The following is a 72,089-nucleotide window of genomic DNA, read 5'->3' on the forward strand; positions in this document are numbered from 1 at the left end:
TAGCAACCAAAACATGCATGAAACTCCTAACACAACCTCATACATACCTTAATCTTGATGCAAACTTAGCCAAATCTCCTTCTAGATCTCTTCCAAACCAAGCATGAAGCAAAAATCCTCCTTCTTCCTTAGTTTTGGCTCAAAGAAAGGATGAACAAAATTTTTTCTTTCCTTCTCTACAACTCACGGCAATGGGGGAATACCTCACTCACACACATTTTTTTTCATTCTTTTCTTACCCATACACCTTTGTTTATTATTTCTCCCTAATGCGCCAACAAAACATGTTTCATGACATGTTTTGCCCATCCTCTCTTGCCATGGCGGCCACTTCATGTTGGGGGAATTTGACATGCAAATCCCTTATTTTTGCATGCATGAGCAACTAGTCATCACACATTTCCCCATCATACTTTCAAAGTTCACTACTAGGTCCTTTCTAGTGAAATTCGCATTTATAACACTAAATCGAAACATCAAAAATGTCACACACAAATTAACACATATCATAGGCATCAAAATAAATTTTAAATTATTTTTATGCCTCGGTTTTGTGGTCCCGAAACCACATCCCGACTAGAGTCAATTTTGGGCTGTCACATACCAACCAACACACCATGTGAGGATATAAATCGACCTACCTAGCCAGTACACCAATATCGCAGCAAAGCTTCCAGTAATAATATCGCAGCATAGTTGCCAGAACAGTAAATGTGGCAAAGCCACCAGTATTAGTAATTATGGCATAGCCACCAGTAACAGTGAATGTGACATAGTCACCAGTATAGTACTTCCTCCATATCAAAATCCCAACCCCATGCAGTATGTCATGTTATAAATATTACATGTATGTAAAGTCATACTCAGTAGAATCATATATGTAAATCATAAGCACATCAGTCATACATAACATAAGGGCATAATCGTCATATTAACATACAGAGGTATTACGGTCATTTTACCCTACAAGGGTAATACGATCATTTTACCCTACAGAGGTATTACGATCAGATAACAACCTCTCCGAAGGTCCACAGTCGCCTCGAGCGACACAAATAACCTAAATGATCATAACAGTGTAAATGGGCCCGAGGCCCATTACTCAGCCCAAGTGGGCCCACATGCTCGTGTGGCCCATTTAGCCTAATTCCAATCACGGTTATGCGAACACCATATCTCAATCCATTAATAGTCACTTACCACAGATTTTATCTGTGTGGGCCCAGAGCCCATTGGGCCCATACGCCCCATTCTGGCCCAACGGAGCCGAAAACAACCTAAGTCATGTGCGTGACATGACAAGTCCAACTACTTCCTACTTAACAGTTAGATTTACACATGCGGGCCATTGGGCCCATTGGGCCCATCGAGGCCGCTCAGAAACATCCTATGCCATGTGCGCGACATGGCCAGTCCAACCTTCCCCCAATTGACGGTGAGATTCACTCATATGGGCTCACGGGCCCATTTGGCCCAACGTGGCCCATTACTGCCTAATCCCACGAGATCACTCGTGGTGGCCTCTTCCGTCGTACATCCACGTTTCATGGGCTCAATTTACCAAACGAGCATTCACACACTCAAACCCAACCTTTTGACTTTTCAACTTTTTGCTGTACCACAGTCAGATCAGGGTGTATACACACTTTATCGGCTTTTACGCCTATTACCGTTTACAGGGTATGGACACACCCATGTTTACGCAACCGCTCCAAATTCCTCAAGCACTGAATCTTAATCGAATGAGGGCGACTTAATCCTCCAAAATTGCTGACTAGAAATGATCACACGCTCTTGCTGATTATCTGTATTATGAACACAGATCTTTAATAATCAGGATTAATCATCTATGTGGCCTAACCCACAAAAATTAATCTTACAGAGTCATAGGGAATATTCGGCTAATACCCCAAAAAAAAAAGTAATATCTCACCTTAATTGAACGATGAAAGAAAGAGCTAATTACTTCCGAACGCTTGCACCCCTTTACCCCACTGAAATACCAAAAACCTAAATAACATCACCGAGATGGAGTAAATAACGCAATCAGAGAATATAGAGAGAATAAACTTTAGCTTTCAAAAAAAGACAGAAAGAACAGATTGAAAAGCATATATCTGAACAATAGAGAAACATAAACATACCCACCGATTGTCAGAAATTCTTGCAAAACTAAAATCTCAACACTAACAGCAGAGTATAAAACGATTGGTCAAAAATTAGGGAGGGGAGAAAAATCGTAAGTAATCGATCTAGAAAGAAGAAATGAGAGAGGAAAAGAAATAGAAAAAGGAGCAATCGGCTATATCTTAAGAAAAAAGAAAGAGAAACAGTAAAATGGAAAAGAAGAGATTGAGTTCGGCTAGAAAAGAAAAGAACAGGCAACAGACATTCGGCCTAGTCCTAGAAAATAAAGAAATGTTAGGAGTAGACAAATGATCCAACAAGGAGAAGGAAGTTGAGTATGGGGATTTCAGCACTAAGAACTTATATTAAACAAATCCCGAAAGACAGTGAAAGGTTACCTGTTAAACCGACACTAGGGAGAAAATAAGCCAAAAACGCCGAAAGATCAAAAACCCGAAAAGACAGAGGGAAATTTGACACCCCTTCACTCACTAATTTCCGAAAATGCATACCCAAAGACCCCCTTAGTCAAATGCACATACAAGTCTCTCAACCAGCTACAACTCCCCAACATTCCAATCCCCTGAAAATCTCCACAAATCTCTCTCTTTATCCCTCCTTGATATCCTCCAAGACCCATTCAAACTCTTACCCAATAGGGTTTGAAACCACCTCAAACTCCTTCCGCCTCATGCTAGCAAAATAAACATCCCTTTTTGCTTGCAATGGGATTCGAACCCAAGCCCTCTCAGTTACCAAGTCACGCCACTTGCCACCAAGCCAAAAGACTTTTTGTGACACATTTTATCCTCAATTAATTATAAGGTCTATAGGCCAAAGTCCAAATTCCTTTAAAAGAAATACCAAAATAAATTGCAAGAGCCAAGACTTGAACCCAGGCTCTCTTACAACCTTAATGACACCCCAACCATTAGACCACATGCTTTCTTATGTCATTTATTTAACACAATAATTCAAAAGTCCTTTATCCAAACATCCAGGGTTTTATTCACTTAAGACCAAAATTTTTGCTAAAGCCCAAGTTTGAACCCAAGATTTCTCCAACACTTCTCAGGGCCATTAACCACTAAAGCAGACATTTAACTGGTCATTTCCTTGCACAATTAAATACTTATGTACAACCTCCTTACGGACCCATACTCAGGGCCCAATACTTTTAGGCCCAAATTCGGGGCGTTACAATTCTACCCCCTTAAAGAAATTTTGTCCTCAAAATTTTCAACTATTAGAATAGTCGCACAGCCTAGCCTACCACATTACGCTCTCGCTGCGCACTCTGATCCCAATAACGCTAACACACTTTACCTTGAACTTGGAACCTCTTACACATACCCAAAACACTTACCTATTGGAGTAGATAGACATCACACGCATACAATCTTTATGTTTAAATCATCACACTCAAATAAAACATACCTGACTTAAAAGCGATTTGACAATCCCGAGCCCGGTGTTCTTTAGACCCGCATCTGAGACATGCTCTTAACTTCCTCCAGCATTCGTCCGGATGACATCTTTTGCAATGCTCGCAAGTCGGGAAGTTCAGACTCGTTTAACATACTTCACAGAACGAGGCTTCAGCCTTAGAAAAATGTGATCTCTCTTCTTCTTACAGTCCACGCACCTAGCCCGGAGCGTTTCACCAATCTCCTTAACTTCCTCTAATACTTTCTGATGCGATCGCGCCCCATGGTTCAGCTAATTCGAGCAAGGATTCTATGGTGCTACCACAAAGTCCTGTCACTCCAGCTCGAGCCAAGAAGTTTAAGGAGCCTATCACAGCTTTTGTAACTCAACTTTGAAATGGAACGCTATTAGGACACTCCGAGAAAGCTGATGCCAGCTCCTTGAACTCACCATGCAACTACCTGCAAGTTCAGCTCAGCTCATCGAGCTCACCACTAGCTCAAGCAAGTTCCCATTCAACTCAAAACCAGCTCACTAGCTTGGAATCAGCTCATTTCCAGTTCCCCAGCTCGGGTCCTGCTCACTACCACCTTATGAATCCAAGCCCAACTTGGTTTTTAGTTCATGAGTTGAATTCTAGCTCATAAAGACTACTCTGACTTCATTTGACTGCTATTAAATTTTTATTTAATAAGTTCATTAATTAGTTAATTAATAAACCACATATTAAATTTAGTTCACATTAGTTTTATTAAATATGTCTTAAAAGTGTTTATTGATGTTAATTAATTTGTCATAACCGAATTTAATGTTTACATTTGTGTTCACATTAGCTTGAATTAATTCTGTTCACATTTTCTTGTAGAAACTCAATGGACATATGGAGCATGAAGCAACATGTCTTTTTGGAGGTGCATGGACGGTTAAGAGCTTTGAATCTCCTAGGTGCATGTTCGGCTAAGTGCATGTATAGCCACATTCAATGTGTTCAAGGTTCATGAATGTTTCCATTCATGTATGGTGTGCTACTTATTCATTTTTCAAGTGACTATTCGGCTAAAATGAGGCTTCCCATTACTTCCTACATGTGGCCGAATATCTCCCTCCATGAACCTTAAAATTTCATTCACATTACGTTCACATGGCATGGCCTTTCAATTCAATGTGTTCACACCTATGGACTCTTCAAGAATCGGCATTCACACTTAATTTGGCTCATGAAGTCTCCTCAATTAATTCCCAACTTTTCACCAAACAACATGAATTGATTGCCTCAATTACTCAAGTTGTCCGAACCTAACTAATGTCCAAGGGAGTCTCTCATTCATGATTCATTTCCTTAAGCATGAAGAACTTTCAAGACATCTCCACCATAGTCAAATCTGGTCATGAACATCAAAGGACTTCTTTCTAGAATTTTCAAGATGCATTCATGAGACTTTTACTTAATTTTTAAGTATGTAAAGTGTCCATTCAGTTAGCTAGTCTTTAGGCTATAAATACTTGTTATTTTTCTTTGTAAAAAACTTTTGGACTTTTGTTAATGTTATGCTGCCAAAATTGTGAGGCAAAACTTTTCTCAAATTTCGTTCAAAGATTCGATTGGCTTCCTAGCGTTCTAGTTGTGTCAACCGTTGTTCTTTGTCGAAACCGAACTTATCACTACTCGTAGTGTGGCGTTCAAACATACCGAGGTTCCTATCTTGTTAGATAGTGGGTCGAGGTTTTCCTTTACCAAACCCAAACCGAACTAAAAGAGCCTATAAACAACGGGTCGATACCAAATCGGTATTGGTTCTTGTTTGCACTTTTTGTTCAACCCCGTTTCTCCATTTACCAAATTGTACCTAAACCGGCCATTCCATTCGTACCATTTCATAATACCATTTCGTTCTTACCCTTCATACCATTACGTTCCTTTCTTCAATTTCCCCTTATCTAATTGAACCAATTCATTCATCTATACCTATTCGGACCCTAAATCTGAACTTTCAATTCTTCTTACCTATTCCAATTCGAACCAAAACCAATATCCTTCTTTCTCTTATCCGACCTTTCAATTAAACCTAACGTAACTTCTTGTCGACGATCGGGCACACTAATACGACTCGACTCTTCCGAGGCGGATCGTATCACTTCCCTTACTAATCGGGTTAGTGCCTTAGTACTAGCTCCAGGTTATCGCTACTCGTAGTTAATGGACTTACCCTGACCTCCATCTTAGTTACTGGTGCAGCCGCTGCCTCTTTAGCCTCATTGTTAGGCATATGGCCTGATGCCGAAGACCCAGTTCTAACACTTCCTCGGCGTCTACCGCGGCCACGTGTACCCCTTCCTTGAGTACCTCTAGTGTTCATTTTGATAACGAATTATCTGCTTAAAAGTCTTATGTATCAGTTTGTAATTTCAATAATTGATAACGAATGTGTTATGAACGAAAGTAATTAGGGTTTATTTTCGTAGAACAAGATTTTACTACAGTTTTCAATCTTCTACAGTCTCAGTTTTCCTATAGTCAAAGTTAACTCAGACTCTAGGGTTTCTAGCATAGTACCACTACCTATATGATAACATTTCAGTCTATAATAGTAAACAATGTCAGAGAACTTACAGATTTGGCGCCAAAGACTCGGTATGCCACATCTCCAAAGTCAACATTTTAAAACAATCCAAATTCTTTACTACCATCTCTTTCAAAAAACCAAGGTTTAGAAAAACTTTTGAGAACTCAATTTTGAGAACAAATTTTCAAAAACCCATTCCACAGCCGAGTTTTGTAACCTGGCTCTGATACCACTAAATTTAACACTCCAAACCCGACCTAGACGTTATGGCCAAATCTAACGTGTCACATCGAAGTACTTTTTGAAGACTTGATCTTTTCGGTAAAAATTCGTTACTGAATTTAAATCATTTTATTGATATTCAAAAATAGTTCTTGTCAAAACGTTTACTAATTTATTTGACCTTGGTACATTTATCCAACTTAAATCGCGGAAGCATTTTGAAAATTTTGTAGTTGAAAGCTTGTGTTCTTTTAAAAAACTGTGACAATTTAAAAACTCGTGTTTTCCTAGACTAGCAGTTTATCATAGAAATTCATAAGCCCAATTAAAACTCAAAACCACCAATGGTCTTATTACATAATCAAAACCCAAAATAAAACTTAAATAAATAAAGTTAAAAGTAGATCATCAGTAAACGTGTGGCCACCTCCGAGTCTCTCACAGCACCAAACCGTCTAAGGCTTTGGATTACCTACGCAGTTAAAAGAAAGGGTGAGTTTACAAAAAAACAGTGTGTAATCCTTTATCAGCAAGATAGAAAACAACGCATGTAGTAGTAGTCTGGGCCAGAGCCCTATTCAGTAACAGTACAATCTGGGCCTTAGCCCTATACAAAAGCAGTGTGGGCCTAAGCCCAAATACAATATCAGTACAGTGCAAACATGCAACTTTACATCCCACCCAAATTCAGCCAGCACACCACCTGTACCAACCAACACACCATGTGAGGATATAAATCGACCCACCCAGCCAGCACACCAATATCGAAGCAAAGCTGCTAGTAATAATATTGCAGCATAGCTGCCAGAACAGTAAATGTGGCAAAGCCACCAGTATCAGAAATTATGGCATAGCCACCAGTAAAAGTGAATGTAACATAGTCACCAGTACAGTACTTCCTCCATATCAAAATCCCAACCCTATGTAATATGTCATGTTATAAATATTACATGTATGCGAAGTCATATTCAGTAGAATCATATATGTAAATCATAAGCACATCAGTCATACATAACATAAGGGCATAATCGCCATATTACCCTGCAAGGGCATTACGATCATTTTACCCTACAGGGGCATTACGGTTATTTTACCTTATAGGGTTATTATGGTTATTTTAGCCTACAGGGGTATTACGATCATTTTACCCTACAAGGGTATTACAGTCAGATAACGACCTCTCTGAAGGTCTACAGTTGCCTCGAACGACACAAATAACCTAAATGATCATAACAATATAAATGGGCCCAAGGCCCATTACTCTGCCCAAGTGGGCCCACACACTCGTGTGGCCCATTTATCCCAATTCCAGTTATGGCTATGCGAACACTATAGCCCAGTCTATTAATAGTCACTTACCGCAGATTTTATCTGTATGGGCCCACGAGCCCATTGGGCTTACACGGCCCATTCTGGCTCAACGTGGCCGAAAATAACCTAAGTCATGTGTACGACATGACAAGTCCAACTACTTCCTACTTAACAGTTAAATTTATATATGCGGGCCCACAGGCTCATTGGGCCCATTCGGCCCATCGAGACCCAAAAACATCCTATACCATGTGTGCGACATGGCCAGTCCAACCTTTCCCCATCTGACGGTGAGATTCACTCATATAGGCTCACGGGCCCATTGGGCCCAACGTGGCCCATTACTGCCTAAGCCCACGAGATCACCCGTAGTGGCCTCTTCCGTCGTACACCCACGTTTCATGGGCTCAGTTTACCAAATAAGCGTTCGCATCTCAAACCTAACCTTTCGGCTTTTCAGCTTTTTATCGTACCACAGTCAGATTAGGGTGTATACACACTTTACCAGCTTTTATGCCTATTACCGTTTACAGGGTATGGATATACCCCTGTTTACGCAACCACTCCAAGTTCCTCAAGCACCCAACCTTGATTGAATGAAGGCGACTTAATCCTCCAAAATTACTGACTAGAAATGATCACGCGCTCTTGCCGATTATCTGTATTATGAACACAGATCTTTAATAATTAGGATTAATCATCTATGTGCCTAACCTACAAAAATTAATCTAACAGAGACATAGGGAATATTCGGCTAATACCCCCAAACTAAAGTAACATCTTACCTTAATTGAACGATGAAAGAAAGAGTTGATTGCTTCCGAATGCTTGCACCCCTTTACCCCACTGAAATACCTAAAACCCAAATCACATCGTGGAGATGGAGTGAATAACGCAATCAGAGAATATATGGAGAATAAACTTTAGCTTTCAGAAAAAGACAGAAAGAACAGATTGAAAAGCATATATTGGAACAATAGAGAAACATAAACATTCCCATCGATTGTTAAAAATTCTTGTAAAACTGAAATCTCAACACTAATAGCAGAGTAAAGAATGATCGGTCAAAAATTAGGGAGGGGAGAAAAACCGTAAGTAATCGATCTAGAAAGAAGAAATGAGAGAAGAAAAGAAATAGAAAAGGGAGCAATTGGATATATCTTAAGAAAAGAGAAAAAGAAACAGTAAAAGGGAAAAGAAGAGATTGAGTTCTGCTAGAAAAGAAAGGAATAGGCAACAGAGATTCGGCCTGGTCTTGGAAAATAAAAAAATGTTAGGAGCAGACGAATAATCCGGCAAGAAGAAGGAATTTGAGTATGGGGATTTCGGCACTAAGAACTTACATTAAACAAATCCCGAAAGAGCGCGAAAGGTTACCTGTTAAACCAAAACTAGGGAGAAAAGAAGCCCGAAACGCCGAAAGATCAAAAACCCGAAAAGACATAGGAAATTCGGCACCCTTTCACTCACTAATTGCCGAAAATGCATACCCAAAGACCCCTTTAGCCCAATGCACATACAAGTCTCCCAACCAGCTACAACTCCCCAACTTTCCAATCCCCTAAAAATCTCCACAAATCTCTCCCCTTATCTCTTCTTGATATCCTCCATAACAACCTCCAAGACCCATTCAAACTCTCACCCAACAGAGTTTAAAACCACCTCAAACTTCTGCCGCGTCATGCTAGCAAAATAATTATCCATTTTTGCTTGCAATAGGATTCGAACCCAAGCCCTCTCAATTACCAAGTCACACCACTTGCCACCAAGCCACAAAACTTTTTGTGACACATTTTATCCTCAATTAATTATAAGGTTTATAGGCCAAAGTCTAGATTCCTTTAAAAGAAATATCAAAATAAATTGCAAGAGCCAAGACTTGAACCCAAGCTCCCTTACAACCTTAATGACGCCCCAACCACTAGACCATATACTTCCTTATGTCATTTATTTAACACAATAATTCAAAAGGCCTTTATCCAAATATCCAGGGTTTTATTCACTTAAGACCAAAATTTTTGCTTAAGCCCAGGTTTGAACCCAAGATTTCTCCAACACTTCTCAGGGCCATTAACCACCAAAGCAAACATTTAACTATTTCATTTTCTTACACAATTAAATACTTATGTACAACCTCCTTTCGGACCTATACTCAGGGCCCAATACTTCTAGGCCCAAATTCGGGGCGTTACATTGTCTTATTTATATCAAGCACCATTTAGTCATTTTGTTTTCTTATTGTTTTATGTTTTTTTGTTTGTTGCTTAAGGACAAGCAATAAGTTAAATGTGGGGGAGTTTAATCTACCACAATTCGTTGTGGCAAATTTGAGTCTTTGTGGCACTTTAACGAGCTTGTTTTCTAGTTGTTTTATGTTTATTTATTATATCTTCAGTTTTATTAACATAAATTCATTTTGTTTCAAAATAAGTGTGTTTATGCATGAAGCATCCAAGGCTGAAATTGAAATGATGTCATGACATAGGGATCCTTGACGTCACAATGTCACGATGAAAACTTGGATATGTTAATCGCATTTTTGTAGTCGTCGAAGGAATATTTGTCTCTTTAAAACCCTAATTAATTCAAGGACATTTTAGGGATTCAAAATTCTCAATTATAGCCTATATAAATCTAATTATAACCTCATAAAGATAGGAGTCGACCTAAGGATTCAACCTAAGGAGCCATCAAAATAATATTTCATTTTTTTTTTTCTTTCATTCTTCTTTAGTTTTATTTTAGTTTTCTTATGTTCACTTAGTTAGAATATTTTCTATTCCAATCTAAAGACAATTGCGAGAGGAGATTATTCCAAAACCGCGCTCCAATTATTTATTAATGAACATTCTTTTTCCTTTATTCTTTTATTTCTTTATTTATCTTTCGTTAACTTGATCAACTAACGTCGTATGAATATTGGGATAAAATTTTATGCATATTTTATATCTTGCATGTTTCGGTTATGAAACTGATTTATTGATTAAGTAATTATTTACCTAAAATTGAGTGTTTATTCAATAGTACGTAGTATACTAGGAAGTGATGACCTTAGTAAAATATCTAGATAGGTGTGACCGAAAAGATATTTGTATGCCTAGGAAGAGACCGAAAAGGTAACTTAGGTGGTAATCCTTAGTGAAGATGAGATCGAAAGGGTATCCTTAGCAAAAGGGTGGTAACTAACTCAATTGAGGGTAATTAGCGACTTAATTGATAATTAGGGATATAATCGATCATAGATTGGAAACTCGTATTGTTGACACTAGGAATCGGAAATTCTATTAGGATATCTTAGGTTAATTAAATTCCATTAGGTTATTTTAGGTTAAATTAATTAATTAGTTTAATTAATATTTTAATTCTGCATCAACACTACTAATTCGTAACTCAATTAGATTAGTAATTATTTTATATAACTAATTTAATAATAAATTTCTCCAATCCACAATCCCTTGGATGTGATCCTTGGAATACTCTCCGGAGTGTTTTGTTGTAGCACTTTACTATATTACAATTTTACCTGTATACTTGTAGACACCACTGCTTTATTTGATATCTTTTTTATGTAGTAATTTCAATCCAAGCGTTCGCTTAGAAAATAAGCTCATTAAGTGTAGAAATAATCTTGAATGACTGCTACATTTGACATCAAGTCATATACCAAATGAAAAATAAGTACATAAAAAATAAATATTTTGTTTTAATTTAGTTTGTTAAAAGGTTAAAATTCAGTTAATTGAATCCATGTATCGAATTACCTAGGAAAGACATAAGGCATTGTTTGGTAACCATTAGAGCTAAAAAGATGACCTATGCATAAATTCCCTACTATCTTGTTCTGAGCCCAATTACATTTTCTTGATAAATAATGAATGAAACCATAAGCCTAATATATAATCTCTTGGTCCCTTTCTTTTTGGTCCTAGCACTAACATAGATGTCAAGCCATCAATATTAAGGGTTAGGTAGATGCATAAAAGAGATTTAAAAATTAAAAAAAATAATTGAGAGTGAACACTAAGGAATAGTATAGTATAGTGAGTATAAGATTCTTAGTGAAGAAAAACTTTAAAAAGGCTAAAAGTCAAGTAAGAAAATCTCGAACTAACAAAAAAGCGAAGTGAGTAGAAAGAAAGAGAAAGAAAGAACAAATATAGAAAAATAAAAAAGTAATCATTTTTGCACAAAAACACGCCAATATGATTGTATTCGTTAATACTATATTGTAACTTAGAAAATAGAGAGAAAAGGAAGGTGAGGGAAGTGGATATAAGTAGTGAGCTAAGGGATATAATTGGGGTAGTATTAGGGACAATATAATGTGCCAAACTATTTCCATTCTTAACCCATTTTGTAGAGTCAGTTCTTCAATTTTGAATCAACCTAAGTCGTAGAATGTTACAAGCCGAAAAATCCTATGTGACCTAAGTGATCCGACTCTTGGATGAAAATTAAATTGGATGTTAATGGTTCTAACCACTTATATTTTTCGAACATAAATTTGTACTTGTGTATTTGTTTAGATGGAATAATATGCTTGACATTCTTGAATTTGTTTACTTTGTAACCTAGTGAACTAATGTGTTTGATATTAAAATCGGGAGTCAATTATATATCGTGTTAAAATCACATGTTTCATCATATTTTCTTATTTATAATGTTTCGAACTAATCTTGTGTATGAACCACACTCAAGCACCGTTTAAATGTTTTGTTTTCTTATTGTTTTATGTTTCCTTATTTTGTCGCTTGAGCACAAAAAACAAGTTAAGTATGGGGGATTTTGATCTGCTACAATTCGTTGGGACAAATTAGAACCGGCACTTAATGAGCTTATTTTCTAGCCATTTTATGTTTATTTATTACTTTTTCAGTTTTTTAACTTAGATTCATTTTGTTGCAAAATAAGTGTTTTTACAAACTTTCTAGTATTTTGACAACCCATTAGGCCAACTCGGGCTTCATTAGGCTATTTAAGTGTATAGAGTGCCATTTCAGGTCAAATAACACAAAAGACAATGCCAGTGCCACGATATCAGCATACAGTGTCACGACACCAAACATCGAAGCATCTAGGGCTGAAATTGAGACGACGTCGCAACGTGGGAATCCTTGATGTCATGACGAAAACTTGGATATGTGAAGTCGTGTTTTTGTAGTTTTCGAAGGCATATTTGTCCCATTAAAACCTTATTTAATTCAAGGACATTTTAGGCACTTAAAACCCTCAAGCCTATATAAATTTGATTATAACCTCATTAGGTGAGAAGTCAACCTAGGGAGTCGCCCTAAGGAGCCATCAAAACAATAGTTCATATTTTTTCTATTTTCTTTTATTCTTCTTTAGTTTTATTGAGTTTTCTTATGTCCTCTTAGTCAGAATCTTTTCTATTCCGATGTGAAGACGATTGTGATCGGAGATTGTTCCAAAATTGCGCTTCAATTATTTATCAATGAGCATTCTCTTTTCCTTTATTATTTTATCCTGTTATTTATCTTTCGTTAACTTGATCAACTAATGTCTATATGAATATTGGGATAAAATCTTATGCATATTTATATCTTGCATGTTTTGACTATGGAATTGATTTATTGATTAAGTAATTATTCACCTAAAATTGAGTGTTTATTCAAGAGTATACTAGGAAGTGACAACCCTAGTTAAATATCTAGACAGGTGAGACCGAGTGGGTATCCTATCGAATATAACTTGTGCCAAGCGATGAGACCAAAAGGGTATCCGTATACCAAGAAAGAGACCGAAAGCGTGGCTTAAGTGGTAATCTTTAATGAAGATGAGTCTGAAAGAATATTCTAAGTGAAGGGTGGTATATAACTCAGTTGAGGGTAATTGGAGACTTAATTGATAATTAGGGATTTAATCTATCATAAGACATGAACTCACATCATCAACACTAGGAATAGGAAATTCTAGTTGGATATCTTAGGTTAATTAAATTTCATTAGGTTATTTTAGGTTCATTAATTTAATTAGTTTAATTAATATTTTAATTCTGCACCAACACTACTAATTTATAACTCAATTAGATTAGTAATTTTTTTTGTAATTAATTTACTAATAAATTTCTCCAATCTGCAATCCCTTGGGTACGATCTTTGGAATAGTCCCCGAAGTGTTTCGTTGTAATATTTTACTATATTACAATTTGACCTGTATACTTGCGGACACCACTACTTTTACGAACTTTTAAGATATTGTTAGCGACAATCAACTATTTAACAGAATTTAAATATATTGTTACTCTACCAAAAAATAGTGAGAGTTTATTCTCAATTATTAAATATATTTTTCTGAAATAACAATTCTGACGGTTTCTATTTTGAAGAGAGAGTTTTCCTTTTCATCCCAAAAGAAAATAAAATTATTTCGAGTTTCTGTGTTTGATTCGATTTGATCGAGCCCACACTTAGAGACAATTCGTAGTACGAGAATAGCAAAGAAGATCATTTGGTTAAAAGTTGGGAACGACAAGGATCCATCTATTCGAAAACACAGGTACGATTTTGGTCTAGGGTTTATTGCTATAAATATCACAAATCGAGTTGATTTTCAAATTTTAAATTTTCTGCTGTGTGAGAAAACCATTTTCAAACCGGATTTTTTTAAGAATCGGTATCAAAGCTATGGTTGTGCTATGTTTATAGTGTAAATCGAGACCGAAATTCTCTCTCTTCTTCATGTATGATTATATTTGATAAGATATGGCATCCTCGTAATTGTATGCATGTTTAGGGGAACGTATGCGAATGAATGTATGTTATTATTTTATTATTATTGATGATAAAGTAATTTTTCCAAAGTTCTAATTCCTAGAAAATTAATTATAATTTATTAATTTATCGAGCATGTATATTTTAGATTGTGGAATATCATCTCCACACAGGGTTTTTATTTTATTATTTATTTATAACAAAATATGTGAGTAGGAAAGGAACATAGAAATTTTGTAACCTAATTTTCCTGACGAAATCTAAAAAATCAAGACGCATCCAAACCCCGAACCCGACCCAAGCAAACCAGGAAGTAGTTGACAATGGTCCGACGGTGGTCGGTGATGGTTCAACGATGGTTCGACGGTGGTCCGACCAGGTTTGGGGTGCCACAGGATAGGCCTGTATATGCAACAAACAAAAATTAATAGAGAAAATTGGATACAAATATTTTTGTGGAAAAACTCCTCCAATGAAGAGGATAAACAACCATGGACAAAGACGACTTCACTAAATGACCTAATAATCTAAAAGAGTATAGGATAGAGACAACCAAAAACAAACCCTAAACTCCGAAAACAAAGCTCTTTAGCTAAAACACGAAAATTCCTTAAAGCTCTCTCAAAACTCTCTCTTAATCTTCTCTTTATATTTAATATGATCAAGATATGAAGAATATCAATTCTATAGTTACTAAGGCCCCTTTTATAAGCTGAAATTTGTGGGCTAATATGACTAAAATACCCCTAGAGTAATCAAAGTTTGACTGGGAAAAGATAGTAGATCTTAACTAAGAGAAGAAACCAGGTTTTTGGGGAAACACGTCTCCACGTCGCAACATCTCATTCACGTTGTCATGACATCATTTATCGTCGTAACATTGGGAAGCTTCTCATCAAGATTTCTCTATTTGAATTTGATGTTGCATTACTAAAGTCCTTATGTCGCGATACGGGCTACGATAAGGACCTAAAAGTGTCTGAAAATGCTAGGCATACTCCACAATTACTAAAAATAAAATACAAATTTTGAAATGTATAATAAAAGTAAATTATAATATTAAATTAAAAAATTTGATAGTGCAACATACATCAATTATAGTAATAGTTCATGATAAATACGAAAGATATTTATGCTAAACTAATAAACATATTTAATAATAATGATTAAAGAATGTTGAAATTTAACTTTCTTTTCAAAACAAACCGACAAAATGTTTTTTCACTTGCGTCAAACAAAAAACGGATAGATAAACAGTTTTAAGAACGCTTACTTCACATAGTATAAACAACTTCCAAAAATTAAAAAAAAATAAAAATAAAACATGATATTATATTGCCTCATATTCTTCAACCACTCTCAAGTGTCATTTTTGTTTGAATATTATTTGATATTGTCTCTTTGAAAAGTTATTGTTTTAATGTTCCATTCTTTTTATATAATTCTAATATATTAATGCTAACAATCTTCAATTTTTACTGGTAATTTTAGTTAGAAGTTACTTGGTTGAATATGTCTAACCACTTGATGTTATTTATAAATCTAAACTCAAATTTTAATTGGTATATAACTCTAATATTAATTAAGTGATAATTAACATGCTTAGAGTTTTATTTAAGTAATAACTCTATTTTACATCAATAAAATTAACATAATTTTTAAGTCAACAGCTTTTTAACTAATAATTGTAAATTAAATTATAATTATAATTAACACAATTTTTTCGCATAATTTGTGTTTAGAGTTCGTTCAATTGTGTTTACATAATTTATTTTTAAATGCATAATTATCTCCATTTTTATTAAAATTTAAATATTTTTAAATGTATAATATCACAACTTCTATTTTACATTAATTTTAACTAATAATATTAAATTATAATTATAATTATTTTAAATATCAATTTAGTAATATGATAAAAAATAAAAGATATTCTCATTGGATCAAAAGTTTACTTTAAACTGATTCTTTTATATATATATATATATATATATATATATATATATATTAGATGACTAAAAGATGATAAAATTATCTAATATTTTTCTACAAAATGAGAACTAAATTAACTTTTTCTTTTCAAATTTTCACGATTTTTAATAAAATAAAATACCTAAACATAACAACAACCTAACCAATCTCTATTCTAGTTTTTTTCTTATTTTTATTTATTTTTATGTGATAATAATAAATATATAAATTATAATTAAAACTAAAAAACCTTAAGCAATAACGAAAGCAAATAAAAAAGAAGCAGCAAAACCCTACTTTGTAATAACCTGGACTTCAACTTGAGCTCTAAAAGCAACTTAGCCATTTGGATTTGGGCCAAAATGAAACTAACCTTGAGATTCGGATGGAAATTTGAGGTTTCGACTAAACTATGGGCTTACAATTTGGGCCATTTGGTTTTAGACCAAAATTGGACTATCATCCCTATGCTTGAACCTGGGCTCTTTCAAAATGTGCCTGGAATATAAATGGGCTTTTAATTGGGCCATAATAAATTATAATTAAAAATTAGTTTTTTTCTTAGGGATATCTAAATATTCATCAGCACCTCATGTAGGATTTTCCTCAAAACGATGTCAAATTAAACCAATAATTTTAAATTTTGAGTTCAAAATTAATCGAAACCTAAATAAAATAAATTCCATTTAAACTGAGCAACTTCAACTATTAATCCAATTCTTCTAAAATCAACACTCAATCCCAAATTCAAATTAATCCAAAATTAGATAAAAATTTAATTTTACCCTTAATTTAAATTTCAAGATTTTATATTAATGCCTAAAATTTTGAATGAAATTTGATTTAATCCTCATTTCAAAACCTTTTTTACATTTAATTCAAAAATAAATTAAAAATTAATTTAGATTCAAAACAAATTAAAATGGTTGATTTAGCACAAAAATCTACATAAACCCTTCTCATAAATTTAAAGTTGAATAAATTAAATATCAACATTTTACAATAATGAAAAAGGAGTATAAGTTTATGATTCTCTAAGCAGCATTTGAATTTTTTTAACATATTAGAAGTAAATATTTCATTTTATCACAAAAATCTTGAAACACAATATAGAAAATCCAAGAAAATTTGGACATAACAATTAAGAGAAAACCCTAGATAGAAAAACAAGTATCATTTATTGAAATAGCACAATCTTACGTATAAAAAATATAAGGTTGTGAAGTGTTTATACTATTATGAATAGAGGGGGTTACTCCACCTTGAAATCATCCAAAAATTTGTCATCTTCTTCATAAGTCACTTGTATCTTTTGTAGTGAGATATATTTGGTAGTGTCCGAGAACGTAAGTGTAATTTGCTGAACCTCGTTAAATTTTCGGTGTTCTTTATTGTTTTTTATTTATCTTTCAATATTTTGTAGTGAGATCGTTTGTAACCCTTCCAATCTTTCTGGGGAATTTAACCTAATGTGTTTTTCTAGTGCAATAATTTACTCTTTTTTACCTATTTGCACAACAAGTGGTATCAAAACCAAAATTTATTAGAAGTATGCTCTATGGTTGCAGTTTAAACTAATCTTCCATATTAGAAAAGATTTCCTTGGGGTATATTGAAAGATTATAGTTGAAATGATAGACAATCCAAGAGTATCCTCATTTACAACATTGTCCATGTGGGCGAGATCAGCAATGGAAGATACGAGATTGATAGTGGAGATCTTTGATGGTACGGGTCATTTCAGTATGTGGCAAAGTGAGGTTCTAAATGCTCTCTTTCAGCAAGGTCTAGACATTGCTATTGATGAAAAGAAATCAAATGATATGGAGGAGAAATATTGGAAGACTATCAATCGGTTGGGATGTGTTACAATTCGGTCATGCCTTTCTCGAGAGCAAAGGTATACTTTCTCAAATGTGACTTCTGCAAATAAGTTATGGTTGGCACTAAAAGCATTTTTTTTGTAACACCCTATACCCGGTCCGGGTACTGAATGTCACAACCCACCCGAATATCTCAACAAAATTTCTAATAATATTTAATTACGTATCTAGAAAACTTTCAAATTTCAAAATTTAACTTCTACTAAAGCTCCTATCTTATGATCAATAAATTCTTACAACCTTGATACTAAAAAATCCTAACAAATATTTACAAATTTAAAAATGTAGACTCTGATACCGACATGTTTAACTTATTCCCTGAGGCATGACTTCTAAAGTTGCCCATTTATATACATGAAACAATGCCCATCCTTTGAGACTGGCGGTGTTTGGCTTAGCCCTTCCATAAAATTTTTCGAGATATCACGTACCTTGCGTGGAAGCAGAAAATGTTTTAAGTTCAATGAACAAAGTGATTTTCTATATTTCATGAAGATTTTCAGGAAATTAGGAAACATAAAATCTTAAGCACAGATGACAAACTCTTTGAAATTCGTAAGAAGGTTTATAATTTTTCTAGCGTAGCCATTGGTATTGATTCTTCTAGATGAGCTGACAAGACATTGCCACCCGCCAATACTATCTTTAAACAAGGCTTTTCTTATGGACCTTAACCCTGTCTGACATGATCACAAGCTTCCCTTTAGCTCGGAAGAGTATGCCTTATAACAAATTTTCCGTAGGTGCCAACACGGGTCGAGCAACCCTCTTGACGTTTTGATCAAGACTCGCTATAGCCATAAACCCCTATTTTGATCCCTTTAGTTCACCTTGATTTCCAAATATATTTTTTACCTAACTTCAATAGATATCAGCTCTTTGACATGACTTATGCCTAATTCCCCTTTTTAAGATTGGGCCTCTTTCTGTATCCCTTATCTACAAACTCATTGAGTTATTTGGCTAAATGAATCAACACCCTCACTTACTTGGTGGACTCACTACACCAATCGTATAGGTTAGGTACTACTTGTTGACTCACTTGCTATACTCAATATTACATTCCTCGCTCAACTGCCAGCGAACTAAAATGACGGATACCCCTTTCCTGGATTAAGGTACCATTCCTATTCCTTCTATTTTGATAAGATCACATATATATATATATATACAAAAATCTCTCTTCGTCACAAATTGGCAAAATCCCTTATTAGCAATCTTACCCGCATTCTCGGATACTTTTACTAGCTATTCTCCTATTCATAGCTTGGGGGATTCTCTTACCATATCGATTATTCACGTTTCCAGACGCGTCGTACTTGTCCAACCGTACTACTCTCTGCACAAGTCTTACCATGATCTCTTATTTTTCCTTGCTCAATTAGCTTCCTGGTTCATTAACCTGGTGAACTTTATTTGACGCCATAGCCCAACTATGGTATTACACAATGTATCCAAATGTTTAACGTCCTTGTAGAAACCATTTTTTGAAAGGTCGACTTTTTATTTTGAAAACAAAAATGGGAGTCGCCACCAATCCTTTTTTTGTAAGGTATGATCGGATCACCTCGTAATTTGATCACTTTAATAAAAGGTTTGATTTACTAAAACAATGAATTTTGGTTTACAAAATTTAGAAAATGGGTTCGGGAGTCGGTTACACACGAGGAAGGATTAGCACCTTCATGACGCCCAAAATTGGTACCTAGTTGATTACTTTATGTCTTAGTGTTGAAAATTGAAAACTCGAAAAGAATTTAAAGTATGATCCCTTTTTATTAATGTATATTTTGCTTAAAAATTGCTTGAACAAATCAAAAAGTATGTTAAAGACCCTGTCATCTTGAGGCAACAAAATGTTGTATCCCATAAGTTAGGATTCGACACTTCGAATTCTTGAGAATGAGTTTTCCTTTATTTGAAATCTCACATGTTTTGAAAGGATATTCGGTTATTTAGACCCAACGAGAAACATCGAAACCCTGTAAGTTAGGGCACGACTTTCTCGAGTTTCCAAATACAAAACATTGTCTTATTTTGAAAACTTTCCTTTTGAATAATGTCAAACATAATATTTGTGATAAATACATGAATATATATTAAAGATAAATGACTAAATTAAAATATGAATGAAATTAATGGTGTAATTTGTAATAAATGCATGAGTGGACAATAATAATGATAATAGATAAAATAATAATAATAATAATAATAATAATAATAATAATAATAATAATAATAATAATAAATGTATATGCAAAAAACATAATTGATCTAATTTTGAAAGTATAAAAGGAAATAAATAAATGGATGATAGATAAAAATAGTAATAATAATAAAGGCATAAATAAAATGAATAATCAATGAAAGAAAATAAAAATTAAAAATGAAGGAATAATAAATAAATGAATACCAAGATAAAATAAAAGGTAAATAAATAAATGAATGATATATGAATAAATAAGTAAACAAATAAATGAGTAAAATGAAAAGAATAATGAATAAATAATCAAGTAAATAAGTAAATAAATAAATAAATAAAAGGATTAAAGTAAAAAGGGCTTAATTATAACTTAAATGAAATCACAAGGAAAAATTGAAATAAATAAATAACAAAAGGGGTTAAAATGTAAAAATAAAATAATTAAAACAGAGTCAAAGACTAAAATGAAACGCGCAAAAAGGAATGGGATTAACTGGGAAAATATCCCAAACCCCATTGAACACGCCATTTCCTTTGGCAAATCAAAGAACCAAATCAAAAATAAAATAAAATTGCATAGCCAAATTTAAAAGAAAAAAAGAAAAGAAATTAGGAACAAAATATAATGCGCACAAAAGTACGAGGACTAAATGAGAAATTATTCCCAGTCCTGCAAACGTACCGTTTCATGGTTGACTGAAATGAAACGAAGCCAAAATTACAAGGTAAAATTAAAAAGAAAAAAAGAATCAGGATTTAATTGAAAATAGGCAAAAAAGCGAAAGGATCAACCGCGTAAATATCCCTTTGAGGGAAAAACACGAGGATGCTTGCCTGAAAATGGGTCAGGTTTTGGGTCACGCCCCAAAACTACGTTGTTTTGAGGCATTCCAGATTAGCCCAAAACGGTGTCGTTTAGCACCCTTATATATATAAAAATTTCTCCAAAAAAATCATTTTAAACAGCTTTTAAAAAAAAACACTTTGCTTCTTTTTTTTTTCTCTGAAAGGGGGGTTGAGTCTGGCCATGGGAGCCACCATCGGCCACCGATCGCCGGCGATGGCATCATCGTCCATGGTGGTCGAAAAAAATAAAGAAAAACCATTTTCTTTGCTTTTTGAGTCTCCGAGCCCACAAGATGTCGATTTTCATTGGAAACGACGAACCTAGGCCGCCTACGGCGGCAACATGCGAAAAATCGGTAACATTTCCACCTATTATCCAACTTTATGCCTATTTCTTTGAGAAACAAAAAAAAAAACAAAAACGAAAAGGGAAAGGGAAAAAGAATAAAAAGACAGCCTTTAATAATTTTTATTCTTCCTTTTTTATTTCTTTTTTTAAAAAATAAAAATAGATAGAAAATATGAAGCAAATCACCTTTTGAAATTTGTTTTTTTGTTTTTTTATTACTCTGATGTGCGTGTATACAATCTATTTTTTGTGGCCTTATATATTCGATTTACAAGCTGCTGTTTAGTCGTTGTTCTATCACTATTTGCCTTTGCTTTTGCTGCTGTTTCTCTGTTGTGTTTCTGCCTTCTTTTCTGTCACTTTTGTAGGCTTTGGCGAGGTCAACGGAGAAGAAACTTTGCCATTTCAGTGCAAGGCGGCCAAGGGTGCCAGGCCTTAGGACGAGGCGCAGGCGGAGCGACCAAGGGAGAAGTGCGATGCACATGGGGCTAAGGTTTCCTGTTCTGCTGAAAATGTTTAAGTGTTGTGGGCTATTGGGCTTGTGATTTTTTTGGGTTAGGTTTTTTTTTGCATTTTGGGCTTGTAAAATTTGGGTTTGGATTGTTTAATTTTATTTTTATTTTTATTTTTGGTTTGTTATTTTTTGGTTTTGGGCCCAGTCAAAAATGGCCCATTCCAGTCCTAATGGACTCTATTGGTTGTCATAGTTAAGCTATGGTAGGATTTGAAGAAATAAGGCTAAAAGATCAAAAGAGGAGGAAGAAGAGTGGATGAGAGAAGAAAGCCTTGGTCGAAGATAGTGGCTAATGTCGAAAAAACAAGACTCGTCGATATTACAAAATATGAGAGACAAGTACAATAACCACAAGAGCTTTTACATATACATTTGGTTATGTTGAGTACATAAGATAATGAGAATGGTATGGATGAGGGTAGTGGTGGAGCCAAAGGGGAGTTGAAAAGGGCTCCGGCTCCCCTAAAATGGAAAATTTTCTATTTAGGCTCTATATAATTTATAAAATTTTAAATTAGTAATGGTAAAATTATACTTTAGCCTCCAAAAATAATAAAAAATTGATTTAATAATTTAAAAATTATAAAGATATAGACTATTAAAATGATAAAATTGTATTTTTACTATCGTAAAAAGATATAATTTAATTTCGTCACCCAAAAAATGGATGAGGGTAATTTATTTGGTAGTAGTAATTGCTACGAGCCATGTCCAAAATACTTAAATAAGGTCCTTTGGCGGCTACCAAAAGCCATATTTATAGGCATTCGATGTTAAGTTTGTGTGTGGAAAAGAGATTTGAGGTTCACATGATGATGGTGTAGGTGTTGGATGAATCATTTTATATTTATAATTAATTATATTAAGGAAATTTATTTAATACATCATTGAGTCACATACGGATTAAGGTTTTGATAAATATATTATAGAAAATAGAGTGTAATAAAAATTAAAAATTAATTATATAATATATATATATATATTATATATGATACTTATTATACTTTCAACTCGTTTGTGAAATTTTAAAAATTCTATTGATGGTGTATCAAATAGTTATTCTTATATTAATTTTATAAAATATTTTAATTTCTAATTTCTATTTTTAATATATATAAATAAATGAAGAAAATAAATAAGATTGTTATTATAATTTAAATTGATATTCTAATAAAAGTTATAAAAATATTGAAATGATTTATATTTATATTTGAATAATACTTTTCTCTTTATATTTTTCTTTTTAAACAATAAACTGAAACACACTTTTTTCTTCTTCTTATACTTTCTTTTTATTTGTTTAAAAATAAATATAAAAAACAGGTCATGCGGTAAAATGGATAGCGTATTTAACAAACCTTTTAAACTATAATATTATTATAATAAATTTTATATTTATATAATATTTATTATTAATTAATTCATATTAATTCATTATTTATTATATATATAGAATTTTAAATATGAAAAAAGCCTAAAATAACTCCTAAAGTTAAGTTAATTTATTTTTCCATAAAGAAAATCCTAAAATAAAATTAGAAAAGGAAAAGAAGCCAATTAGACAAGAAACGGATGAGGCGGCCCAGGCCATGTGGGAATTACAAAGACATACGACATCCGAAGAGCACGCAGGTTAAATGACAGCAAATATGAGAACACAGCCAAGCAAAGGCGCCATCACCAAAGAAATGATATTTTGTTGGTTTAAATATGCTCCCAGTCTCTATACTTTTCAAACTTTGGAAATTAGTCCCTTTTTATTTCGAGAAATTTGGTCCTCTACTTGTCTGATTTAAAATCAAAGGTTAATTGATAATTTAACAGTATCAATTAGACCTTGATTTTTAAATAAAAATTAAAGGGGTTAAATTTTTAAAGTTAAATATGGAGAGATTAAATTTCAGAAGTTCAAAAAAGTATTAAGGATAGAATAGAATTAGACCTTTTTTTTTTTGTCAATCTCTAAAAGGTCCCTACAGTTGAATCCAAAGCCATGGATTCCGAATCAAAGAACTAAAATATCATTACCCTCACGATAGATTCATGAAATTATGACATAACAATGACCACATGTTTTTGGGTTATGTTGATCGTATGTATTATAGTGCCATGTAACTTTCAACCCCCCTTTGTCAGCTTCATTTTAAACTAGTACGAAACCTCAAAACGAAAATTCCCCAAAAAACAACAATTGTGTTGTGAAAAGAGAATGGAGGAGGAGGCAGAAATTGATCGGTTGCCAATAGACTTGTTGGCTCATATACTGGTGATGATCACTTCTTTCACCGATTTAGCCCAGTAAGTTTTTGCCTTTCTTTATTATGTTTTGGTGGTAATAGAAAGTTATGGATTGGATGGTTTAACTTGATTATGTTATTGTTGAATATGGTAGGGCAAGTGGGGTTTGTAGGAAATGGAAACAAGGGGTGAAACAGGCTCTGGCTAGAAGACACACCCTGAGTTTTGCTGGTTGTAAAATGGACGATGAGTCCACTTCTCGTCTCGTTCGTCATGCTTATAGCCTCGAAGAACTCGACATGTAATCATTTCTTCCCTGCAACTTTTTTTACAGACAGGCTCCCCCTGTTTCTGAGTCTGCTTTTAATTACAGTTCAAGGAGTCGTTGGGGTTGCCAAATAACTGACAATGGACTATACCAAATCTCATTAGCAAAGTGTGTTAGCAACTTGACATCAGTTTCCCTTTGGGGTATGACAGGGATCACTGATAAAGGTGTTGTTCAATTGGTAAGCCAAAACCCTTTTTTTTTTTTTTCCTTTACTCAATCTCCTTAACTTGAATATGATGAAGTTGATTTTCTTAACAGATAACCAGAGCCAATTCCTTGAAACACCTGAATATTGGTGGTACATTTATCACCGATGAATCCTTATCCGCCATTGCCCATAGCTGTCCACATTTAAAGGTGACTTTCCTGTTAGATTGACCTTTGCTTTTTCCAGAAAATTTGATTGAGATACTGAGTTTTTTCTTCCCTCATTATCTAATCTCAGAGCATCGTGCTATGGAGTTGCCGTCATGTTACAGAAAGTGGGCTGTTTGTTCTTGTCAATAAATGTCATAAACTAGAGTCGATCAATGTGTGGGGAACTAGAGTTCCCTTAGACTGTTTCATTGGTTTGCTTACTATCCGACCAGCTCTTCAAATAAAACCACAAGGTTTGCCATTAAACATCGTAGCAGTCGCCACCATGTTACCTGTTGTTTAAGGTGTTCATCCTTCTGGGGATTTCGATTATTGTCATATGAATTTGTTGATTCAATAAATTGAACAGAAGAATCTCTCAAGAAATCTCTTGATTGTGTAATCAAATTCTATGACTCTAACACGCATTCCTCGATAAGCCAGGACTCAAAATTTTACATGGCAACATATTATAAGTCCTCCTAAAGGTGTAGATGACTCGATTCTATCCTGAAAACTATCTATTCTAGAAAAATAATGAAATCATCCATGGAAATGAAAACAAGGCAATCATTAAGTGATTAGGATGATAGACTGTTGAAGTGGATGTTGAGAACTGAACAGGTCCGGAAAAGCTTCCGACAGAATTCGTCATTGGACTCGGTGTAGGCATTGAAATGTTCTTACAAGATCCAAAGGGTGCCCCAGCCTACATGAGAACAAAACAGAGATTTCAACAAATTTCAGCTTTAAATGAAACAAACAACAACCATGCATGGGAAAGAAGGGTTGTGGCCAATGCGGACAAACCTGGCAGGCTGCAATGGTATTACATCCACATAATCTCTGACCATTCATGCTATCTAGATCATAAAAAACACCACCTCCATCGCTCCTCTGCATGATTTTGATATGGACACTTTAATTGCAATAGGAGTTTTTAGTTTTATTTATTTATTTATTATATCAGGTTTTACTAAGAGTTTTAGTTTTACTATATTAGGTTTTTGTTTCCTTCATAAACTCTAAGTTAGGAATTCTATTTTATGTCAATTAGGACTCTTTCATTTGTTATTAACAGTCTATAAAAGGCTGCCAATATGAAATAAAGAGGTAAGCAATTATTCTATCAAAAGAAACGTTATTTTGAGAGAGGATTCAGTCAAGGATGAATTTGCCTTTTTGAGTAACCATAGGTCGAAGCAAGAATTCTTTCTCGTCTAGACCTGTGACTAGATCCTACGCCAAGGCGCATAATAGATTTATGTGGTGTTATGGTTAGTGCTCTGCATATTTTAGAAAAAAATAAATTTACAGATATAAGTTACAACTTAATACCAAGTAAAAGTTGACTGCCAAAAAGTTGGGCATCATACTCCCAGCTGCTTTGTAGCAAGTGCGGATCCTGTCAGCAAGTGGTGCCGAATGCTCTTTGCAAGCTTCATCTTCAACTGGGTAAGTTGGAAAGTAATTCATAAGGAAAAGAGAGGCAGTTTTCGAGTTAAACGGCTGTGATTCTTTTCTGTTGGGGCATGAGCCTGGCTTTACACCTGGATCTCCAGCTGCCATGAAGGCGTTACTACATAGCTAGTATACAACATGAACGCGTGAACAAAGGTTTCATATCCATCTAATCCTTACCTTCATTTTCCAATAGGTACTTCCATTGATAAGCAATCCCTTCCTCCTCTTCCTTTGAAGCAACAGAAGTAAAGACCAAAAGCCTGTGATTTGCTTTCACCATTTCAGTTACCGTAGGCCAATCTTCACCCTTTTTTGGCATCTTGGACACTGGAAACCAATACTTGTCCAAACCAGCATTTTTAAAAAGCTTAGTCAGTCCTTTGGGTGTATGCACGTAGTCCTCAATTATAATGGTTACAATGTCTGATGGATTTTTGCTCAAGAATGCTTCCACTTCCCTTAAGGTGTTAATTGCAGGTTGCTGAATAATATCCAACGAACACATTGCAAATTAGATCAGAAAACTTGAAAATAGATATCATGGAAAGAGAAAGAGAACAAAAAACACAAGTTAAAGATATGTTACAAAGGCAGTGAAGTTAAAACATTGCCCGCGGAATGAATGGCAGAGCCAAATATCGCCATTGAAATCATACATGTCCAACATCAGACCCCTAACTCCATTCTGAACAATGAAAAAAAGCAAACCAGAACAGAATTTAACAAAACTGCTCTCATACTTTAGATGGTTAAAGAGGAATCAAGTCAAGGAAATAAATAACATGTTCAACTTTTACATTTGCTCAGCTACTTAGCACCAAAGAGAAAAAAGAAAAAGAAAATTCTAAACTATAAGTCAATTAGTAGGGAAAATCACAATCCCATTGCCTTATAGTTTCCTATAGATTCTTCAAAACTAAGAAGGTGATGCAAAACGATAGAAATACATACCTTCAATTGATTAGTAACAGTGTCTTCTTGATTGTAAAATGTGAATCTTTGAACTCCTGGTAAAGCTGGAGCACCCACTATGCTAAAGGAATTGTGAGTCACCAACCATGAATACTTGTTGAAAGGTAATCCACCAATCTGCCACCCACAATTCACACCCAAAACATGATTTTCCATCATTCATTTGCTGAAATCACCAAAGGAAAAGGGGAGGGGGAAAAATAACAAAATTACTAAAACCAATCCACCTAATATAACACACACAAAGAATGGAAGCAAAAAGCTTCCTTGCCAAAAAGGAAACAAATTTACACCATGTTAGCTGATAACAGAAAATACCCATCTCATTAAGATGCAAATAGAAGCTTACAACAGAAGTGGGTATGGTGGCTTGGCCTCTTATACAAAAAGGCTGAGTCTTGCCCAAAGCAGGGCAGTTCCCACAAAAAAGACCTGGACCACAATCTGTAGAGTGGGAACATGAATCCACTACCTGCAAAATTGTCAAACATTTTCAGTTCAAGCTGTAGCCATCATTAAAGGAAGGGTAAGAGAAGGTGAAAGGAAAAAGAAAAAGGAACCTGGCAACTTCCATTAGAGCAAGAAGACCAAATGTTGATGAAGGAAGAGAAGAGTAATAGGAGAAACAAATACCCAGTTGCAGTGGCTCTGGATAAGTCACGGTGGTCCATGAAACACGTCATTGTTTGGATTTCGCTTCTGCTTATGCAAAGTCCGACAAAGATAACATATGTGTGTGTGTGTATATGAATACAGAGAAGATTAAGAAACCATGAAACAGAACAGATTCTAATGAAAAGCTTAAGAGAAGGTTTTCTGGATACTTTAACGCGGGCCTTATTATTAACCTTTATTTTTACTTTCGGTCAAATTCTTCTATTAGTCCCTGTACTATGAGAAAGTTGTGAATTTTTAAATTTTCAATCTTAACCCAAATGGTAACTACTAAATTTGTTAGGTCGAATTTTGGTATTAGTAACATACTTATGCGTAAATTATGGATTTAGTCAGTGTTTTTTAATTTCAATCATTTTAAATTTCTGTACTTTTTTTAATTTTGAAATGGTAGCCATTAAATTTATCAACTAAAATGGCGTGACTTTTTGTGAGTATTATGTGAAATTAATAGGTTGACATTATATTATACATGATAATATGTCTGTCACAAAACCTTTGGAAAAAAGAAATTTAATTTAATAAAATTAATATCTATTATTTAGTTAAAGACTAAAATTTTAATTTAACTAATTTTTAATATGATCAATACATACTTTATGTTTATTTTACGGTTTATAAACATCATCCTTTAATAATTATATTTTTTAAGGTTGGAACATAAATTTTCTCATCTATTATACCCAAGATTCATGGGTAAATTTTAATTTTAGAAGGATGTAGAAACTTGCGCCCTAAAATGGCAGAGGTAGTTGAAGATATAGATGGAGTGATTTGGAGTTTGGGTATTGTGAAAAGGCAATAGGCAGCTGAAAATGGGTTCATAGTGGGCTTCAATTTTTATAGCAGAACTAATATGTGGCCACTGTTTATTTGTTGAAGGAACCAAGTGATCTTCATTTCTTTAGCGATAGACAACCCTATCGCTAAGGCCTCATATTCTGAACTGTTATTAGAGCGTGACAATTTTAAATGTCAACTTCAATGGTAGCCTTGCTTTTTTAGTTGGTTGGAAAATGGTTTGTCATTTAATGTGGTTTTAATGTATATATCAAAAAATAAAATAAAAAAAACTTGTAAATGTAAATCTTAAAATTTTGATTAATGAGGTTTATATAGTAATATCAACGGGACGGGTTTTATGGAGTTTTATTTCACTTCGCACTCAATTGAGCGGAGATAAGAATAAAAATTAGACTCATCATGAGTGACCGGGCAGGCGTGGGTATCCCCACCTACTTCGCCTCATCCCGCATAATATAATAAGCATATTTAAAATGTAAACATTTATAAAAATTCAATTTAATAATTATCTTAATAGTATTTTATTAATTTAACAATATTTAATTTTTGCATTTTGTTGCATTTTAAAACATTTATGATGTATTTGAGACATTTTATTTTGATATTATGTAAGGACTTTATTTTTGAATTTTTTAAACTCGTGTTAAAATTTTATTTTATTTGCCAATTAAAGGATCACGACGACTTATTATTATTTTTAATGGTGATAATTGGAATGATGTCGCATATGTGGTAGGAGTCGAAGGACAAGTATTTTATACTTTTTTTTCATCAAAAAATTGATTTATATTTATTTAATTGATACTACTAAATATATTAGATGAAGTGGGTTGCAAGGCAGGTATAGTGGGGATTAGATGGGTCTGGGGATCTATATGAGTGATGGAACGGGGATGGTTTTGGGTTTTGTACCCACAACGGGTCGCGAGGTAAGGCTGGAAATAAAAATTCTTAGCTGGGATGGGTGCGGAGAGAGCACCCCTTCACATGCCCCACCCAATTGACATCCCTAGGTTCCTATAATCATTTATTTAAGTTTTACCTAAAAGTCCACAATAAACTTCCTTAAATATGATAAATAATGTTTTAATAACTACTTTAATATTACTTTTAAAAAGTATGGTAAAAAATGTATTTTAAAATTTTGGTTTAAAATTTAAGTATTTAATATTATGGTACAAAAATATTTTTGAGAAATAAAATATAATTTCAAACATTATGTAACAAGAAATGCATTTTAATTAAATTTAATCAATTTAAAATTTTAATGAATATAATTTATTTGGGGCTTCTTTGGATGGATTGTGTGTTTACTTGCACTTAGTGTAAAATAAATATTTTAAAATTTAATTTAAAATTTAAGTATTTAATATTGTCGTAAAAAATAATTTTGTGAAAAAATATAATTTCAAACATTATGTAAAAACATGCATTTTAATTAAATTTAATAAATTTAAAATTTTAATGAATATAATTTATTTAGAGTTCCTTATGGACGGTGCGTTTACTTGTAGTTAGTGTAAAAACTATAATAGCAATGAGATTATATACTATAACATAAGAAGAAAAAAAACTAAACATATCACACTAAAGTTAAATGCTCATTTAAAGGGGCTTTAGTGTTTTCATATATATATATATATATATATATATTCTTATCACATTGAAATAAAATCTCATGTGATGGTAATAAAATCTCATGTGATGGTCAGATGGTTAAGGATATTCACTTGCCAAAATGTAATCTGGGTTCGACTCGTGTTAGCTGTTTGCTTCACTCTATTACTGTAATTCAAAAAAAAAAGTTGATTGCCGAAATTATGGAAGTTAAGCAAGATTGTTCGGTGAAGTTGAAGGATAATCAGAACTCTTTGTTGGACCCAAAGGCCTCAACCATTGCAGCCCAAGCAGCAGGGCCACCACTCCATCATTGGAGTTTAAATTCACTCAGCCCAATAATATGCTATGCTTCGTCGCCGCTGAACTACACCACTCCGTTAGTCCGTGTCGCCACAATTTCAAGCTCAGTTTCGACCCCTATCACCGGCATCATCATCATCTTCCCCCTTTTGTCGGAACCACAAAAATCCTACTAATTCATCCAACATCAACATCAACCTCGTGAACCAATGGTAAAAACTAGACAACAAAAATCCAAACCAAAACCCAAGAAACAACAACAACAACATCCCCAAGTAAGTTTTAGTTTTTCCTTTCCCTGTTTCTTTACGTCATATTCGATCTCCTTTTCTTTTTTCAGTTTTGGCTATGCTGTAGTCTTCTATATATGAACTTCTAAACTTTTTTATGATCAGGATAATGATTTCGATGGATAAATTGTGAGATATTTGATGAGCAATGCTCTTAAATTTTGCTTTTCGATGAATATTAATGTCTAATAATAGAAGGGGCCTCACAAAACAATCTCTTTTGCTGAATCAACATATTACACAACTTTTTTGTGCTTTAAAATAGGTTTGGGTTTTGCAATTTGTGAATGCCACTGATAGAAAAGCATCCAAATAACTGGATGATCGCTCAATTTAATGCTTTCAATGGTTGAGCATTTCTTCATCCTGCTAAATTACCCAACAAAAATCTGTTTGGTGGATAGGTAAAGAAGCAGGGAAAGCAGGCAGCTATTTCGCTCGACGCTTTGGGCCTAAAGATCATCAAAGTGACTGCAGATGGTAATTGTTTTTTCAGGTTTGTATCTTTTTAGTTCCATTTTTTGTCCCCTTGTGCTTTTTCTAAATGTTTTCACAATGTATTTTGTAGCATTCATATCATCTGCATTCGTTATATCTGATTTCAGAACTTCATTGTCATGCTTGAGGTGCGTATTATCTTTGATTTTGGTGAAGTTGCTCACTCTTTTCAGTTAGCAGGGCTCTTGCTGATCAGTTGGAAGGTAATGAGGAAGAACATGGAAAATATCGCAGCATGGTGGTGCAATATATAGTGGTAAATGATAATTATAAAGGCATTGTTATTGTTATTGTTATTGTTTTTTTTATAGTTCTGTAAGAATCTCCGAATCTGTTTTCAGATGTTTACATTGGACGATAGAAATAATATTGTAAGTACTGTTTAATTGCATTAGTTCATGTAGGAGTGTACTATAGATGTGTTATTATCAATGACTAGAATGGGTAGTTAGAAAACTGAAGGATAAGGATATGAACTTAGAATTTTCATTACATTTGGCTACTACTTGTTAATTACATTTTCATTGTTGAATAAGACATTTATTTTAGCACTTAACTCTAGTGAGCAGATGCAAATCCCCCATATCTGAAACAATCTAAATGTAGAAACAAATGATGAGCAGTGCTTATTTGGTTCTGTGTAGCATGATATGCCTTATTTTGACTGATTTTTTTTCTTCCAAAGAACTGTATGTTACGGTGAATTAGAAGATTGCTAATTTCTCTTTACTTAGATGATATTTAACATATTTTTTGCCTGCTTGGATAGTTGGATGATTTATGATATGTTCCTCGTTTTGGCTCATTCCCCTCCACGCCTCTCCCATCTTTTCTTCTTACTGAAGATTCAACTTGTAGGAAATTCTCACTTTTACCTGATAACAGATGAACCGTGAAATGTTTGAACCCTTTATCGAGGATGATGTCCCATTTGATGAATACTGTCAATCCATGGAAAAGGATGGCACATGGGCTGGACATATGGAACTGCAGGCAGCTTCTCTTGTTACTCGCAGAAATATATGCATACATCGGGTAAGATCTTATCTTTTGCTCTCTTCTATGGTTAACCTTCAGCATCATGGAAGTCATTCCTCACGCTTTGCATGGTATATAGAACATGTCACCTCGCTGGTACATAAAGAATTTTGAAGATAGAGCAGCTCGTATGGTCCATTTGTAAGTGTTGTAGTATTCCTTTGTTGTTAGCACTCTTCATTTTGTTTTCACACTCCTTGATTATAGTCTATAGTTTCAATTCTGCTTTATATGAAGTACAATTTTTTCCAGATCATATCATGACGAAGAACACTACAACAGTGTAAGATTGAAAGAAGACCCCTGTAATGGGCCAGCAATGCCAATTATAATTAAGGTTTGAGTCTATTTTTCACCGTGATGATCCTTGTATTTTATTCTGCTTTTTAGTTTGGATGTCTTAATTGGTAACAATAGTCTACTAACTTCTAGATTCTCAAAAGGCAGATGCTGATATCTCAGCGTCATCTAATCAAGCAAAAGCTGCAGTTAGTAAGACGAAGGGGGCAGCTGGTAAGGACTGTATCAATACAGGATCAATCAAATTAGTAATGGCTGGAAGCGGCTGTGAAAGTGCGGAAAAAGTTGAACAGGTGATGCATTTAGCATTATTATTTTTTATCTGGTGTATTTCATCCCTGCATGGCTGTGACTTTTCTAAGTGGCCTTGAGTCCCATGTTTTGCATCTTGGAATACTTTCTCCTCCTTTATGTTTACATTGCTTAGTTGTACTTCTTCAGGTTTTGTTACAAGTAGATGGTGACGTTGATGCTGCTATAGAGTTTCTGATAGCAGAACAAGGGGCTGAAGAATGTACAGCTGCAAATGAGTCACTTACTTGTCATGCAAATGGTTCTTATGGTAATGGCCGGTCAGTATGTAGGCAAAATTCTAGATATTTCGTTAGGGTTCCCCCTACATTTCTTTTCAATTTTCTTCTTTATGATGAAAAAGTCCACTTTGTTTCTATAACATCTTATGTAGGTTTTTTGAGTTAGTTGATGACATTAGAAAGATCATTACAAGATGAAATATAAAAAACCTGTTCATATGATATATGTTCCTAATTTTTGAAAATGCAGTGCTGCGATTTTATCCGTTTTGTCCATTCAAGTCCATCCTAGCATTAGTGGATTTATGAATCCGTCTTGTGTAGATTTTCAGAGAAGATTTGGGTAGGAAATGAAACTGCACTAAAACTGATTGAAGATTCATGTTGAAGTCCTCATTTGCTTTTTGTTTCTTAATGATTAGAAATAGTATGATACATGCATTCTTTGTGTTATCTCTTGTTAACTCTGATTCATTTTATTTGATGCCTGCTTGACATTTGCTGAAGTTTCGCTTTCCATGATGTTTAAAGATATTATGTTTTGACATATATGGTGTACCGATCTATCTTAAATATGGTATCCAGGTAATGATGAAAATGGAAACAGTGAACAACACAAGGAAGAAAATGTAGGGAAGACCTGCGAACAGGATCCATATAGTGATGGCACTAAAACCCTTGGTGGTAACACTACTCGGCTGGATGAAAAGGTTTAATGCTGTGATGAAAATACACAATCATTTCCTTGATGTTAAAATAATGTGGTTTAAAAGTAAGATTTCACTCTTTTTCCCTCTTAAACTTTCCAAACTGCAGAAGATTCCAAGAAACAAGTTATGCCCCTGTGGATCAAAGAAAAAATACAAGGCTTGTTGTGGATCTGTCTCAGGGAGGTCCTCGACTAAGATCATGGTGTATGCCACCTAAATTCTTTTGCTTTTGGATCTATTTATGCTATTTAAGCTAAATGCAATAGTTCAACTAAAACCGGTATGTATGAAGTAGACATTCATTTGTAGCACATGGATATGGAGCTCGAGTGGTTCTCTCTCTGTAGTTTAGATGCTTTTCTTGACTGTCTAGTTTCTCAATGTTTGATATGTTGCAAAATAAGGCTCATTCCCCCAAATATTACCTTTTTTGTGTGTAGTAACCAGCCAATGGAGGCCAGAAAGGGTAGAAAGGAGCGGAAACAGAACAATAAGGGAGTATCTGCTAAATCCGCGGTATTCTCTGGATCTGACGGAGGGCCACCTGACATGGGAGCACTTTGCATATGATCTTAGTATCATGTGAGTGCGCTTGTGCCACAGTTATTATTCTCAATGATTTCCTGTGTCATGTAATGCATGATTGCATGTATTTCTTCATGCTAGTCTTGGAATGAAAATTTATTCTGGTTTGACTTGAGACTTTACCAGCCACAAAACAGCACTTAAGGCTGAAAAAGTTGTAAGCCATTTTAGATTAAGTACGTCCTGATAATTAGTTTGGTCTTGGCTTTGTAGATCGTGTACGGGCCATACATCGGATCTTATTCTAACCTGCTTCCAATATGCTTACAACTGTTTGACAACGACTTATGCTGGCAGCCTCTGGAAAATGAATCTGAGTGCTCGGTCAGATGCTCGTTCTTTATTCTCATGATTTCTTATCCATCCAAATGTTAGCAAGACAAATAGTTTGTACTTATCAACTCCCAAGTTTATTTTTGAGATTCCTGTAAATAGTTTTCTTTAGCAAAATTTGAGATTATACAAATAGAGAATGATGGTGATGATGAAGAAAAGATAAGGAATTAGAAATGGGTATAGATTCTTGTTCAAAGATGCAACTATATCTAGATGTTGTTTAACATTCAATCCAACTGTTGTGTGTATGTGGTTTTGGCAATTCCGAGACAGAATTCCAATAGCAAAGAGCAACACCTATACACACGCAGACACGTACATAGAGACAGGCACATGTTTGTAGGGTTCATATCTGTCTTGCGCATGCATATGGAAGACTTACAAACAAGGGTTTGAATGTTTTATTCCCATATTTCTGGCAACTTGGGTCTTTCATGGCTACTGATTCATCATGGAGCTTGCTTAAAAGACTAAAAGTGAAATTGGGTTTTGATAAATAAATTCTATAACTGTAAAGTTGGTAAAGACTTAAACATTGGGTTGATCATAAAGATACCTAAATGGAGGAAAAGGGTTGTTTGAAAAATTCTATAGTAAGCAAATGATGCTTTAAGTAATAGCCATTTAAAATGAAACCCACCTCACCAAATAAAAAATCGTTTCAAACCAACCAAAATGCTTATCCTAGGGTTTGTAAAGTTTCTATTTTGATTGGGTAGCTCTGGTCGTAGGCACTGCCACTATTTATTTGTCACCCTTTTTTAGTGAAAACTGAAAGCCACCCGTTTGGAAATAGGAAAGGTAAAGTCTTTTCCTTTGCTAAAATCGGATACTCCCATCAACCATCCTTTGTCCCCCAAACTCTTCATACATAATATAATTACAGGAATATGACACGAATTAGTTAAGCAATAGCATGAAGAACAAGCTTTCAGAATAAAAACCCACCCATCAATACATCCAAATTGAAAACGAATGGCCAAAGATGATTACTCGGTCACCCTCAAACCTCACCACACAAATTTATGATTTTATCATCTCTACTTTAAATGAAATTATAACCAAGTTACATAATTGGAATAACATTCATATTATTTATAACATCTCCTTTTTACAGCTTCTTTTGACAGGTTCAGTGACAATAATGCCACGTGCATACAAGCCTGTAACATTCAATAAGTTTTTTTTTTTTTTTTTTTTGAGGGAACATTGAATAAGTTAGTACTGAGAGAACCCCACCATTGATATTTCCTTTGATTTTTGTTTTATTCATAAATGCCAATATTTTTGTACAAAAAGAAGTTGTACATGTATAAATATTACCAAGAGATGGCTGGGTCATGTTGTCGGCAGATTTTACATGATTAAATTAATAACTTTGAATTGTTGTTTATTTGATTTTGCAGAGGTTGGGTTTTTTTTCACTGAAAAAGATGAAAGTAACAGCCATGTTTAACGTTTGTTTGGTGGACCACTAGATTCCATATTCCACGACTTGACAGAAACTAAACATGGAATTCATGAAAATAATGGGTTAACCCCCTTTCCCCTTTATTTTAACTTATAATTAATGTTATCCCACTATTGAAAATATAATTTATATTAGGATTCATCAATTCAGACTTAAAATTAGTATTATACATTCATTTGTATTTGATATATTCTCAAATTCATTCTTTTTAATATATTTTTTAATTTTAATTAAAACATTTAAAAACAAGTAATCTAAATTATAAAAATATGTTGAATGTATTGGGAAAGCCATTACTAACCTTTGTTTTTATTTCCTAATATGTAAAAAATATATAAAATAATACATAAAACAGAAAAAAGAGAGAAAATACAATAAATTGTCAAAAGAATTCAGAAAAATCTCAAAATTTTTAATAAATCAGAAAAACATATGGAAATTCATATAAAATTTCCTGAAATTAAAGACATATTTTTCTGTTTAAAAAATACAGAAAGTTAAAAAGAGAGAAAATAAAAAAATTGTAAAAAAATGAGAAAAATCTCAGAAAAATTAAAAATCAGAAAAAGTATGGAAGATTGGCGGTGAATGGAAATATAAAATTTCAAAAAAAAAAGAAAAGTGTGATTTTAAAGATCTGTGGTGAATGGAAATATAAAATTAAAAAAATGTGATTTTTGTTTTTTTTATATAGAAAACTTTAAAATCGATTATTAGATTCAAAATCTTTAAAAGAAATATTATACGTGAATGAAAATAAGAAGTTTTCTTTTTGGGTAAACAATTAAAATAGTCACTTTTGTTTATCTCAAGTTACATTTTAGTCACTTATGTTTGAAATGTTACGTTTTAGTCACTTACGTTAACGTGTTGTAACATTCTAGTTATTGAGTTGTTACTTGCCGTTAACTGTGTAACGGTAAACCAATATGGCACGTTAAATCATTATTTCAAATAAAAATTTTAGGTTAAATTATACAATTGGTTCCCATATTTTTTCGTTTTGAGTAATTTAATTTTTTTCTTTATTTTTCTTTCTCTTTTGCTTCTTCCTCTGTTTTCCTCCCTTCTCCATCTCTTTTAATGTAGTTTTTCAATGTTTTTCACTTGTTAAAACTAAAGGGGAAGAAGAAAAGGAAAATAAAAAAATAAAAAATAAAAATTAAATTATTCAAAAAAATAAAAGTATAGGGATTAGTTTTAACAAATGAAAAACATAGAAAAATTAAGTTAAAAGAGATGGAGAAGGGAGGAAAACAAAGGAAGAAGCAGAAGACAATGGAAGATAAAGAAAAAAAAGAAAGAAAATTAAAAGAACATAAAATAAAAAAAATTAAATTACTCAAAACGAAGAAATATTCGGACCAATTATATAATTTAACCTAAAATTTTTGTTTGAATTGATTATTTAGCGTGCCACGTCAGCTTACCTTTACATAATTAACGGCTCAATGACTAAAATGTTACAACACGTTAACGTAAATGACTAAAACATAACATTTCAAACATAAATGACTAATATGAAATACGAGGTAAACAAAAGTTTATATGGAAAATAAAAAAAAGTTTCAATATTTCAAAGCTTTCCATATTTTTTCCTGATTTTATAAAAAAAATTGAGATTTTTCTTATTTTTTGGCAATATTTTAATTTTAAAATTTTATTTATTTTAAAAATAAAATATATAACTTCCCATATATTCTTCTGATTTGTTTTGAGATTTTCTCTTTATTTGTATTTGGTATATTTTGAAAAAGGAATTTTAAAATTTCAGATAAATCTTATTGTTTTTAAAGAGAATATTTTGGTGGAGGAAGGTAATGATGAATTGAATGAAAAAAAAAAGAAAAAAAAGGAATTAGTGATTGGAATTGGTAGAAAGTAAAAGGAGCAGATGGGATTAAAATGTTTATTCATTGTTTTGCCTATATATAAAAAGAAAAGAAGTTGTTGTTGGTAGCCAAAATTTGTTAAAAAGAGAAGGGACCACTAAACCTACTTACCCCTGCCTTTTATTTCATCTTCATCATAAATGGTCCAACTGCTTAACGTATGTCCAAGGAAAAGAATATATTTATTATTTTAAATTCCTTAAATCATAACCATCCAAATTATTTCATATACCACAACTGACCCAAACAGTCATTTACTGACCCCAAAGTTATTTGGTTGTGAAAGGAACAGGACATTAATGTAGTTATGCATATCTCTGTGGTCTGAGAAAGGACATAACAGTAATAATATTAAACCTACACCAGGCTAACGAGACAGTAACCACTAAACTTTTCTTTCTCACAGAACCAGTGTTCCTTTGTCTTATTGGTTGCACAGGTCATTCATTGTTTTGCAACATGTTGTAATAAAAAGCTTCCAACCCATTACTTTTTCTAGGTCAAATTTTACTTTTAATCCCTATATTATGATCAAATTAATTGAACACATCTTCATCCTCTTCTTCTTATTAATATGAATAGTGAATCAAAATTCTTTTAACACCCCAAAAAAATTATCATTAGGTTGGTTGAGTCTTACATTTCAATTAGATTCTCAACATATCCAACATTCCTTAATCTTATATTTTCAAATAGTGCCTAGATATTATAATATAAGGTGACTCATTCCTTGAATTATCTTACATTATAAACATAAACTAAATTTTGAACTGATTTATCTTTTAATTTTTTCTTATTTTAATCAATTTAGACTTTTATTCTTAAATAAAATTTAGAACTAATTAAAACAAACATACTTTTTTTAACAATATCATACTTTAAAATTATAATTATTATATTTGCTCTAATAACTTGTTTATTAACATATTATTTATGATTATAATTATAATTATGGTTTTGAACCAATCACTTTTCATGAATTATTATAATTATTTTTATAAATTTATTTTAAGTTTTTTACCCCAATAATCTAAAAATAATAATTAAATACCAAAATGGGTTACCCTACAAATTAATTACTAAACAAGTGGTGCCGGAGAAGGTCGCGGCAACGCTCATTTTTTGCCCACCATCATCAAGCCATCACTAGGCCATAATAGTGATTAAAATATTAATATTTTATTGTCCTGCCACCTTATACAGCAGCACCGATATCATACTTATACTGGGTAAAATACGAGTTTTGAAAAAATTATTTTTTTGTGGTTGGAGGACAGCTATCAAACAGCACCACTAGGGTGGAGAGCTATCAGGCAACACCGAATGAAGGAAACCTGTCAAGCGCCACGCTACTGCGAACGTGGCTGGATAGTCACGAGGTAATTTTTTCTGACCGTCTACACTCTTTTTCTGCTTTATCCCTTATCAAGCCCGAATTTCAAGCTTTCACAAGTTAATTTTATACCCATTTTTACCCTTTATAAAAAGCATGTTGGTCACTTCAGCCATGTCTAGGGATGAGCGTTTGATCGAATCGAATGAAAAAAATTTTGAGTTAATCGAGTTGACGAATCATATTTTATCATCCTAATTTGATTTGAAATTTTGTCGAGTCGAGTCGAGTGAGATGGAATTCAAATCGAATATATTTGTTCAAGTTAAATTTTAAAAAATAATTTTGGGTCCTTATAACCACTGTCACCCATCGTAATAAAATTTGTCCACCATAATCAAATTTTTTATTAACTTTCATCACCTCATAATTTATTTATTAATCTTTTATATACATGTTAGCTTCTTTGCTTGTTTAGTTGTTTCAATTATCTTTATATTTTTGTCACTATGTATTTTAGAATTAAAAATATATTAAATGTAAAAATATAATTTTTTAATAAAAGTTATTTTAAAGATAAAATGTGAAATTGGTACCAATATAAAATTTTAACAGAATATTTTATGGTATCCTTAATAATTCAATTTTAATATAAATATTCAATATGACTAAACAATTCAATAATATAAATAATATAAAATATGAAATTTAATTTAATGATATAAATAGTAGATATAAATAAAATTATTACTATTTATGTTTAGGGATTTTTGATTAATTTTAATTTTTATTTGGGAGTAAAGAGTGAGAAGTTAAAGTTTAGGAGGAAATAAAAATTTTGGAGAGTAAAAGTTTGAGGGAAAATAAATAAGAGGAGTAAAATTTTGGAGGAAAATGTTAAAAAAATAAGGGGATGGGTTTGGGGTAGATGGGGGGTGGGATGGGAAGGAAATAAAAGTTTTAGGGAGAAAGTGGGAGGGAGTCAAAATTTAGGGGAAAATAAAAAGTTTTAAGGGTTTTTTGGGAGTAAAATTTTGAGAAAAAATAAATGGGAGAGTAAAATTTTGGTGGGAAATGGATTTTGGGTAGATGGGGGGTTAGGATAAGAAGGGAGTAAAAATTTTGGAGAGAAAGTGGGAAGGAGTAAAAGTTTTGAGGAAAAATAAAAAAGGTTTGGGAGTTTGAGGTTAAAATGTAAAATATTATAATTTGATATCCGAATTATTCAAATTATTCAAATTCAAAAACTCAACTCGATTTGAACTCGAAATTCGAAAAAAATTCGAGTTGACTCGAATAACTCGATTAACTCAAATAACTCGATTTGTTTAACTCGAAAATTGATTTTTTTTTTAATTTTTTTGAATCGAATTGAATTTTCCTCATCCTAACTGTGATACTGATTTTGTGTAAAAAAAAAAAAGGAAATAGGAGTTTAGGGAAATGAGAAGAGAAGAAGGTTTTATGGTATTGGAAGGAGAGGAGGCAACAACATATTAGGGTTTAAGGTACATTTTTAATTTTTAAATTATTATTTATTTGTTTGACTTATAATTCTTATTATTTGTCTTATTTTGAGGTTTTGGAAAGGAAGGAGGCAGCAGCAAATTAAGGTTTAAAGGAATATTTTTAATGTTTTTCTGTAATTATTGTTTATTTGTTTGTTTTGCAATCCTTATTATTCGTCCTATTTTGTGGTGTTGTGTTATATTTTAGTTGGATATAGCTATTGAGTTGAGGTTAAATTTTAGAGTAGTTGGTATGTTCATATACGTTTAATTTATACATTATGGTATTAATACTTTTTGCTGGTGCCTGTAATTGATATTTTTCGTGATTGCATTTAGAAAACATATTTTATGCCCTCGTTTTTTTTTTTTTTTTATTTCTCACTTGTATTGGTCTTATGGTTTAGTCAGTTTGTTCAAATTTTGTGTCTGAAGACAAAACGACATTAGTATTTTCGTTAAAGAAATCATGTATAATTGACACTAGATGACTACCATAGTTCAATATTTTGTATTTCTTCAACATTATTTTTTTCAATTACAATTTTTTAATTATTATTTATTTGTTTGAATTCATTAAAAGAGAAGAAGTCGTGTGTGACCCACATATGCCATAAATATATGCTAAATTAATTGTCTTCAAGTAAAGAAATTATTATAATACTTTTAATTTTTATAAGAAAATTAAATGATTGGTGCGATTTTATAAGAAAAAGTATGTTATTCACTTATCTTCAAGTAGAGAAATTATCTAAATACTTTTAATTTTTTTTATGTACACTTGATTAAAATTCACTATCTATATAGAACGAATTTATACATGTTACGTTAAATTGATTGAATACTAATTAATTGAACTTAATTAACTTTACAAATTTTACAGTCTATATATGTTGAATATTTGTTATGTATATTTACATGTGGATGCATATATTTCTTTTTTTAATAAATTTTTTGGGATAAAAATGAATTAAAAAACGACAGCAATTTAATGAGTAAAAATGTTTTTTTTTTTAAATTTGGAAAATCATGGTAACCAACAATAATATTTGTTTTACATCTTCTATGCGAAAGTGTTCAATTTTCATAAGGTCTTCTCAACTGTTATTCAAAAGGTCCAATAATGTATGTATATTGGACTTTTTGAGAAAATTATAGATCCTGGAAGGCAATTCTGATTGGTCAATAAAAATATATTCTGATGCTATTTCTTTTTTCTTTTTTGCTAGTTTAACTAATCTATCATGAAACGGAAAAAAAAAAAGCTAAAGTAACATCATGTTGATTGTTTTCTAAATGTAAGTTTTCTTCTTCCGCATGTAGAAAAGGAATAAATAAATCAATCAAATTGCGAGAGGCTTCATAAGTGCTTCTTTCGGAGTTAAACTTCCATTTGTCCATATTTCTAGAAAAAGTATCTCTTGTTTTTCATTATCATTCCCATAGCATTAGAGTTTAATATTAAATGGTTTCTAAAAAATAAATGACCGACTTACATTAGACTTAGTGCTTTCAAAATTATATTGTTATTAATTTATTTATATGGTTAAAAAATATTATTAGTGCTTCCAAAAAACAACAATCAATACAAAATGTATTTTCGTTATTTGTATATATTGTTTATTTGTTTAGTCCATAAATTTTTTTTTGAAACTGCAGATATTCAAATGGGTTCTTTGATTAAAGAAAATGATCACACATCAAAATGATCAATCTGCTGGTAAAAGAATTGGTATTTGTTATTCATAGGTCCCTTTATAAAGTTGTATGTTATTTTTTATTCAATTTGGAAATTTTAACTAATGAAATAATTTAGATTAGCGACATTGATCCGCATGTTCGATTTGAGGCCCGGCTTGATATCCGCTTTGTTTGAATGGTGATGCCCAGAAACCCACACATTTCATTTGTCGTGTGGAGAGTGCATAATCACTTTGGAAGATGTCGCACCATAACTTGGGCTCCCAATCGACGATAGTGCGGTCACAAGTACAAGTAAAGTATCTAAATTGGTGGCGCTATGCTATCACTTACTTGGACACTCACCCGATGATGGTGAAAATAGATTTACGAGTTTGAAATTTTCTTGATTGAAGGGAAATTTTGAAACTTTACTGAGTAGTGTTATTGAGTGGGAGAAGATGTGCACTACTTAAGCATATATACTGCATTTGATATTTGATAGAGGGGTACTTATGCCGGATGCAAATAATAATGTCCACTTGATGTACTTACCCCTGTTGTCTAATTTGGAAGCTGCCCATTAGGACAGTTGGGGCCCAACAGTATTAGCAACATTGTATCGTGAACTTTTTTGAGCAAGAAAGCACGAAACACAAGACATAGGCTGATGCCTAATATTGCTACAGTCCTGGGCACTGTACATTAGGGGGTAAGTATTCAATCTAGTCGAGTTGAATCGAGTAAAAATTTTTCAAGTTAGTCTAGTTGACAAATCCTATTTTAGCAATCGAACTCAATTTGAATTTTTTTCGAATCGAATCGAGTAAAAAAATTTCGAGTCAAATTGAGTCAAGTTAACGAATCCTATTATTTATACTTAATGTTACGTTTAGATGGACCGATTATTTAACTAGTAAACGATGTACAAGATTATTTAACTACATGAACAATATAATGATTTTGCCTTTTAACTTAATGGGTAAACATTTATCAAAACGGCATAGTTACCTTTTAACTTAATTATTTTGAATTTTAACTTTTAAAAAGGTCAACATTTATTAAAACGACGTAGTTTTATCTTTTCTTATTCGTATTTTTGGATAACTCAAATTGTATAATTCATATTCGAGTTAAACCGAAAAATTTAATTTTTTATTCGAGTTGATCCGAAAAACTTGATTAACTCAAATAATTCAAACTATTTAATTCAAAATTTGAAATTTTTTATCGAGTTTGTCAAATCAAATCGGATTTTGCTTACCCCTATTGTACATGATGCCATATTTGGCATATGTTAGTCACCAAACACATGTCTTCCCACTTGTAAACAGGTATTAAATTTAAATTTTACATCAAGAATTTTGATTTTTATGAAAATGTATGCTAACGAGCTTAAGTTTATTTTAGATGATATACTTGTCCAAGTACCGGGAGGTCTTATACCCTTGTGATTTACCGAGAGATTATTGACGCACACTTCGAGGAATGGGTAATTTTTCCTAATATTCATGTAATTTAATTACTTTATTTATGTTATTTGACTCATGTTACTATAATTATGTTATTAATTGTGCAATTTATGTGGATGCAATATTTCGCCCCAAACATTTCGGTTGTTATTTTCCCATTGCCTTACATCTACTAACATGTGTAGTGCATTAACGCACCAATATTGAATTTTCAACAATCAAGTGGTACAATAGGGATTGAGTTATACAATAGTTCAGGTGCAAATAAGATGTTTCGAATGTTCCATGGAATTTTGACAATGTCCAAAAAATTAACAAAAGAGGAAAAGAATCAAAGAATTAGACTTCGGAGCATCAACGATATCTTACATTGTGGAACACCTGGATGGTGCGAAGACTTCGGATAGATTTTGATTTTGATTTGTGACCTTCGGTCCAGTACCAGAGTTGGTACATCGAGAATAGGAAACCATATTTAGTTGGTGGCCAATTGATGGTAGTCCTTCCACATATGCATCGACAAGGGCACCAACAACGTCGACGAGGTCATCCACCTTCTGCACCTGAACTCGAGCCCGAGCTTGAGCTTGAACCCGAGTGGCTTTATACACAATTTCTCAATAGTTCTTATCATCCAAATTCATGGGGTAGATAATTATCTTTTGAAGTCGTCAGGCTACGCATATCACTCAGATATTCTCGATTCTAGTTTGGATAATCAGCAATCGAAATCATTAATGATGTTTGATATCTTTAGCCCGTTACCACCCTAGTACTCATTCCCTCTCAAGAAAACCTTTGAGACACACAATTTTTTAAGTTTGCTAAATACACTCCAAGGTTCACCGATGGATGCTGTGAATGAAGGTTCGAGTGAGGAGAATAATGACCATTGCGAACACTCCTAACACCAACGTTGAACATCACAACAGTTTATCCCATGGACAACTCCATCAAACCATCAATTTTAGCACATGTAACATCATTATTGCATGTATTTTATAATTGTAATTCAAATTTTAAAGTTTCTATAATATATAATTTAGACAGTTTCTTAGTATTTTAATATAATATTCCTTTGAAGTGCAATCTTTTTATTTTATATTTGAACATGTTTAAGCAATATCAAAATTCAATCATAATAAAATAAATTTTAATAAAACTAAAAGTATATATGAATTTTATATAAAATGAAATATTACTTTAATTGATAACAACATTACACATACATTTGAACATAGAGTACATATATTCATATTCCACTTGATCGTGACGATTGTCCAAGATGGTAAGTTCGATGCGGGCATTTCCTCGATAAAAAGATTGCACTTCAGTGAATATTATATTAAAATACTAAGAAACTGTCTAAACTATATATTATAGAAACTTGAAAATTTGAATTACAATTATAAAATACATGCAATAATAATGTTACACGTGCTAAAATTAATGGTTTGATGGAGTTGTCTGTGGGATAAACTGTTATGATGTTTGACGTTGGTATTGAGGGTGTTCGCGATGGTCATTATTCCCTTCAGACAACTCGAACCTTCATTCACAGCATCTATCGTCGAACCTTGGGGTGTATTTAACAAACTTAAAAAATTGTATGTCTTAAAGGTTTTACATTTAAGGTCGATTTTCTCCCTTAAGTCCATTTTACCATGAATCCTGGTAACATACGAGCGACCTTTGGGCTTCTTATGTAACCCTATGTCTGGGACCAGCTTGAAAGTTGGCGGAGACACTTCCCGTGTTGACACATCACGCAATTCGAGGAACTCGTTTCCTCAAATACGTAATGTGCGTTCTAGAGTGTACATATCATCGATATATTGTTCAACATTAATTGAAGCACAAGCACAAGCTACAACGACGTGCGTACAAGGGTACTAAAGTGTTTGGAACTTCCCCCAATCGCGTCACTTATTTCAGAGATCAACTCTGTAAGACTTAAGTGGGATACCGGTCGACAGTCGATGGACTCTATAACTCAAAAAGTTTCTAACTATCAAGATCATAATTCTACATGCATCAACATTATTCTTTGGGTGTTCGCATCCATTGTCTTCCTAACCTCCTCGACAAACATGCGTCTCACTTTCATCTAGTTTACTTGTTTCAGTCCCATTCTTGGCATCAAGGTTCCCAGCCTGTAGAACGTAGTTGAGAAAACAAATGAAATTGGAATATGTCGTATTTGCTTTAAGACAAGTTAACAACCTTTGCTAGGTTGGTGGTCATATTACCATATCAAGATTCAGCTTCGAAACTTTGAGCTCATTGCCATGACTCTATGGTACCCAACCACTCTCGAAAAGGACTATTCATTTCACCATGCATATCAGCCTCAAGTTTGGCCAGCCTTGCCTGAAACGGTGTTGTTTTAGCTCGTACGTTGCATATGTATTTTGAAAAGACACATTACCTTTTCGATTTAATTTGTAGAAGTATTAAGAATATTTTAAAAAATATGTTGAAATGTAAATTTACCCATGTTCACCACTTATTTGCGACAGTCTGCATTCTTGTAGTCTCAGAGGAAGTTGGTAGCGATGTGATGGATGTAGTAAATGGATCTCTACGAAATGCCAGAACACTTAATTGTAACAATTAGTCTCTTTAATCTATCGGATATGATGCAAATATTGTCTTTTCTAACAACAAACGTCTGTAAGTTCTTCAGGAAGAATTCCCACGATTCTATGTTCTTCGACTCCACAATGACAAACGTTATCGGTAACAAATTCTGGTTCTCGTCTTCTGCAATTACAGTAAGGATAACTTGAGTATATTTTCCATATAACCAAGTGCCATCAACCTGCACAAGTGTCGTGTAGTGCGAAAAGGCCCACATGCATGGATTGAATGTCCAGAACATCTAGTAGAAATCTTTTTCCTAGTTGTAGTTGGTTGTCCGGGACGTAATAAGGTATTGTTTGCAAATTAACGACAATCCTCGACATGTACTCCTGCATAGCGACTACCCACCCCTAAAGTTCATTGCACGAAGCATCCCAATCTTTGTACAACTACTTCATGGCCATCTGTTTAGCTATCCACACTTTTCAATAAGACACTCGGTACTGGAATCGTTATTGCAATTCAACAATTAGTACCGATATAGGAATGGTCGGCATATCCTTCACCATTGGTATGATGCATTTGCAGATAATTTTCATATCAAGTTTGAGATGATCTTGTGTCATATGTACAAAAATGCATTTATGAGGCCTAACAAATTTCCGAATCTTCACATTCGCAACCTTTGGATCAATGTGGCTCGTACTTGTCAATTGCATCTTTTTGTTGACCTGCAACACTCCCAATATATAACGTCAGTTTAGACTCGACTTTGTAGTTAACCGACATATTCATGCGATACCGCTTAATGGTAAATACACAGTCTTCCTTGTTTGTGAATTTTTCACCCACGAACAACCTCTCTTGTTTGGGATCTGTGACCAATAGGTGAGTAGGTAGTATATTGGAGTACTCAAGGAACTCGGATACATGCGTCATCAATATCATCTGAAACCTCGTCTAGATCAGTTTCATTAGAATTTTCAACCTCATGATCAAAACGACCATTATTATCATATCCATCTTCAGCATTTGCATTGGTCTCAATCAACACCGAATGTATTTGTAAATGGGGACCCGAGTTAAGGTTCTCAGATGCAAGTGGAGCATTAAAATCAATGTCAAACCTACGTACAGACGATCACCTATCTACATACGCTCTCGAAACCTTCGTACACGGACCTTGGACTCCATATTGTTCACTTAATGGGGTGGAATCTTTAATTGACTCCACATCAACTAACTCAGCAAACAATTGAATTGGTTTAGTGTTCACACTCCCAGTAGGGCAATAAAGTGCGACTATTGTCTCCACTTCTTCATTATTTACAAGTTCCATCTCGATAAATTTGACGGGAATTTGTAGAATAGTTTCGACATCCTCTTCCCATAATGTCTTACAATTTTTGCATTGATCATTTCTTTCATATCATCAACGGCACATTTATATTAAATCTCATTGCTATTTGTTGGTGAGATTAAAAAATACAACCAATTGTCGTTCTTAAAATTACTCCATAAAAAATAAATTTATACGAAAAATTGATTATCCATCTTCAATACTAAATATGTAAAAATAATTTAAAATAATTAATTTTCTCAATAATTATTTTTAAAAAAGATTCTACTGTAAAGAATATAATTAAATAAAATTAATTACTATATTAACCTTACAATTCTTTCTTTCTTTTCTTCTTTGTTTTCTCCTCTTCTACTAAAATTTTCTCTTTTTTCTTATCGGTTACCTGCTACAACCCTTCAAGAAAACACAAGAATTTGACTTATATATAGGGGTCTGGTGCTGCCTGACAGCAGCCTCCACCTCGGTGCCACCTGTCATCTTTCCTCCAACCACTTAAAAATCAAAATTTCTAAACATGTATTTTACCAGGTATAAGTGCTTCATACTGGTGCTGCCGTATAAGGTGGCACCACCAATAAAATATTAATTTTTTCGAACCCTATTATGGTCTAATGATGGCTTGATGATTGTGGAAAAAAATGGGTGGTGCTGCCACCTTGTCAGGCACCACCCATGGTTACTATTCAAAACATGTCATTTTAGTAATTAATTTTATGGGAATATCATTTAAGTTATTAAATTAATTTTTTTATATTATTAGGGTAAAAAACCTTTATTTTAGCATCATATATTTACTTATTAACATATAAATTTAGTAAAAATTAGGAATTGTAATAGATTATCAAAATTTTATGAAATTTGAGACTAAAAATAAGGAACTAATTTTTTTATTTTTTAATAAAAATTAGTGAAATGTGTTTCTAAGTAATCTTATAGCTTGTCAACCAAACATCTAAATATTACAACCAAATGAGCCAAACAAAGTAATGTAACATACCAATCGTAATCTTGCACTTCAAAACCCTATTATAAAACATGATCTTACTTTTCTTGAACCAAATATTCACTTAAAAACATGATGTTTGTACTTTTTTCTAACCGCAATCCAAATAAAGGAAATGTGTCAAATTCATGCTAACTTATATATATACACATATAAGCACAAGTATTTGTCAACGATGCCGACTTATTAATGGTAAATTTTCATAGTGTTAATTTGCACTAACTATACAAATGAGGTATTAGCTTAATAACAAGGTTGAAGTTTTGGGAACTTTCAGATCTCAAGTTGAAGTCTCATCCTATGTAAATGTGTGAGTTCTCTTTCAATTTATTCAGATTAGTCACAATTTTATTAATTGTTGAGTTAGTTATTTAGTTCAAAATCTATATTTATTGGTTTTATTGGAACGATTGTAACTTTGAAAAGAAAACATAACACTAAGAGGATCAAAATGTACTGAACTAAAATATAGATACTATCCCAACTTTAAACTTAATATAAGGACTAAACTATAATTTGATATATTTTTATTTTGTTTTAATAATTTCAAATCTGATATATATTTAATAACAATTACATTTTAATTAACGTTCAAATAATGCTTGAGTAGTGAAGACAACATATAAGCAAAAATAATTGTATCTATATAGTATTTGTATGTTAAATCATATTTAATCAATGTATTATATAAATAAATTTGCATACAATAACAATTTTAATCATTAAATTTCAAAAGGTGCATATATTCATATTTTATAATGGTAAGATTAGACTATAATTTAAAATTTATTAAAAGAATCTAAGGACTTGAGTTTACCAAAAAAAAAAAAAAGAAAAGAAGAAGAAGATAGGATTAAATCGAGATTTAAGAACAAGGACTGACTATAAAATTTAACCTTTTTTTTTTTTGTTTTTTTCAAAAAACTTGAATACAAATGAATGGAATAAACCAATGAAGGGTAAGCACCTGTCCAAAGATGCACCGGAGAAAAGTGATAATTGGGTTAACAAAGGTTGAATTATGTAATAATAATTAAAGAAAAAGGGAAACCCAAAATGGTAATAGAACAGTAGACAAAGTGGCAAAAATAGGTGTTTGTATATAACAAAACCCAAAATAGAATTCCAAAAATGGAAAGTGTGTCGAAAGAAGGAGAGAGACTAATGGGAAAATGGTTAAAAGCAGTACTTCTATAAAGGGAAAAAAAAACCAAAGGAGCAGTTTGTCTGAGTGAATGATGAAAGCGATCTAACACTTACACCACCCCAATTATTGTCTTTTTTTCTCTTCCTATGTTTTTAAAAAGAAGTGTACATATTGGAATAGGGACCAATGCCTGCATAGTCAAGTCCCATTCACGCTTACAAATCCAACATTTCTAACCCACTTTGTAATATTTGAATCTTTTTACTTAAATTATTGTCTTATTTTTTTCTTTCTAAGACCAAAGGTAATGAACAAGTTGGAAGGTGAAAAGTTAGTGTCTGTGTGTTTTTCTTTTTTTATTATTATTGTAATAAGAGAGTATATTTATTGTATTGATGGGTTTCTATTGTAAAGAAGTTGAAGAAATCCTATAAATGGAATGCCACAACTTTTTCCAAAGGCAAAAATAGTATCAAACCAACCCCACGTCAAAGGCCAACCATTACCATTACCATACCTCTCCCTACGCTTATATATAGATATCATTTTACTCCTTTCGATTCCTTCTACCCTTTGCTTTCTCTCCATTTTTCTCTGACTTCGTCCCCACTTTTTTCTTCTCAACCACCGACTAGGTTATATTCTTTACATTTTTTTAGTTTTTATATAAGTAACTTTTAACAATTCAATTCTTGAATTCATCAAGATATTTATATTTGTTATGAATGTAGAATTTTAAATCTATATAATATTTTATTATATTAATCTAAAATATTGTATATATTAATATATCTTTAGCAATTGAAATTTATTTACTTAAAATAAAATTATTAATTTATACCTAATTTAGTATGCATGCATAATTTGCATAAACGAAATATAAAATATTATGGTTTAATTGTTAAAATATTAATAATATAAAAAATACAAAATGGTAAATATTGAGATAAATAAATCTGTCCACTGATTTATAAAAAAGAAATCCTGAGCTGGGATTAAATCCAAGGAAACAAGGACTCCCAATCTAAACATATTATTTTAAAGATTCAAAGTAGGGTTATTAAATATAGAAGTTAAAACTTCAAATGACGAAGAAATTAACTAAATTGAGTACCAAGTTTTTGTTGAGAAAAATTGTAATGATTTAATTAAATAAAAAGAAAGAAAATTGGACATATGTTAAAACACTAGAAAAGCAATCAAAATTTAATATATTATAAAACGAATAAACAAAAAGAGATATGAATCTGCGTGACTGAGCAATTGGCAGCGTTTCGTAGATCCTATGCAATGGAAAAGAGCATCTAATAAGGAGACAGAGAGAGTCTTTTACGCTTTGGTCTTCAAGCCGCTACAGCTGCACTACTTACACACATGCCGTTCCCTTTTTTCTGTTTATTTCATTTAATTTTATCATCAAATGTTTAAATTAGCAAAATTTTACAAAAAAGTATTTAAATAAAGATTTTTCAGTAAAATTAAATAAATATTAATATGAATTGAATAAAAATATGATAGAAAAGAAAATTAATAACACATCATTTGAAACTTAATATTCAACATTTGATAACATCACATTTGAAAAATTTAACTCTTAACCTTTACTTAATAAATTTAAAAATTTAATATTGATTTGAATATTCTTATAAAAATTAAGTCCATTTTAAAAATTTAACTATTATGTGAGCCATCTTTAAAAATTATCAATCCATTCAACAATAAAATTAACAAAGCCTAGGCTCGAATGAAAAACATAATTTCTCATTACTAATTCTCAATTAAAACTCAATTGAATATTATTTTAGATTAAAGACACATTTATTTTTCGAGGGCTGTTTTTCTATTTAAGCCTTCATATATTTCAATTTGGGATTCCGGTATTAGTTTAGGGAAAAACATCTTTAAGTTAAATTGACTTACTTTCACATCCAATAATATCATTGTTCTAACTAGGTGTATTAACTATACTCTTAAAATAACTTTAAAATTATATTTTTAATATTCATATATTTTAGGTGAAAATAATAAATAAAAATAAGATGACATAAAGTAATTTATTGATTTATACACTTGGAATGAATGGATTAGAAAAAGGAAAAGTAGTTGGGTCTAACTTCAAAAAGAAAGGGAGAGGGATTGAAGGAGCTTGAAGGGGATGGTTCTTTGCTTGAGAGGTGGCTTCTCAATGGACCCATTTGACATTTTATTGATTGCAGCAGAGGCACCTCACATGCAACATATGATTCAGATTCTGACATGAAACCTAAAACTTGATGCTTACCATAATGCTTCTCCTTTTCCTCCTCCTTCTTCTTCTTCTGCTATACGTTGTAGGTGAATTTTGCCTATAGGATTTGTTTGACTATAAATATATCTATACACTTTATTATTACATGTTTCTATTCTTTTTCATTTTGCTTTTATAATCTATAAAGTATATTACTCTTAATATTATTCCCTTATAATTTGACTGAATATTTATTTTATTTTAGGGTTAGCATATTCTTCTAACAAAATTGGATAAATCTATATATCTGGCAATTTGTTCCATTTTTATCCCCAAAGCAACTTCATTTTGAATGAATGCCTTTATGGGTTGAGAGTCTTTATTATTATTATATTCTTAAACATTTCAAGACGATAATGAAGACGGACGATGGTGGCCTTGACCTTGCTCCATATAGAAAAATTTCCCTTTTTTTAAAAATAAAAAATAAAGTCCCCGATGCTCTCCGTATAAAAATTTGAAGAATGACGACCCAGATGACGAAATGACAATTCCTATTTTATTAAATTTAGTAACTTTTAATTATCTTGATGCTAGAAGACATTAGTCATTAACAAATGGACTGACTGATGATATCAAATAAAACATAACATTTGTTGCACATCTATTATAAAATTAAATTTAAAAGTCAAAGGCAGAAACACCCTTTACTTCCTCGTACAGTCCTCGCATGTTTTTTTAGACTTTGAAAATCCTTTGGAGATATTTTATTTTTTTTTATCGTCTGTATGGGGTAAAAACCAAGATATTGAACCAGGGCTCGGCTTCACCCTTTTTAAAGTCACATATTTCCTCGTAAACTGACAGGCAGCAAGGTTGGGTTTAAACCCAAACTGTACACTTACCCCAATACTCATTTGGTCCCTTGTCTTCATTTCTTTCCCTTCCAAGATGTCCTTTTTAAAGCAAAATGACCATGGGGATGGAGTGGGGATGTTAAGATGATAATAAGTCCATCTCGTCATTATAACCACACATGTCTGCCTGCTTTTGGTTTTGAGAGAACTGATTCAAAGGACATAAATGATGGTGACTATTCATCACCATCCATTCATAATTTCCCTACTTTGTCATACATGCAGCATTTTTCAGATTTTCAAAATTTTTAAGATACATTTAATGATGATAGTTGATAAAGTTACATGAACATACAATGGGGGGGGGTATTATTAAATCAATAATAATACCAACTGTGTAGGGCGGCAAAGCAATGCATTAAGGACAAGAGAAAAAAAGAAAAGTAAAGTTAGGAACAACATCATATATATATAAATATATATTCAACAAGTTTGGAATTGTTTTTCTATACATCTAGATAATATTAATAATAAAAAAAGATGATATATGAGAAAGGCATGTAAAGAATTTTAATCAGTGAAGAATTAGATGAGTGAATGGAAGCCATTTTGGTGAAGCCATGTTTGGGAAGGTCTGCTCTGCGATGGGAATCCTGATGATGCTGCAGAATTTCCAAACAACTGGTGGTGAGGACCTGATTGCCACTGTTGATCACTAGTTGATAATGAAAGATCACTCCCAATTCGCCCTCCATTGCTGCTTCTTGGAATATGAATCTACAAATTTACGAAAAAACAAGTCATCTTGTATAATTCTGCTTTCCTGCTATATTTTTATATATTATAATCCCCCCGATCAATCAAAATAGAAACCTGATAAGGTGATGGATTAATGTGTTGAGGAACAATGTGAAACATGTTACTGTTGCCTCCAGGTCTCCTCAACTGTCCATATCTTTGCATTTCATTACACTTAACTGAGACAGCTGGCGAGTGAATGTGAGTTTGGCTCAACAACTGCATTGTTTCTTCCTCACTATATCCATGGCCAGCTTCATCAGTTCTACGAGATTCCTGCTGCAGATTTAACTGATATGATCAACAAAAAAATGAACCCAATATGTTTATTTAACAATGGTGTGAGATTATACCGACCATAGACCTAAATCCCCGACATTGCCAATCAGTTGCTTCAAGTGGGAGACTATGCTGCTGATAACTCGTACCACTTTGCCTATCAGCATTAGGTTTAGCACTGTTTTGGTTTGGGTTTGAATTCCCCAAGCTCAAGTCAAGGTTGTGATCTCCAGCATTTTCTGAAGTTTCTAAGCATGAACAACGGATTTAGCATATAAATCTTCAAAGGGGGTAATGATTAATGAATAATAGGATGAAACCGATTTACTTACTACCAGAATTAATAAGCTCATTGTCGTATATGCTGGGATCAAAGTTAGTGACAGCATCTTTGCCATTGCAGTTAATTGCAGCTCTGTCATAAGCCCTACAATAAGCGGGACCAGACATTTCAGAACTCCCCACCAGACTTTCAACTTTTTTTTCGTATCTTAACACTAATAAACAAAAGCATAAAAAAAAAAAATGTAAAGCACGAACCTAGCTGCTTCAATCTCGGTGTCAAACAAGCCTAAATAAACATACCTGTAAGAAGATAATTCAATATCTCAATAAAGATATAAACAATATCGTCAGCTCAGAATACAAATACTAAGAAAAAAAAAAAAAAGGGTTACTTTTTGCCTAAAAATTGGCCCATTCTAGCTTCCCATCTCCCACACTTGTGTAAGGTAACTCCTCTATATTTGGAGCTTCCCCTGGGAAATCCGGTGCTTTGTCGGCGAAGAACATGCACAAATTCTTCCTTGGTTAGGTTACTCATCTGTTATACAGCAAATAAAAAAAAAAGTAAAACAAAGAATCTTTCCCATTTGTAAAACAAGATAAGTTTGATCTTTTGAAGATAAAGTATGAACTATGCAATTGTTGTCACCTGTTTCAAGTCTTCCTCGTAATCTTGGATACTAAAATTTATATCGGCTTCTAATCCTCGGAACTTGATTGCTGCCCTATCATATGCACTGCCAAAAAGTACTAAAATTTTGTTACAACTTTTGCCATTGTTTTCTTCGGGGGGAAAAAAGGGTTAAAACATAAAACTGGAGAGCTCACCGAGCAGCCGCATGTGCCGTGTCAAATCCACCTAACTCAGCCAACAAAACAAAGAGAAAAGACCCATCTCACCCAAATCAGAAAAAAATACTACAAAAATTGTCTGAAAAATCAATGACAAATGATGGAGGGACAGTCATACCTAAATAAACTTGTTTTCCACAATCCCTGTACGTCAAATGACAACCCCCCCAACCCCCCAAAAAAAAAAACCTCAAAATTCTGATTGGCTCCGGAAGGAAGGTTTAAATATAGTATAAAAAGAAGAGAAAATTCCGAGGTGATTAAAATGAGCAAGAAATATAAAAAATAAAAACTAACCAAATATGAGACTCCCATCTGCCGGTTCTTCTATAAAAAGTAACTCCTCTATACTGAGAGCTTCTCGACCTTGGCCCTCTCCTGCTTTTTTTCATCGGCTGTGATACTTCACCGGATTTTTCCGGTGCGTGAGGCTCCGATTGACAGAATCTGACGCCCACCCAGTGAGCTTGTGGGAACCCTGAACTAGAACCCGTTTCCTGCTCTTGATCCACTGGGAAAAACTGGCGGGTCACCGGCCCCGCCTCACTCTCCATCGACTCTTCTTCTTCTTCTTCTTGAGGTACTGAGAACCCGAATATCTTGCTGCTTCTCTTCTTCAAACCTCCTCTACCTCTCTCACCATCTTCTTCTTCCGATCCCTCCTCCAACACCAAAGCTGACGAGCTTGAATTCGATACGGATCCCACCCTTTTTCCCTTATCTTCATCTCCGTCTATGGAAGTTTTCTGCGATGAACAACAACCTTCGGATTCATCATCTATTGGTTGATGAAAAGGAGAGTCATTAAGATCCCACATTTTTTTTCACAACTTTCTAAGCTGATAATCTCGAGAACAAAAACAACTAACTAATATATCTGTAGAAACAAAACTCAAAAAATAATCATCACCATCTTGTTTCAGAAACTAAAAACTCTCTTTTATCTCTCCTTCACTTTGCATATATAAAGATAAGATAAACAAATGAGTGAAGGGTTGAACCAATATTCAAAGAAAGAGGTTTTGAAAAAGAAAAAGGAAAGCTAGGAGAATTGTGAGTTGGCTAAAAGATAGTATAGCCAAGAAGGAACGAAAGAAGGCTAGAGAAGTTTGAAGATCTTCTAAACACCTCACTGCCCCAATTGTAGAATGGATGTGGCAATTTTGAGTTAAAACTTATAGCCAAAAGCATCCACAATCTCTACCTTTATTAGTAAAATTTTCTTTTTTTTTTTTCTGTGTTATTTTCTCTTTCTTACCACTTGTTTTTATATAGTATCTATGTATGCGTGATTGAATTTTGTAGGCACCTTTTTCTAGAATAATATTAAAACATAATTATTTATCTAAATAATATAGGTTTTTCTTACAAAAAATATGAGAAGTGATGAATTTTCAAACTCAAGTCGATATGACGATTGATGATTTAGGGTTGGTAGACACCTCGTTTCCTTAATTTGATAGTCTTCATGTAAATTTGGTTCTCATTACTTGTCATGTCAATGTAGGAGTAGAGATTTTTTATTGTTTAGGAAGCTCAAATTGATAGTCGAAAATCTCTACACTGCATCGATATGTTTAAAGGTTTAAAATTTCCGGACCTGCCACACAATATTTTGTTTAACACTCCAAATTTTTTGAGAAAAGTTTTCATGTATGTGAAAAAAAAAATCTTGAGAGTTAAAGTGAAGGGAAAAAAAGAGTTAATAGAGGTGGAAAAAGTCATTTTGTTAATAAAGTTTTGGCTTAATATAACATTCAGTACTTGAATTTGATATTTTTTTCAATTTGGTACCTAAATTTTTTTTGCCAAATTTAGTACCTGAACTTGACACTTTTTCCTAATTTGGTATCTAAGCTCTTTTAGGTTCAGTTTGGTACCTAAATTTATTAAATATTATACAAATTACGCAAAACACTAACGATTCTTAATTTTTTTAGTTATGCTACAAAAGTATTGTTAGTGTTAGAGAAAATTCATGTTAAAAAATAAGTATTGAGTTATGCTTAATGAATTAATATTAAATAAGAAAAAAGAATTTTAAAATTCAAATTAAAAAATTCATTATTTTCAATTAATAAAATAATTAATTGAATAAATAAAAGTAAAAGTAAAAGTAATTGAACATATAAAACACAAAAAATATCATATCATCTATCACATGTTGATGATACATTGATTATTTTTGCTATCTCATAAAAAACTATAACATTATTAGTATATTGGAGTAATTTGTAAAACGTTTCACAAGTTGAAGTACCAAATAGAACAAAGAAAAGATCAAGTACCAAATTGGATCCCAAAAAAGATTAAGTATCAACTTAAGAAAAAAGTCAAGTTTAGGTACCATATTAGGAAAAAGTGTCAAGTTTGAGTACCAAATTGGATAAAAAAAAGTTTAGATACCAAATTAAAAAAAAATGTCAAGTTCAGATACAAAATGTTATATTAAGCCTAAAGTATTTAAATTCGTTAGAAGATAGTTTTGCTTAGAGAATGAGAGTTAATATTTCAAAGTGTCGAAAATGAGCCACTAGTTTTTGGTAAAAATAATTTATTATTATGCATAATTTAAATTGTAAATGTTTTAACTTTTTTAATAAAAAGAAAATAGTTTACGTAGAAAATATAGGAAATCGTAAATGATTTATAGATTTTAAATATTTTATTTTTCCAGCAAAATGGAATAATTAAAGTAAAAATATGGAAAATTATAAAATGTTATTTAGGATTTTTCTCAAATAATATAAAAATTTAATATACCTAAATAATATGCATTTTACCCGAATATTATGAGAAAATACATAAATAATATGTCAGCTAGATTATGTACTAGAATGGTACATGATGCAAGTGGAGGGTGGTGCATAGGCGGTACCACTCTAAAAATATGACATAATTGACTAAAAAAAATATTAATAAAAAATAAAAAATGCCATCTAAATAGGAAGCACCAAAGAAATAAGGGTCATTTACGACCCGTATACGACGAAAACTCGACCCACTGGCGACTTGCTGACACTGATAGGACATGACCACTGGTGATGCCTAATAGGTAGGCGACACACCCCTTGGTCATGCCAAACTGATAGGTGGCATATGGGTGGCGAAGCCAACCTCATAGGCGGCACACCCTTGATCCCTGCCACGGTGGCATCGATGGGACGAGACTATGCCCATGAAATGTGTTTTGGGGACCATTATATGGTCCCCAGTGTCCCCATTTTGGTCGGATGAAATGAAAAAGAAATTTTAGAAAAAGAAAAAGAGAGCGGGAAGAAGGAAGGGGAAAAAGAAAGAAGAAAAGAGAAGCAGAATAGAGTGAGGAGAAGGGGAAGGAAAAAAATAAAAAAGGAAAGGAGAAAGGGAAGGAGAAGAAGTTGTGTTTGGGTTTTGAGAAAAAATTAGGGTTGTGTTTAGGATTTGAAAAAAATTAATTAAGAGGTTGTTTGGGGTTAGAAGGATTTAGTGTTGAAGAAAATCATAAAAGGTCATTTTTTTATTTACTAATTTTTTTGTTATAAATAAATGTTAATTCTTTTTGTTGTTTTTGATTTATTTAGAAATTAATATTTAATTTTATTTTTGTAAGATATTATTTGGTTAAAAGAACTATTAAGGTATGTTTGTATTTATTTTATATTTTCATTCATAAGTTTATTTTAATGTTTATTCAAGTAAAAAGCTTATTTATGTTATGTAGAAAGAATGTTTTATTTTTTATGTAATTTATTTGTCATATGTGTTTTAGGTTTACTAGATTTATTTTTATGTAATTTATTTGTCATGTGTGTTTTAGGTTTATTAGATTTAATTTTTATGTAATTTATTTGTCATATGTGTTTTAGGTTTATTAGATTTATTTTTTATATAATTTACTTGGCATGTTATTTTTATTATTTTAATATAATTTTTTATGTAGATAAAAGATGAGACCATTGAGATGGAATTTGTGAATGGGACCATTGAGTTGGAATTCTGAGATAAATTAGGAATAAGAGTTTACGTGTTCTAATTTTTAGATTTTATAATGGGGAATAAGAGTTTATGTGTTTTAAAATTTTTTATGTTTTTTATAAATATTATAATTGAAATTTCTTTTGAATCCTTCTAGGAAAAAAATTATATTTTTTGACAATAATTAAGTTGGCATGTTATTATATATATATATATATATATTATCTTAACCAATACATTTTACTTATTATCATTTTAAAATAATAATAACAATATTCATATTTATTATCTTTGAGATAATTTATGTTATGTTTCTATTATATTTTTGATTGGCATGTTATTTTTATTATTTTAATATAATTTTTGTTTTTTATGTAGGTAAAAATTAGACCATTGAGATGAAATTTGTGAATGAGACCATTAAGTTGGAATTTGAGTTAGAATTTATAAAATATATTTATTTTGTTAATGTAGTATAGCAAAAAAATATGATGTGGACAAAACTGCTTTAGTATTTTTGTAATTAAAAGCAATATATAAAATTTAGGTGTTTTAATAAATATTTAAAAGCATCAAATTTAAAAATTAATTATAGAAATTTGTTTTGAAATTGTAGGAATTGAAATGGGTTCATTTATTAAGAATGATGATCACATATCAAACACATTTAATAATATGGTAATATATTGTTATTTGTTATTCACGGTTCCCTTAAAAAAAGTTCCATATCATTTACGAAAATAAATTATGTTATAATAACTATTTTCTGTAATTTAATAGTGTCAGGCCCGTACTGTGCATTGAGGGGTCGGGTGAATGGTTTAGGATACTCCCCGGATGAACGACTGATGCCATGCTTAGAGTTAGCTGGATTCGGGTCAACAACATTGATCCGGATGTTTGATTTGTGGTATGATTTAATATCTGCATTGGTCGAGCGTTGGCGCCCGGATACCCACACTTTTCATTTGCCGTGTGGGGAGTGCAATGTCACTCTGGAGGATGTTGCATTGCAACTTGGGCTCCCAATCGACGAGAGTGCCGTAACGGGCATAGTATGATATCTGAGACGACCGCCCTTTGTTATAGCCTACTAGGAGTCTCGCCCAATGATACCGAGTCCAAATTTACGGGTTTGAGATTTTCATGACTGAAAGCCAATTTTGAATATTTATCAATTAATGCCATTGAGTAGGAGGTGATGTGTGCAACTCGAGCGTACATTATGCATATTATAGGGGGTGTACTGATGCCAGATGCAAACAACAACAAGGTTTATTTGATTTATTTACCCCTATTAATTAATTTGTAGAATGTTCGCTTGTATAGTTAAGGTTCCGCAATTCTGGCTATGTTATATCGTGAGCTTTGTTGGACGACAAAGCCTGATGCCGTAAATATAGGTGGATGCCTCATATTGCTGTAGTGTTGGGCTCTTTACTAGATGCCATTCTTCGCATCGGTTACTTACCAAGCATACGTATATCCACTGGTGAATAAGTGATAAAATTTTACTTTTTATAGCAATTAGTTGATATATATATTTTCTAATGGTACTATTCTAACGATACTATTCTAACATGTAATTTGTTTTCGTAGATGAAGTACCAATCCGGGTATCAGGAGGTCATATACTGTTATGATATATCATCTAATGATTGAACAACATGCCGGGAAAAGGGTAAACTATTCCAATATTCGCGACATGTAATTACTTTGTATATCTTATTCAAACCGTGTTAAATTTTAACCATGCTGTTAATCATGCAGTTCATTTGGATACCGTATCGAAGATCAGAAATTGTGATTGTTATACCCTCGTCTACCCACATTCATTCACACCTGTGGTGCATTAACACACCTATTATCAATTTCCAGAAAGTCGAGTGATATCATGGTGATCGAGTACTCTGGCAGTTTGGTTACATCCAATATATTCCGGATCCACCAATGTAGTTGGGGAAGACCACAAGATTAATAAGAGAGGAAAACATGGAAATAATTGGGGAATACCACCAGAGCCCGACCCTGAACCTAAGCCAGAACCATAGCCCGAGCCAGAGCCTGAGCGGTCGCATACACATTCTGGGGATGGTTCTTATCATCCGGAGTTGCGGGTCAATGACTATTTCCCGGGCTCGTCAGGACAAGGATATCATTCCGAGTTTGATATCTTCAGTCTAGTACCACCGCAGTACAACACTCCTCTAGGCCTGTATCCACCGTATTACTCCACTCCTCCCGGGTCGTATCCACCACAGTACTCCACTCCTCCCGGCTCAAGTTCATCGATGGCGTTCGGGGCATATGATTTTTCTTACATGTTTCGCACACCCCACCTTCAGCTGAAGAGAATGTTGATCGCCGTGATCACCAGTAACATGAACGTCAACCCCTGAAGAAATATACCCCTAGAACCACACCTTCAAACTATCAATTTTAGGGGTTTCTTGCAATTTAAATATTATAAAGTTTGTACTTTTTTTAATTCTAAAAACTTTGTAAATGAAAAAAAGAGAGGCAATCTTTGTATTTATTTAATTAGATTAATTGCAATATTAAAACTTGGAACAAACTTTGTGGTCATAAATTAGATACATTACAACATTAAAACTTGGAACAAACTTTGTAATATAAATTAGATACATTACAACATTAAAACTTGGAACAAACTTTGTAGTATAAATTAGATACATTACAACATTAAAACGATGAACAAACTTTGTAATTTAAATTAGGTACATTGGATTACATAAGCTCAATTCTTGCCTGATCGTGACGATTGTTTAATATGGTAGTTTTGCTGTGGGCATTTACTCCGGTTATGACCAGCTCATCTACATAATCCACAACGCTTCCCGTCAGATTTCTCCCTAATTTCCATTTCATTATGGATTCTGGATGATTGCGGATGACCTTTTGGATTCTTATGCAACCTTTTGTTTGGGACAAGCTCGAAAGTCGTTAGAGGCACCTCCCATGTAGACAGGTTAGGCAGGATAGGGAACTCGTTCTTCCAGACATGCAACTTGTACTCGAAGGTATACACATCATCGATAAATTGTTCAACATTTAGTGAAACTTTAGTAAAAGCTACCACGACATGCGCACATGAATAATGAAGTGTTTGGAACCTCCTACAATCGCACCGTCTATTTCGGCGATCAACTCCATAGGACCTAGGTGGTATATCGAGCCAACGATCGATGGTCTTTGTAACCCGAAACATTTCAAGACGTCGTGAATATACTTCTACATTTATCGACCTCGCCATTCGATGGTTTGCAACCATTGCATCCCTGGCATATTCGACAAACACGTGTCCCGCTTCCATCTGGTTGACTTGTTGCTGACCCATTCTTGGCATCAAGGTAGCCAACCTGTAGAATGTAGCTGAGAAGACAAATGAAATTGAAAGATGTCATGTTTTCAACGACACGGAGTTAATCCCCTCTGCCAAGCTGGTGGTCATATGGCAATAGCGAAAGCCCTTGTCAAAATTTTAAGCCCATTGCCACAGCTCCATAGTACCCAACCACTGTAAAAAAGATGTGTTCATTTGACCCTCCATGTCACTCTCAATTCAAGTCATTCTTTGTTAGAAAATGTATGGCTCTAGCTCGTGCGCTGTGTATGTATTAAGAAAAGATAAGTTATAGTCTCGCCCTAAAACATTAAAACATATATTGAAAAGATAAGGTTATCTTTTACCCATTCTCACAACTTGTCTTTGCCAGTCTGCATTTTTATAATCTTGATAGAAGTTAGCTGCTGTAACAACCGATTTAGGGACTAGTCGGAACAGTGGTCTCGAGACCACAAATATGAAGTTATAAAATTGTTTTTATTATTTTTATGAGGTTATGGTACGGTTATATAAGAGCATGTAAATTTTGGTAAGTTAATTTTAGCGATTTCTAGTCCAATTTCGAAAAATGACTAAATCGCATAAAAGACAAAAGTTATATTTTAGTACCCAAATGTGTTAAATAGCTAGAGAATCAAAATTAAGGGCTTTTAAAGGGAAATTGCACCCTTTTTAAGAGTGTTATCTGGCCATGGAGTGAGGGGAGACAAAATTGTCAAAGTTAGGTAAAGCTTAGGTCACCAATTTTAACTAGTTTCATTTTTAATAAAAGAAAAAGAAAAAGAAGGAAAGAGCTATCATCTTTTCTCCCTTCTTAGCCAAAAATATCAGCAAATATTTGGGGTTTAAGAGCTTGAAATTTTAGCAACTTGAAGCACTCATAAGTAAATGATTTTGATAGTTTCTCTTAATGATTTTTGCATTTTTGAGACTCTTGAAGCATGAGCTTTCAAATGAGGGTGATATCTTACAAAATAGTCAAGAGTTTAGGATTTTGCCATGGATGTATTTGTGATATATGCTGAGTTTTTTTATGGAAGAATATGAGTCCTAGTTGTGTTATAAGCAACTTTTGTGAAAGATGTTAGCAGGAAAACACCTAAATGGACTATTTTGCATAAGTTGCAAAATAAGTAGTTAGTGTGTAAAGTAGTGAGATATTTGGGATTGCTTTAGTAGTAAAAAGAGTTTAGCTGGGCTTTAAATACAAAGAAATTCGATAAAAATCGATTTTCGAGCATAGGGGTAAAATGATCATTTTGCCAAGGTATAGGGGCAAAATGGTTATTTTACCAAAGTTGCGAATTTATGAATGCCTAATTGTGTTTAGTGACTAAATGGATGATATTGTTATTATAGATCAAGATTTGCCAAAACTGAACCTAGATCGGGGCAAAGCCAAGCAATCTGAATAAGCCGACTAGTCAAGAACTGTAACACCCCTAACTCGTGACCGACGCCGGTGTCGGACACGAGAGGTTAACGGCCAAATCCTCTCAAGATACCAACTAATTTGACATTACCAGTCAGGCTGGAAAACTATGTCACCGTCGTCTTAAAAATCATATCTCGAGTTTCAAAACTCAGAAACTGGTTTCGTAAATTTTCCCTGAATTTGGACTCATATACCCATCCATGGATTTATTTTTAGAATTTTTGGTTGGGCCAATTGGTACAGTTTATTAGTTAAAGTCACCCATATTACAGGGATCGACTGCTCTGACCTTCGTGCGTTACAACTTGGATATCTCTCTGTACAGGGCTTTAATACTGGTGCTGTTTGTTTCTAATGAAACTAGACTCAAAATGGAATCTGTACATATAAGGCATGACTCCTAATTCTTTCTGGATAATTTATGAAAAATTTTCAAAGTCGCGACAGGGGTCCCAGAAACCGTTCTGGCCCTGTCTCACGAGAACTTTAATATCTCTCAATATACTGCTCATATGGTCGTTTCGTTTCGTCCATATAAAATAGATTCATCAAGGTGCAATTTCATAATTTACTCACTATTTAATTCTACTTCTACTATTTTTAGTGATTTTCAATCTCATCTCACTGCTGCTGTCCGCAACAGTTACTGCAGAGACTATGCCAATTTCATGAATCTTTCCTTGGCCTTAATCATCCATCATACATGACACAAATTATGGGCACCATATCGAAATTAGAGTTTCTAAGATTCGTGGCTATAGGTTCAAGCATCCCACTCGATGACCACATAGGCCATTTTCACATGGCTTAAAGTTTACAACCCACAATTCGACAAAACAAAATAGCCTATACATGCCAAATGTTCTTCAACAACAAAAACAATACCACAAGATTTCAGCCGGTGTGATGACTCCAACGACGGCCCCGATCACGCAAACAATACGAGTCCGAGAGACCTAAAATGGGTGACAAGAAAAACACCGAGTGAGTTTACAACTCGAGAAGTCATAAGCATTCATTAATCCATCGATAAAGTTACTACTACATGTACAACAAATGAGGCTGGGTACTCGTCCATATCGAGTCTATACCATAATACCTCGGACCTTTCGGTCCAATCTCGTACCAAGTCATACATCCACATTTCATATTCTACACAACAAGATAATCGAAACATTTTTACACATTAACTCATTTTCCAGCACAACCATACAATTTCAATCATCACATAGATTTAAGGCTTACCAAATTCAACCCCAAGCATGAACGTATTCTCTATTCGTCATGAGCTCGAGGTACTTACCCGATTCGCTGTCCGGATTAACTCGATAATGTCGCACACTCAGTGCCAATTGTAATACAAGAGCATATAGTGAATCCGCACACTTAGTGCTATATATTTTCAGCTCGCACACTTAGTGCTATAGAATCAAACTCGCACACTTAGTGCTGTACAATTTTAAACCCGCACACTTAGTGCCAATCTTGTCACCGTGTCCATTTATACCCGCACACTTAGTGCCGTGACCAATACCTTATGCATTTTGCTGCCTTTATACATTCAACAATGGCATCATTCCATACACATACATTTTCATTTACACATCAATTCATTAAACACAATTGCATATATATTATGATCATTTAAATCAACACCAAATATATGCTTAATGACTTACCTTGTGTTAGGTAAAATAGTTCCAAGTCGGCTACTCGATGACCTTCGATTTCCCTTGTTGGACGCTCTCCTTTAAGATCTTGAGCTAAATCAAACAAATTTACTTCTCAATCGGACACATACACACGGCAACCATATACATTTCAAAGGTCAATTTATTCAGTATCATTTGTCCATATATTAGCTTTTAACGCATTTGGTCACTAGGCGACCATATTTAACTTTCAAGCATTCATTTCTAATTTTAGTTAAACAATGCCGAATGCCATTAGCTACTAATGACACACACACACACATATAAGCACATTTAGCATTTGATACATTCGCCTTAGCATAATTTCATTAAGAGTCCCCATTAGCCACTTCACTCATCAATTATCTCAACTACTTGATAATCCATACTTATCATGCTAGCCGAATATTTCTTATTCAAGTTAATCATCTTCATATTCGGCACTAACATCACAATCTCATATCATGGCCGAATGCTCCTCTTAAACTATTGTTCATCTAGATTTAGCATGAAACAACAATCATCACCCTTGTTAGTTACCCTAGCCGAAAAACTCACTTATTCAAAAACCAAGATTTCAACATGGGTTACCTAAAGAACTTGATAACTAGTTCAAATTTCATCCATCTAACTTACTAATCAAATGTGTACAACATTTCCACCATCTTCTTTAACATCTACCATGGCCGAACGTTCATATCACCATAATTTTTCAAAGATTTCGGCATGGTTAAATAAGGGGCTTAGAATCTAGCTTAAAACCATGCTAAGATTTAAAGAGCTAACTTGAATTCTTACCTTAATTTCCAGCTCAAGGTGGCTGAATTTCTTCCTCTTTTTCCTCTTCTACACGGCTAAGAAGAACCAAAGTATGAAGCCTTTTCCTTCTCCCTTTTTTTTTTTTTCGGTCATGCATGAGAATGATGGACACATTTTTTTTCTTTGTTTTCTTCCTTTAATTTTTCATTAGTTTATTTCCCATGCTTCTTTTTTTATTCCTCCTTACATAATCCATTAGCTAGACATGTTTGAAACATGTTTCCCTTGCCCATAACTTGTCATGGCGGCCACTTATCCAAAATAAATGGAGTATTTGACATGCAACTCCATTTATTTTACTTCATTCTTTATTAACCTCTTAAAATAGCCACATATATTTAAATCCCTTCACATGAGTCCTTTTCTTTCAATTCACAATCAAATTAACTAAATCAAAGAATTCAAAATTCACACATGTATTTTCACATATTCTAGACAATAAATATTACGTTTGAACATGTCGGTGACTCGGTTTAGCGACCCGAAACCACTTCCCGACTAGGGTTAAATTAGGGATGTCACAACTCTCCCCACTTAAGAAATTTTCGTCCCGAAAATCTTACCGTAAATAGGCTCGGTATCGCTCTTTCATAGAGTCCTCAAGTTCCCAAGTGGCTTCTTCCATCCCGTGTTTATGCCACAACACCTTCACTAATGGAATTTTCTTGTTTCGTAGCTCTTTTACTTCACGCATCAGAATGCGAACCGGCTCTTCTTCATAGCTCAAATTAGGCTGAACCTCGACCTCGGATGGAGTAATTACGTGTGTCGGGTCGACCTATATCGTCAAGCATCGAAACATGGAAAACGTTGTGAATCTTTTCGAGCTCGGGGTAAAATTAATCGATACGCCATCGCCCAACTCGTTCAGATACTTCAGATGGACCGATGAACCTCGGACTCAATTTGCCCTTACGGCCAAATCTAAGCACCTTCTTCCGTGGTGAAACTTTGAGAAAGACCTTGTCTCCAACCCGATATTCAACATCTTTTCTTTTCAAATCCGCATACGACTTTTGGCGATCCGGCGACTTTCAAACTTTCACGAATTACTCGAACTTTTGCTCGGCATCCTTAACCAAATCAACCTCAAGAATTTACCTTCACTAAGTTCATCAGAATAATGGGGTACGGCATTTACGATCGTATAAAGCCTCGTAAGGCGCCATCTTAATACTTGATTGAAAGCTATTGTTGTGGCGAATTCAATCAAAGGTAAATACCGTCCCATGAACCACTAAACTCAAGGATGCAACATCTCAACATATCCTCGAGTATTTGAATTATCCGTTCGGATTGACCATCGGTTTGGGGATGAAAAGCGGTGCTAAAATGCAGCTTGGTACCCAAAGCATCTTGCAATTTCTTCCAAAATCGCGACGTAAATCTTGGGTCTCTATCCGACACGATAGAAATAGGCACCCCGTGTAATCTCACAATCTGGGAAACGTACAATTCGGCTAGTTTGTCCATTGAAAAATCCGTACGTACGGGGATAAAGTGAGCCGACTTAGTTAGTCTATCGACAACGACCCAAATCGCATCCTTCTTACTCACTGACAATGGCAGTCCGGATACAAAGTCCATTGTGACTCGATCCCATTTCCATTCGGGTATCATGATCGGCTGAAGTAATCCCGATGGCACTTGATGTTCCGCTTTCACTTGTTGACATATCAGACACCTTGAAACAAATTGAAATGTCTCGTTTCATACGGGCCACCAAAATTGGCGTTTGGTCATTGTACATTTTAGTACTACCGGGTGGATTGACATTCGACTACAATGGGCTTCATTTAGAATTATCAAAATAAGTTCAATTCTTTGGAACACACAGACGACTTCGAACCTCAAACAATCGTCATCATCAATTTGAAACTCGATTCCTTGTTCGAACACACTCGGCCGTTTTGCAAGCAACTCCTCATCAACTTTTCGAGCTTCCGAATTTGATGAGCCAACAATGGTTTGGCCTTTAATTCGCTACTAACACATTGTCGGGTAGAATAGACAAGTGTACATTCATCGTCAGAAAGCAAACAAAGTGATTTCGACTTAAGGCATCCGCAACCACATTGGCCTTTCCGGGTGATAATCAATAACGAGTTCATAATCTTTTAACAACTCGAGCCATCGTTTTTGTCGCAGATTTAAGTCTCTTTGAGTCATCAAATATTTGAGACTTTTGTGATCCGAATACACTTGGCACTTCTCACCAAATAAGTAATGTCGCCATATCTTTAAGGCGAATACGATGGCGACCAATTCGAGGTCATGGGTTGGATAATTTTTCTCATGTGGCTTTAATTGTCTCGACGATAGGCCACAACTCGACCTTCTTGCATCAATACGCAACCTAACCCAAGTAGGGAGGCATCACTATAGATGACAAACTCTTTGCCGATTCGGTTTGTACTAGAACTGGAGCTTTCGTCAAATGGGTTTTCAATTGGTGAAACTTTTCGACACTTTTCCGTCCATTCAAATTTGACATCTTTCAAGCGGTTTTGTCATGGGTGTGGCTATCATCGAGAATCCTTTCACAAACCGTCGGTAGTAACCGCAAGCCCCAAAAGCTCCTAACTTCGGTAACATTCCTTGGAGGTTTCCAATTGACTATGGTCGAAATTTTGTTCAGTCCACCCCGACACCCGTCGCGGACACCACGTGCCCCAAAAGCTAACCTCTTTCAACCAAAATTCACATTTCTTGAACTTTGCGTATAACTGCTTATCTCGTAAGATTTGCAACACTAGCCTCGGTGTTCAAGATGTTCGGTTTCATCTTCGAATAGACCAAAATGTCATCGATAAATACAACTACGAACCGATCCAAGTATGGCTCGAAAATTCTATTCATTAAATCCATAAACACCGCAGGGCATTAGTGAGCCCAAACGGCATCACCAAGAATTCGTAGTGACCGTACCTCGTTCTAAAAGCGTTTTGGGTATGTCCGATTCTCGGACCCTCAACCGATAGTACCCGACCTCAAATCTATCTTTGAAAACACCGAGGCTCCCTTTAATTGATCAAACAAATCGTCAATTCGTGGCAATGGATATTTATTCTTTATCGTCACTTTATTGAGTTAACGATAGTCGATGCACAACCTCATGGTTCCGTCCTTCTTCTTCACAAACAATACAAGTCGCCCCATGGAGAAAAACTCGATTCGAGCGAAACCTCTATCCGTCAATTCTTGCAATTGAACCTTCAATTCCTTTAATTCCGTTAATGCCATATGATACGGGCTATTGAAATCGGCGTAGTACGGTACAACTTTGATGCCGAATTCCACTTCTCGAACCGGTGGCAATCCGGTAACTCCTCGGAAAAACATCGAATACTCACAAACCACCGGTACCGATTCGAGTTTCCTTTCCGTCTTTTACTTCCAAACACATACGCAAGGTATGTTTCACACCCTTTTCACATATCTTGACGGTCATAGAAGATATTATCGCCGCACTCCTTTTAAATCGAGAGACTCGACTCGGACTACCTCATTATTTGCACTCCTCAAATCAATGGTTTTCCTTTGCGATCCACCTTTGCATCATGCACGGTCACCAATCCATACCAAGAATAACATCAATTCATGAAATGGTAGAAGCATCGATCGGTAGGAAAATAGGATTCTCGAATTATTAGGGGCATCTCTTGCACACTTTATCAACAAGCTCGTATTGACCCAAAGGGTTTGACACTCGAATTACGAACTCAAGAGACTCAACGGTAGAGTCTTCTTGGATGCTAAGGTTTCACATACATATGAGTGAGTAGAGCCGGGTCAATCAATGCAATCACAATAGTATCAAAGAGAGTAAAAGTACCATGATAACGTCGGGGAGGATGCCTCCTCTCGTGCGCGGATGGCATATGCTCTAGCAGAGCACGGGTCTCGGATCGGACGGCCAGATTAGAGGCTCCTCTCGATTACCACCCCTACCTCCAGAGATTCTCGGGGCCTACCTCCACCGTCGTTCCACTAGGTCTTGCACCTTGCGTCTTATTCCTCTCATCTAGCTCTGTGCAATCTCTAATGAAGTGGTCCTTGAACCGCATCCATAATGAGCCCTATTAACAGACTTACCCCAACATTCACCTAGGTGTCGTCTTCCACATTGGGGGCATTCGGGTCTCTCTTGACGACTATTGCCCACACTAGCTCTCAAGTAGCTCGGAGTCCGTCAATGGTCGGGCTCTAATGGAAATTCCGCGGTCGTCCTCGACTTCTTGGTGTCCTCCACGAACCTCTTTACACCGAGAACGGAGCTTTACTCGTCGATCTTTTATGGTAATCTCTTGCTTCACATTCAGCCTTCTTCTTCTCCTTCCCAAGTTCTTCCGCCTTGCGTGCTCGTTCAACTAGTGTCACGAACTCCTTTATCTCCAAAATTCCCACTAGTAACTTTAACTCTTCATTCAATCCTTCTTCAAATCTTTTGCACATCGCAACCTCATCAGCCACACACTCCCGAGCATACCGACTAAGTCTTACGAACTCATGTTCAGATTCGAGATCTGATCATCCGGCCTTGCTTGAGTTCCAAGAATTCCTTACGCTTATGATCGATGAACTGTTGACTAATGTATTTCTTTGAAATTCGGATTGAAAGAAATCCTGTAACTCGTTCATTTGGGACTATGGAAATTAAAGTCCTCCACCAATAGTAAGTCGAGTCTCTTAACAAGGATATAGCACACTTAAGACATTCATCGGTGTGCATGACAGTTCATCTAACACTCTAATGGTGTTATCGAGCGTAACTCGGCCTTTCCGGCATCATCAAGAACTATGGCCTTGAACTCCTCGGCCCCGCTTCCTAATCAAGTCCACGGTGGTTTACTCACCTCACAGGATC

General features: G+C 33.6%; 5 protein-coding genes across 12 annotated transcripts; 2 read left to right on the top strand and 3 right to left on the bottom strand.

The window, feature by feature from the left end:
* The first annotated feature begins 24,218 nt into the window (after nt 1-24,218).
* Nucleotides 24,219-25,465, top strand: LOC108479576 (F-box protein At5g67140). Its single transcript, XM_017782268.2, has 5 exons — nt 24,219-24,450; nt 24,545-24,691; nt 24,764-24,899; nt 24,980-25,078; nt 25,167-25,465. The coding sequence occupies exons 1-5, from the start codon at nt 24,362-24,364 to the stop codon at nt 25,380-25,382; spliced, it is 687 nt and encodes a 228-aa protein (XP_017637757.1). The 5' UTR covers nt 24,219-24,361; the 3' UTR covers nt 25,383-25,465.
* Nucleotides 25,409-28,330, bottom strand: LOC108479575 (PI-PLC X domain-containing protein At5g67130-like). Of its 2 annotated transcripts, XM_017782265.2 has the most exons (8): nt 28,075-28,330; nt 27,864-27,986; nt 27,494-27,631; nt 27,129-27,227; nt 26,720-27,023; nt 26,417-26,640; nt 25,889-25,975; nt 25,409-25,787 (listed from the first exon to the last, which is right to left on the bottom strand). In XM_017782265.2, exons 1-8 carry the CDS (start codon nt 28,195-28,197, stop codon nt 25,605-25,607), a joined length of 1,281 nt encoding a protein of 426 aa, XP_017637754.1. In that variant the 5' UTR covers nt 28,198-28,330; the 3' UTR covers nt 25,409-25,604. The 2 variants fall into 2 exon arrangements, with proteins under 2 accessions (XP_017637754.1, XP_017637756.1); XM_017782267.2 differs by lacking the exon at nt 28,075-28,330 and having other exon boundaries at nt 27,494-27,680; nt 27,864-27,976.
* A 2,475-nt stretch (nt 28,331-30,805) lies between these two features.
* Nucleotides 30,806-35,465, top strand: LOC108479577 (OVARIAN TUMOR DOMAIN-containing deubiquitinating enzyme 7). 2 transcript variants are annotated; one of them, XM_053022796.1, is made up of 12 exons: nt 30,806-31,188; nt 31,608-31,699; nt 31,875-31,957; nt 32,587-32,736; nt 32,819-32,880; nt 32,992-33,076; nt 33,183-33,332; nt 33,481-33,601; nt 34,158-34,282; nt 34,389-34,486; nt 34,723-34,864; nt 35,081-35,465. In XM_053022796.1, exons 2-11 carry the CDS (start codon nt 31,681-31,683, stop codon nt 34,850-34,852), a joined length of 1,023 nt encoding a protein of 340 aa, XP_052878756.1. In that variant the 5' UTR covers nt 30,806-31,188; nt 31,608-31,680; the 3' UTR covers nt 34,853-34,864; nt 35,081-35,465. The 2 variants fall into 2 exon arrangements, with proteins under 2 accessions (XP_052878756.1, XP_052878755.1); XM_053022795.1 differs by having other exon boundaries at nt 30,819-31,188; nt 31,882-31,957.
* Nucleotides 35,466-54,188: 18,723 nt separating this feature from the next.
* Nucleotides 54,189-57,208, bottom strand: LOC108476820 (floral homeotic protein APETALA 2-like). 6 transcript variants are annotated; one of them, XM_017779172.2, is made up of 10 exons: nt 56,251-57,208; nt 56,072-56,097; nt 55,930-55,960; nt 55,751-55,838; nt 55,494-55,639; nt 55,357-55,401; nt 55,152-55,243; nt 54,895-55,055; nt 54,613-54,816; nt 54,189-54,516 (listed from the first exon to the last, which is right to left on the bottom strand). In XM_017779172.2, exons 1-10 carry the CDS (start codon nt 56,769-56,771, stop codon nt 54,325-54,327), a joined length of 1,506 nt encoding a protein of 501 aa, XP_017634661.1. In that variant the 5' UTR covers nt 56,772-57,208; the 3' UTR covers nt 54,189-54,324. The 6 variants fall into 6 exon arrangements, with proteins under 6 accessions (XP_017634661.1, XP_052879125.1, XP_017634658.1 ...); XM_053023165.1 differs by having other exon boundaries at nt 54,613-54,813; nt 54,895-55,064; XM_017779169.2 differs by having other exon boundaries at nt 54,895-55,064.
* A 5,535-nt stretch (nt 57,209-62,743) lies between these two features.
* On the bottom strand, nt 62,744-63,268 carry LOC108477874 (uncharacterized). Its single transcript, XM_017780352.1, has one exon. It carries the CDS (start codon nt 63,266-63,268, stop codon nt 62,744-62,746), a length of 525 nt encoding a protein of 174 aa, XP_017635841.1.
* Nucleotides 63,269-72,089: the final 8,821 nt, after the last annotated feature.

This window comes from Gossypium arboreum, chromosome 12 (assembly GCF_025698485.1).
Source record: "Gossypium arboreum isolate Shixiya-1 chromosome 12, ASM2569848v2, whole genome shotgun sequence".
Classification (NCBI taxonomy): domain Eukaryota; kingdom Viridiplantae; phylum Streptophyta; class Magnoliopsida; order Malvales; family Malvaceae; genus Gossypium; species Gossypium arboreum.

Excerpts from the sequence above, each read along its gene's own strand:
- LOC108479576 (XM_017782268.2), top strand. The coding sequence starts at position 24,362 with ATGGAGGAGGAGGCAGAAATTGATCGGTTGCCAATAGACTTGTTGGCT. Across the intron at positions 24,451-24,544 it reads TCTTTCACCGATTTAGCCCA|GGCAAGTGGGGTTTGTAGGA; the intron begins GTAAGTTTTTGC and ends TGAATATGGTAG. Across the intron at positions 24,692-24,763 it reads AGCCTCGAAGAACTCGACAT|TTCAAGGAGTCGTTGGGGTT; the intron begins GTAATCATTTCT and ends TTTTAATTACAG.
- LOC108479575 (XM_017782265.2), bottom strand. The coding sequence starts at position 28,197 with ATGACGTGTTTCATGGACCACCGTGACTTATCCAGAGCCACTGCAACT. Across the intron at positions 26,641-26,719 it reads GTACCTATTGGAAAATGAAG|CTGGAGATCCAGGTGTAAAG; the intron begins GTAAGGATTAGA and ends CCTTCATGGCAG. Across the intron at positions 25,976-26,416 it reads TGGCAGTCAACTTTTACTTG|AGGAGCGATGGAGGTGGTGT; the intron begins GTATTAAGTTGT and ends AAAATCATGCAG.
- LOC108479577 (XM_053022795.1), top strand. The coding sequence starts at position 31,123 with ATGGTAAAAACTAGACAACAAAAATCCAAACCAAAACCCAAGAAACAA. Across the intron at positions 31,700-31,881 it reads GATGGTAATTGTTTTTTCAG|GGCTCTTGCTGATCAGTTGG; the intron begins GTTTGTATCTTT and ends TTCAGTTAGCAG. Across the intron at positions 32,881-32,991 it reads GCAGCTCGTATGGTCCATTT|ATCATATCATGACGAAGAAC; the intron begins GTAAGTGTTGTA and ends AATTTTTTCCAG.
- LOC108476820 (XM_017779168.2), bottom strand. The coding sequence starts at position 56,771 with ATGTGGGATCTTAATGACTCTCCTTTTCATCAACCAATAGATGATGAA. Across the intron at positions 56,098-56,250 it reads AGATGGGAGTCTCATATTTG|GGATTGTGGAAAACAAGTTT; the intron begins GTTAGTTTTTAT and ends TTTGACGTACAG. Across the intron at positions 54,517-54,612 it reads TTAATCCATCACCTTATCAG|ATTCATATTCCAAGAAGCAG; the intron begins GTTTCTATTTTG and ends GTAAATTTGTAG.
- LOC108477874 (XM_017780352.1), bottom strand. The coding sequence starts at position 63,268 with ATGGGTCAGCAACAAGTCAACCAGATGGAAGCGGGACACGTGTTTGTC.